Consider the following 72,089-nt stretch of genomic DNA (forward strand, 5'->3'; position numbering starts at 1 on the left):
ATTTGTGGCCAGGAATGAAGAGGGATGTGATGGATTATGTTGCTAGGTGTTTGACTTGTAGGCAGGTAAAGGCTGAACATCAAAGGTCGGCAGGGTTGTTGCATCCTCTAGGGGTTCCAGAGTGAAAATGGGGGATATCACCATGGATTTCGTGGTTGGATTACCAAAGATTGTGGGACAACATGATTCAGTGTGGGTCCAAGTTAGCCCACTTTTTGCCTTTTATGACAACTTATACTATGGAGCAGTATGCTGGATTGTATGTGAAAGAAATTGTACAGCTACATGGGGCTCCAAGATCGATAGTATCCGACAGGGACCCCACCTTCACCTCCAAGTTTTGGGAGAGCCTGTAGGAGGCTATGGGCACACAGTTGTAGTTTGGTACAACTTATCATCCTCAGATGGATGGGCAGTTTGAGAAGACGATTCAGATCCTAAAGGATATGATACGAGTCTGCGTGCTAGATTTTGGGGGATTTTGGAGTAAGTATCCCCCTCTGATTGAGTTTTTGTAGAATAACAACTATCAAGAGACTATTGGAGTGGATCCGTATGAGATGTTATCTGAGAGGCAATGCAGATCACCCATCCATTAGGATGAGACGGGTGAGAGGAGGTATTTCAGTCCTTAGGTTGTTCAGAGGACCAATGAGGTGATTGAGAAGATTAGTGCTCAAAAGCTCGCCTCCCAGAGTCGGTAGAAGAGTTACTTAGACTTGAGACGCAGGAGCATAGAGTTTCAGGTCAGGGACCATGTGTTTCTCAGAGTTTCTCCCTTGAGATGGGTGAAATGGTTTGGAGTAAGAGGCAAGTTGAGCCCTAGGTTTGTTGGCCCTTTTGAGATTTTGGAACGTGTTGGAGAGGTAGCTTACAGATTGGTGATGCCTCCAGTTTTATCAGGGGTTCACAATGTGTTTCATGTATCCATACACCAAAAGTATGTATCAGATTCTACGCACATGTTGAGTTATGAGAACTTGGAGCTGGATCAGGATTTATGATATGAAGAGAAGTCGGTTCAGATTCTCGACTGAAAGGATAAAGTCTTGCGGAGCAAGACCATCGCCTTAGCTAAAGTGTTGTGGATAAACAACAAAGTGGAAGAGGCGACTTGGGAACTTGAGATCGATATGCGGGATCGGTATCCCGAGTTATTCAGGTAATTTCGAGGACGAAATTTATGTAAGGAGGGGATATTTGTAGCGTCCCAAATTTGCTAATAAGGCTTAGGGCTTTGATTAGCGTGCCGGGACGACAATAATTGATTTAATTATGCTAATATGTGGATTTAATGACTATGTGATTAGAAATGCATGTTTAGGAGAATTAAATATGCATGTGGGCCCCATCTGGTTATTAGGGGAATATTTGTAATTTTAGCCCGTTGAGGGGCTAACTATGACATATGTGTTTATTGTGATTGATACCACGAGTAAGTGGTGATATATCTGTAATGTGCAATCTGAGATAATCCTAGGGAGCGGGTTAGTTAAATTGTCACAACGGGGTTGAATACCTGGCTTGGGAGGAGCCTAGGTGTATTTTGGGAACACAGTTGGTGTTCGAGATTTATCGGGTAACAGGTAGTAATTTAGCAACTAATTGGACATGTTGTGATTAAACGTGGATTTATAAGAATACTCGAGGATTTAGCAGGATGTGGCATAAGACAAAATTTCCCTTGGTGGCACTTGAGGATTTAGATAGACTTAAGGGGTATTTTAGACTTTTGGCTTGGGATGAATTCAAACACTTAGGCAGTTGATGGCTTGAGAGAGTACTAGAATTAAGTAAGAAGACAAAAACAAAACCTCAGCTCCAAGTTTCTCCCTCTCTCCTTCGGTTCTCTCTCTCTCTCTCTCTCTCTCTCTTTTAGTGTTTTAAGGCTTGGATCATTTGGAGGATTTTAGGCATAGTTCTTTGAAGAATTGGAAGCCTGCTGTGGTTGGAATTAGCTCAAGGGTAAAGATATCAGCAGGGCAAGGAGTTTCAGCCATTGAATCTATTGAATTTTGCTAAATTTTGTTAGAAACCTAAGCTTGAATGAAAATGTATTCTAAGATTGGTTTTGGGTGTTTGGTGAATGTAAGGAGTCGTTTATAGGTTGGTTAGGATGTTTAGGCTATAAGGATAAGGATTCTAGGCTTAAATATGAGTTTAGCTAATGATTAGGGTATGAATTTGGGGTTTAGGCTCGAGGAAAAATGCCAGAAAAAGGTTGATTTTTTGGGTTTGGGGGCTCGGATCGCGGCCCTGTTCTTTAGGCATTGCAGCCCGTGTTCTCGAAGAGGCTGGAAGGCCTCTGTTTTTCCTAGGCACACCACGACCCTGGGTGTGTAGGTCACAACCCGTGTCCTCCGGCAAGGAGGGCCTTGCCCTCTGACAAAGTAGTGGGTTGTGGCCATCAAGGGCATGTCGCGGCCCTAAATGGGAAAAAAAGGGGACTTAAGGTTTTAGGGTCGGGAACTCGAATATTAAGGCTCGGGAAGAATTCTACTACCCGGTATGGTAGAATCCAAAGTCTCGGAGGCTAGATTAATATTCTGAAGTTATTTATTGGTTTATAACTTGATGGATGATTATTATAAATGTGTTGTGACTAGGTTTTCAATGAGGCTTGGGTTAGAGGACTGTGCTTGGGATCGCAGTGTTCAGATATCTCGGGACAAAGGAAAAAAAATTGTTGTACCCGTAGAGCAGGGCGTGGCCCTATTGTTTGTATTTTAGGGCGTGACCCTAATGTTTATCTTTAGTATGAGTTTAAATATCTGTGAATATAATGTGTGTTAATGAATGAATGGAGAGGGCCGGGAACGGCGAAGGCCGAGAACGGTGAGGGCCGGGAATGGCGAAGGCTGAGAACGGCAAGAAGCCGAGTACGGCAAGGGGTCAGGATCAGCTTTGAGCATGCTGAGTGCAGGCTGCTAGAGCAAGACCCTCATGGGGTGCAATATCCACCCGCTTGGTGAAGACCGCGAACCCAGGTCCTAGTAAAGCTCCATGGACGGCTTAGACCGCTATGTGTTTAGCCCGTTGGGGTCTTCGCTGTATACTGTTGAATGTTATATTATAAGTTATATGATGAGTTTTCTTGCTGGGCTTTGGCTCACGGGTGCTCTATGGTGCAGGTAAGGGAAAAGGAAAGGTCGACCAACCATGAGTACGGAGAGCGTGGAGCGACGGGTACATGTTCGGCCTCCCTAGCTACCATGACCACGGTCGATCTAGGGTACATGTTTGGGAAAATGTATTGTAATGGATGTTTTGTCGCCTAGGTCGACCGTGTGTATATTTTGAGTTGCAATACAACTTTCTAAACAATATTTTGGGATCCCAACTGTATAACATTCTATAATTTCAATGAATGTCCAAATTTTAAAAACTTTTGTCATTAAACGAGTTTAACTTCAGTTTAGTCACACTTTTAACCTAAAACCTCGATTAGCGAGCTAATGGCACATTTTCAACTCACATAGTAACGACTCTAAGGAAGTAGGGCGTTACATAGTGTTATGCCCCGACTAATTCTAGACCTCGGACCATTAACAACTACTAAACATAACTACTATTTTGGAATACATACATACATACATAAACTATTAGAACTTTATTTAAAATCCAAAATACGGTATGAAATACAAAATAAGGTATGGGTATCCATTGTTTAGTACATAAAACATAAAAACATAAACTTTAATCATTCGTTTAAATACTAAGTGTAGAAATACATAAAACATAAATTAAAAGACTTTAAACAACGCCATTCTCGATCTTCCCGCAGTCCATTCAATCCATCCATCCCCAATACACATGCCAATCTACCATGAATCTGTCCCGCCTTCCAAGTTCATTTTCCTGCGCCATCTAAAATAAATGGAATGAACCTAATGCCCAGCAAGGAAAATCTACTAAAAAAATATATCATAATTCATAAGACTATATCATAAAACATATGACATAAAAATGTATATCATATAGGAATACAATATTAATGGCCATTTACTCATTACCGTAGCATGTGATAAAACCATTTAGGTCTCAGTCTACTAATTGATGTAGGTTAGATCACAAAATAGTGTATGATAACCCATCTAGGTCCTCTGTCTACTAATCGAGGTAGGGTAAATCATAACTCTAATCCACGATAATGATAAAAATCTTGGGGTTTGCTATCTAAGCAACTATAATCCTCAGGTGACTACAAAACATATTCATACATATAACATATCATATCACATAAACATATCATAACACATATATCTAACCTATTTTCTTTACCAAAAACCGTGACATTGGAGACAAGAACGGGATTGGAACACTCCTAAAACCAACAGTAAAAACCATGAGTTTCTAAAGAAAAGGAGATGAAAAAGAGAACTAAACCATCAAAGTAGAAACTTACCAAAAACCTTAAGTTTCAAGAAACTTAAACACCTAACCAAAAAGCCATAACAATAAGTTAGGATTTGAAAGAAAATGGAAGGAGATAAAAGAACTATGATGGATTAAGATTGAGGATAAGAATACCTTGAATGGACTATGACTTTGCTCTACACATCGATACCAAAATAACACTCTATCTTACTTCCCAAGTGTTTAGAAAAGCTTTGATTGGAAAATCTATTATCCCAAAACCCAAGTGTTTTCTCTCTAGAGTAATCCTACTAGCTTGGATGCTCTGAAGAATGCTTGAATGATGAATGAAATGGGTGCGTACTAGGTCCTATTTATAGAGTTCAAGGAGTGATACTAACCCCTTTGAAAATGAATAATAATTAAAAAGATTTGAATTTTCATTTCAACAGATGCCCAGAACTCGGTCAAAAACGTTCAAGAGCAAGTCCAAGTGGTTTGGGGCTGTTTCTAATTTTAAATCCAGAAAGATTTAAAAATGGGTCCAGGAGCCGATATATTGCCTACCCTAGGTGATATATCGCCCCTACCTATGCCCTAAGCTTTCGTGCTTTCGCTTGTGCGAAGTCGAAGTGTTTTTCGTATCTCCCGTAGGCGATATATCGACCCCTATAGCTGCGATATATTGGCATACTTTGATATATCAAACAGATTTTTGCACTCTTTCAGCATATTTTGAATTTGTTTAAACAGTTTTGACTGAGTACAACATGATCCTAACAGCTGCTGGAAGTAACTAGAGCTTCTAGATTTATCCTTAATTAAATTATTCATCCAAAATGCTTAAATCCTTAATAAGCATGCTTATGACAAGTGTCATGTTCTTATTAGTTCTATCAAAACGTTAGTTTATACTAAATAATATTTCTAGGACCAGCTATATTAATTAAACCTTTACGTTATAATTAATATTTCTAAACAATAGGTTAAACTTTTAAAATCTATAAATGTTTCTATGAGTTTCAAACTAAATCCCGGTTTGAACCAATAACCACGAAAACTAAAATACTACAAGCTATTACTATACCACCACTACTACTACTACTACTACTACTACTACTACTACTACTACTATATAGTTAAGTAAAGTTATAAGACACTACAATTCTCCCCTACTTAAAAGAATTTCGTCCCCGAAATTTACTTACCAAACAATTCCAGATACCGTGTTAAGATGTCTTCCTCCAAATCCCACGTTGCCTCCTGTTCTGAACTATTACTCCATAAGACCTTGACTATTGGAATACTCTTAGACCGTAATTCCATCATCCCTTTCTCTAGGATGCTAACCGGTCATTCCTCGTAACTCAAGTCTTTCTGGAGTGCTATCGTATTATACTTGAGGACATGAGAAGGGTCTAACACATATCTAAGCAGCATTGAGATGTGAAACACATTGTGGCTATCTGCTAGAGCTGGTGATAGGGCTAATCTATATGCAACTATTCCCACCTTCTCCAATATCTCAAAAGGACCTATAAACCGGGGACTAAGTTTTCCTTTCTTCCCAAATCGCTTCACTCCTTTCATAGGAGATATCTCTAAGAAGACTTCATCTATGACTTTGAATTCCACATCTCGTCACTTGGCATCCAGATAACTTTCTCTCGTCTCTGAGCAGCGAGCACATGCTTTCTAATCAGCACCACTGTATCTTGAGCCTCTCTAACAGCTTCGGGTCCAAGAAGTTTTCTTTCTCCTACCTCGTCCCAATGTAACGACGATCGACACTTCCTTCCATAAAGTAACTCATAGGGTGCCATACCAATTGTTGTTTGGTAGCTATTGTTATAGGAGAACTCTATAAGTCACAAATACTTACTCCATGATCCTTCAAAGTCTAGTACTCAAGCGCCAACATATCTTCTAAAATATGTATGGTATGCTCAAACTGACCGTCAGTTTGAGGATAAAATGTCATACTAAGGCTTAACTTGGTACCCATGGCTTGCTGCAAGCTTCCCCAAAATCTTGATGTAAACACCGATCCTCTATCTGATACTATGGTCTTAGGGATTCCATGCAGTCGTACAATTTCTCGAACATAAATGTTTATGTATTGGTCTGCTGGGTACGTAGTCTTGACAAGCAGGAAGTGAGCTGACTTGGTTAGTCTGTCTACCACTACCCAAGCCGAGTCGTATTGCTTATTTGTTCATGGTAATCCTGTCACGAAATCCATGGCTATGTCTCCCCACTTCCATTATGGAATACTAAGCAGTTGTAATAAGCCCGCGGGTCGCCGATGTTTTGTTTTTACTTGCTGGCATACAAGACATTTAGACACATATTCTCCTACGTCTTTCTTCATTCCCGGCCACCAATATAGTGCCTTAAGGTTGTGAGTCATCTTAGTCGACCTCGGGTGAAATGAGTATGGGGTAGTGTGTGCCTCTTCTAAAATCTTCATCTTAATTCCATGGTCATTCGGCACGCATACCCGGCCCTTATATCTCAAGAATCCCTGTCGTGATATAGAGAAATCTGTGGCCTTGCCTTCTTTGACTGCAGCCATATGTGTTTCTAATGTGTCATCTTGTCCTTGCCCAATTCATATATCTTCGAATAGATTTGACTAGATGGACAAGTTAGCTAGTTGACCAATGACTAATTCTATTTCGGCATTGATCAGCTCTTGCTGCAGTGACTTTTCTATTCTGGATAATGCTGCTAGATTTCCATAACTCTTCTGACTTAGCGCATCTGCAACTACGTTTGCCTTTCCTGGGAGGTATAGAATTTCCCAGACATAATCCTTGACTAGTTCTAACCACCTGCGCTACCTAATATTGAGCTCCTTCTCTGTGAAGAAATACTTTAAGCTCTTGTGGTCTGTATAAATCTCACATCGTTCTCCATAAAGATAGTGGTGCCAGATTTTCAATACGAAGACCACTGCTGCCAACTCCATATCATTCGGTGCATAGCGTTGCTCGTATTCTTTCAACTGCTTTGAGGCGTAGACTATGACTTTTTCATTTTGCATTAGCACACAACCCAAACCTTGCTTCGACGCATCACAGTATACTACAAACTTATCATTGGGTGTCGGTACACAAAGTACTGGTTCTGAGCATAGCTTATCCTTTAGCAACTGGAAGCTATTTTCACATCTATCAGTCCAGTTGAACTTTTGTTGTTTCTGGGTCAAGTTGGTAAGTGGAGTGGCTATCTTAGAAAAGCCTTCTACAAATTCCGATAATAGCCTGCTAGCCCGAGGAAACTTCTAACTTCTGATGCATTCTTAGGTCTTGGCCAATCCTTCACAACCTTTACCTTAGATGGGTCTACTGTAACTCCATCTTTGGATACTATATGGCCGAGGAACGCCACTTGCGATAGCTAAAATTTGCACTTCTTGAACTTGGCGTAAAGTTGATGCTCCTTCAGTCGTAGCATGGTCAATCTTAAATGTTCCTCGTGCTTGACTTCATTCTTGGTGTACACCAAAATATTTTCAATGAACACTACGACGAATTTTTCCAAGTAATCCTTGAAGACCTAATTCATTAAGTCCATAAATGCAGCTGGAGCATTGGTAAGACCGAAAGACATGACTAGAAACTCGTAATGTCCATATCGAGTTCTAAAAGCTATCATTGGTATATCCTATTTCCGTACATTGAGCTGGTGACAACCGGACCGTAGATTAATCTTAGAAAACACAGTTGCTCCTTAGAGTTGATCAAATAAGTCATCGATTTGTGGTAGTGGGTACTTGTTCTTAATCGTCACCTTGTTCAGCTCACTGTAATCTATACTCATCCACATGCTTCCATCCATCTTCTTCATAAATAGAACCAGTGCTCCCCATGGCGAACGACTTGGTCTAATAAAACCCAAGTCTAAGAGTTCTTACAACTGCGCCTTCAACTCCTTGAGTTCAGTTGGTGCCATCATGTATGGTGCCATCTGGTATGGTGCCTTTGAGATAAGCTCGGTTCTCGGTACTAGTTCAATTGTGAAGTGAATTTCCCGAGTCAGCACCAACCCTGGTAAGTCATCAGGAAATATTTATGGAAATTCCTTTATAATGCAGACGTCTCCAACCTTTAGTGGTCTTTCCTTTGCCACATCCATGATCCTTGCTAAGAATGTGTGACATCCTTTCTCTATCATCCTTTGAGCTTTGAGAGATTAGATAAGTGGTGTCCGTAGTCCTTAAACCTTTCCATAAAACATAGTTTTTGACCCTCAGGAGTTTTGAACCTCACTTGCTTACGTCTATAGTAGATGGTTGCGCCATGCCTTGCTTGCCAATCCATGCCTAGTATTACATCGAATTCTTTGATTTCTAACTCTATTAGGTCTCCTTCTAGTTTTGTGTCCTTGATTTTGATCGGTACACCTTGTACTATTCGTGATGATAGGACTACTTTGCCCGAAGGCAATTCTATCACAAATCTAGTTCTAAATCTTTCACAAGGTTTATCTAATTTCTCTATCATTCCTAATGAGATATACGAGTGTGTTGCTCCCGAATCAAATAATACTTGTTGACCCTGATTTTGGTCAACTAACACGGAGTCAAAAATGCTTGATGTGGACAGATATGTTGAAATGAGAATAATGACAAAAACAGTAAAGCACACAAGAATTTATAGTGGTTCGGCCCCAAAATCTGGTAATAACCTACGTCCACTTGAGCTGTTATTGATATAAGATTCAAAGGAGTGATTAAAGAACTAGGGTTCAATGAGTTTCACAAACCTCTGAAGAACAGAACAATATATCGAATGTGATAGCTCTCATACACTTGTAAAACTCTAATCTCAAATAATTAGAAAGCCAAAAGTCCCTTCCTTGAGCTATCTTTCTCTATTTATAGGCTCAAGGAAGATTACATTAATTTGTTACAGATATTCTTTCCTAAATAATTTGATACTCAGGAAATCATGGGAGATAACTTCGGATATGATTATAACTGCATAAGATTTTCTCCAAATATAACGAGTATACAACCAAGCTGGTCGTATATAAAGATTGAGCGTTGCGCCATAGGCATCTTTCTGGTCGATGGTTGAACAAGACTTCTGCCAGATGTCAGCCACGTGTACCAAACGCCTGCCATGTCATCCATGCCTGTTTTTTGGATAACATTTGCCCCATAAGTTTGTTTAGTGTGACCAGCAATAAAGAAACTTTAGGGAAACAACCGTTCATATGCCCCACAAAATCTGTCAGAATCCTCGTGCGTTTTTGAAAATCGTGACATAATTATGTCTAATCAAGCCTTTTCAGTTTTTAACAAATCAATTCGACGGCTTATACACTCCCCCACGTTTCGAAAATGGGAAAGTCATGATTGCCACTTTTTTCTATACTTCAACCTCTATAAGTAACCTCTTTATCTTTTTTATAATTTCTCACTCACCATTCCAATCAAGAACTTCAAGAACTTTGCTTCAGAGCCCAAAATTTCGAAACCATTCAGACGTCCTGCCGAAGATCTTTCTGACTCAAAAATTTTATTTTTCTGAATCTCCATCTTTGCCCAGGTAATCACTTAGTCTTTTAAACTCTTCATTATGCCATGCATGCTGTTACTGTGCTCTGTCATTTCCTGCATTTTTTAGTAGAATTTTATGAGGATTTTGTATAAACCATCTGATGCTTGGTAAGAGAGTGTATTTATGCTTTATATAAGTTAGGAGCTAGTTCGATAGTAAGGATCATAGGTTTAGGGCGTAAGATTGACGTAAAAATTCAATCTTTAAGCTAGTTGAAAAAACTTGGTTTTTTCCCGCCCTTTAGGAGTTGAAAAAATTCCTTTTCAGAAAACATCTTATTCCCTTTTTGATCAATTTTTCAAACTGCTAGCACCAAACTTAGTGTATGGATAGGATTCTGCTGGTCAATAGACGCGAGCAATGTTATCCCAATCTCCCGTGTAACTCCGCAGGCTATGTGTCTTATCTCCTCCTTTGTCTGTTTTCAGTTCATATGCAAGACCCTTTGGGAGGAGAAAGACCCATTGAAGACGGCCTCATAGCTCAACTGCTTGAAGGCGAAGAAAACCCCTCTACTCTGATATCAGATATCCCTTTCTCTCGCCCTAGCCCATACCCTTCTCCTGTTCCAACCCAAAGAATGGCTCGAACAAAAACAAAAGCTCAAAAAAGGAAAACCCCTAAGTCCTCAGGCCAGCCTACTACTGATGCCCCATCGACCAGTGGTCGAGGTGAAAATGTTCTTGATGCAATTGTACAAAGGCATGCTCGTCCTCGACACGCTGCTCAGTCGGATGTCGAGTGGCATGTTGTTCCCCAGAGTAGAGTGACGATGCGGATGATCGCCAACTACTTAAATAAGTATAAACTGACAGGGGTGACCCTGGTCAGACCTTCCATCGACCAGAGGGCCAACCTACCAGGCGGGGCCTATAGCGCCTGGTCGCGATTTCACATTGAGGCAGGTGCTGCTTTGCCTCTCCACTCATTCTTTCAAGGGGTGGAAAATTACTTTGGAGTTGCCCCTATCCAAATTACTCCAAATGGGTATAGAATACTGGCCACACTCGATATCCTTTACAAACTCAAAAAATGGCTAGAGGCCACTCCCCACGAGGTCAACTTTCTTTTTGGCCTTAAGTCCAACCCTAACCAAGAAGGTACGGGGTTCTTCCACTTTTGTCATCAAGAAACCGGGCGCACTTTCTTGTCCGACACTACTCACATCTCCAATGTGGGGAGGTACCACTAGGAATACTTTCTTACTCCCGACTTAGCCGCAGACAACTTGGCCTTCACCCGAGGAGGTAAAAATTCTTACGTCACTAGCTTCTTCGCTTAGTGTTTTTCTGCCACAATGTCTTGACATTTCACTGTGTTCCAGGCCCATGGTTACGTCCAATCCCAACTCCAGGGATGGAATCAAGGGCAGCACTCTTAGCCAGCATGTCGAATACTGATAAGAGTGTCAAAAATATAGTTACTGAGGCTAACCTTAGGCTGGTCGGCCTCTGGAATCCCTAACCAGCGACGAGCGAACCTTGGACGGAAAATGCCCAAGCCGAAGTGGAACCCGAGCAGCAACCCCAAGCATCTCCTCCACGGAGGAGACCAACTGGGGTTACGATCAAGGAACTTGTCGTCCCTCGTCAAGCAAAGAAACCCTTGGCCCCCGAGGGCAAAGGAAAACAAAAGGCTGTTGAGCCTGCCGAACTTTCTGATGACTCATCGGATGAAAACGGTATAATAATTTCACTTTTAAATCATTTGCCAATTCTCTCTCATCTATTTGATGGGGATGGCAACTTTAGGAACGCTCCCTCCTTAAATTCAGATTTCTTCCAGGAACTATGTAGTTCAGTAAATAATGTTACGACCAGTAGTTGTAGCGCGGGTACTTTACTTGTAATCCTTTTACTTTTATTCTTTTATCCTTCATGACCATTTAGTCTTACTGTTTGCGTTGCTTCCTTTTGTGCAGGTATGGACTCCAAGGACATCTTTGAGCACTATCAAGCTGCTGCTGCCTATCCTGTCCTGAAGAAGGATAGCAAGAGGGCTCGAGGGGAAAGTAGCAAGACCCCCTCGAAGAAGGCTCTAACAGATGATGCTCTAGCCACCGCCCCTTCCAAGGAGAACTCACCACCTCCGCCCCCTTCCGAGCGGACGACTACCACTCCTGTTAATCCACAACCTTCTTCTAAGGCTACTGACAAGGAGGCACTGGACACCTCACCCGAAGGCTCCCTGCCCATCTTCGTGGTCGGCTCAGCCAGGGAGAGGATATACAAGCTCTCGAAGCACAGACGCAGCCAGGCCGCCATTACTGAAACTGCCTCAATGGAGGCTGATCAAGTCTTCAATAGAGGGCTGAATGAGATAGTTAGCGTAAGTTATCTCCTGCTACTTTATCATTTATGTCTGATTTCTTTTCCTTACTTTATCTCATTCTTTGTCATCAGGGGCTACTAACTTTAACTGCTGGCTGGTGCCGTGTTGGGGCGTTGGTTTCTCGGGGAAAGAACTTCGACTCTAGGCTTGCCCAGACCAAGAAAGCATTTGAGGCTGACTACAACAAGCTGCTCGAGGAGAATAAGGAGCTATCCAAACAGAACAAACAACTGTGCGAGGACAAAGCTACTCTCACTAAGGAGCTTCTGGACGCCCAGGATGCCTTGAAGAAAGCCAACGACTCCCGGGAGAAATTAAGGGAAAGTGCTAGGCTCAACACTCAAGCATGTAATCAGCTTGAGCTTGATCTGATCGCCAGTAGCCAGGAGACGAGGGAGCTTGAAAAGCGAGTGCAGGAGCTCGAGGAGGACGGGGCCAAGAATTTGAAGAAGTATAAGGAGGCCACTCACCTCTGCTTCTACAAATTCTGGAAGCACAACCGGGAGGCCAACTTCAACTACTTGTCCGAGCGGTTGAAGAGGACTCTGATGGCGCAGTGCACCATTCAGCTGGAAGAAGAAGAAAAGGCCAAAGTTCCTGCCTCCCCAGAGATTTCCTTAGCAGGGGGGATTGACGGTGCTGGTGCTGAAGTTGGTCCTCCGGCCGACCAAGGCACTACTCCCAACACTAAGGCTCCTTAATAATTTTTCTGTTTTTTCTTTTTATTTCGTTTTCATGGACCATGGGTCGTATTGTAAAGACAATTTGTTTTTATTACTGCAAGGGCAGCTTTTTTACTTTTAATTAAACAATTACATCCGAGCAGTATTGTTCGCGGTGTAAAAAAATGCCTTATGATATTATAATATTTTTGTCTATTATAACATCTATTCGCATGACCGAACTTAGCATGGTACTTTGGCTTGATTTAACAAAATATAAATTTTAAAAAATACTCTAAGTACCATAGCATGCTTTCACTCATTTTATTTATGTGTTTACATAACTCTTGGTATGCTTTGCTATCGATGTACCTTATATGCCCCCCAAGTGATCGAGGAGCTTTAGGTCCTTGGTCACTTGCCTTGACCACGACCTGTGCGAACATTACTGCTCGGTAGGAAATTCAACACTTTATAATACAGCAAAACAACGCACGTAATGAACAAATACTTGTAAAAAAAAAATTACAAAGGTTGGCAAGAATGACTGGCTGCGCACAGTCCCTTATAATTCTCGTATTAAAATGGACTAAACATGTCTTTACGAGTAATCTTAAAAAGATCTTACACTTATAAGCGATTAGCCATACAACGTGGCTAACCCTTTTTCAAAACTTGTAAAAAGTAAAAATTAATACAAGCCAGTCCTTTAAAAAGGACTGTTTATTGATAATAGCATGGGCAGCTCTCAATGAAAGCACCAGAATGTTGACCCTGATTTTGGTCAACTGACACGGAGTCAAAAATGCTTGATGTGGACAGATATGTTGAAATGAGAATAATGACAAAAATAGTAAAGCACACAAGAATTTATAGTGGTTCGGCCCCAGAATCTCGTAATAACCTACGTCCACTTGAGTTGTTATTGATATAAGATTCAAAGGAATGATCAAAGAACTAGGGTTCAATGAGTTTCACAAACCTCTGAAGAACAGAACAATATATCGAATGTGATAGCTCTCATACACTTGTAAAACTCTAATCTCAAATAATTAGAAAGCCAAAAGTCCCTTCCTTGAGCTGTCTTTCTTTATTTTTAGGCTCAAGAAAGATTACATTAATTTGTTACAGATATTCTCTCCTAAATAATCGGATACTCAGGAAATCATGGGAGATAACTTCGGATATGATTATAACTGCATAATATTTTCTCCAAATATAGCGAGTATACGACCAAGCTAGTCGTATATAAAGATTGAGCGTTGTGCCATAGACATCTTTCTGGTCGATGGTCGAACAAGACTTCTGCCAGATGTCAGCCACGTGTACCAAACGCCTGCCATGTCATCCATGCCTGTTTTTTGGATAACAATACTAAACATATATTATTGAGGATAGGAATTTGACCTGTGACCACTTTGTTACTAGCTTCGGCTTCTCCATGGGTTAAGGAAAAGCCTCTTGGTGGAGCCATCTTGTTGTTTCTCTTTTTTTCTTGTTTAAGTTGTGGACATTCCTTCTTTCGATGACCTTCCTGGCCACAATTGTAACAACCTTTCGTGTTCGTATGACACTCCCAAGGATGTTTTTTCTGGAATTTGGAGGATTGCGGGTATTCTACATAACCCGATCTATTATTACAGTTGCTATTTTGTGCTCTTTTGCCACCATTGGCCTATTTACTATCAGAATGCTTCCTCTTCTGGCCATTATTGTTGTGCTGGTGGTTGTTGTTGTGGTTCCGACCATTCTGCATCTGATTCTGCTACTTAGGTTCAGACTCGCTGGCCTCCTCCTTACTAACATTTGCCTGAAGCCTTTCCACTTCTATTGCCGTTTCTAAAGCATCTGCATAAGAAATGGTTCCAGGATTTGCTAGCATGACTCCTAGCTCAATCTTTGGTCTGTGTCCCCTGGTGAACTTGGCAACCCTCAAGAAATTGGTTGGGGCCAACTCTGGCACGAACTTGGCTAGTCGGTTGAACTTTCGAGCAAGTTTCCCTGCTTCAGACTGGAGAATTCTTCCACCCTTGTGGCGATGACTGCCGAGTTGTAATACTTCTTGTGAAACAGTTCCACAAATCTAGTCCATTTCATGGTGGCGACGTCGCGAGTTTGCTGTACTGAGTCCCACCAAATTCTAGTATACTTCTTTAGAAGAGACGAAACGTAAGATATGCATTTCGCGTTGCCGAGGTTCATGTGTGCAAGTATCGGCTCTACATTCCTGAGCCACTCTTCTACCTCGAAGGGGTCGGTTTTCCCTTCAAATTTGGCAGCATGCTGCTTATGGATAAGGACCATAGTTCTCCATCATCCAACCCCCATATGGACCTACTTGTTGGGGGGCTTGAGCCGCTTGCTGAGGCTGCGGTTGCAGCTTAGGCTGGGGCTGAGTCTGAGGTTGCGGTTGGGTCTGTTGTCATTGTTGCTGCAGAAATTCTTCCACTTGTTGATGTAGAATGACAATCTCAGCGGTGTTGTCAACTTGGGGTGGTGCATTTCTGTTGGCAGCAGCATTGGTAGCATGTGTTCCCCTTCTTTAAACTGGAGGGGCTTCATTAGTCTCATTGGCGGCGCTGGAGGCATTGCCGACTGTGCGTGCAGTCCTTCGTAGAGACATCTTCTGCAAAATTCTAACAGTTGAGAAAAACATGTTAGAACTTACCCTAATAGGTTCTAAGGCAAAACTTAGTCTAAGCAAACATAACTCAGACCTATCAGTTATGATTTCTTATTAAAAATTATGTAAGCCTTCTTTATAACTAGGGTGTGTTTCTCTAACTAGGGTATTTAGCCATCTTTATTATTTTCTAAGTCTATTTCTAACCATCCTATATGACTTAATTCTCAGGCTCGAAACCTGTCGTTGTTCCAAAGTTAACCATATTGAGGGAGGGCTGGGATCAGTAAAATTGTTCCCACTACTATGGCCCCCTAAATTCTCAATACAGAACCCGATCCATTGATTTGTATCCACCCTCACTAAACTTAGTCATTATTTATTGAATTTATTATTTATTATGATTGTAAAAAAATCAAACTCATGCATGTCATTCAAAAATAACAATTTATTCATTTGGAAAAAGGTTTTCACTAAGTACAATTATAAATGCAAAAAAAAAAAAAAAAGAAGTAAAGAAATAAGTAAACTAAACTAAAAAAATAACTAGGGTAAATCTAAATATTAGGATCTTCTACATTTGACCCTTAATCTAGCACTTCATCATCTATTTCTTCATAATCATCATTATCTTGAGCCTCAAAACTACCTCGGGGAATATTCATCAAGATATTACGCTTTTGTTCACTTGTGAATTGAAATTCAAACTTAGAGGTGGACCTTAGTATAAGAAAATAATATCTCATGAATGTTGAAATTACAGAAGGAAAATCTTTAAAAAGCCTAATTACTAGGACATATTGTTCCATAGCTCTTATCATAATTTGCTTAGTAGTTTGAAGGTGAACTATCCCCATGTGAACTAGGATAAATCTTTGAGTGATTCTTTCTAACACTCCTATTGTATTCCTTGGCTCTCTAATCCTTTTCAATTCCTTAATGGCTCGGATATAATGATAGGTTAAGGCTCCATCCATTTTAACTGAAAACATAATGGCTAAAATTTGAGCTATTAACATAAACATAATAATCATAACATAAACACTTACATTGGCAATTAGATCTGGTGCTTGTGCATGTGTATCAAGGAGAACTTCATGAATATGAATTGTGGCTTTGATACCAATTTTCATGCCCCGACTAATTCTAGACCTCAGACCATTAAAAACTACTAAACATAACTACTGCTTTGGAATACATAAATACATAAACTATTAGAACTTTATTTAAAATCCAAAATACAGTATGAAATACAAAATAAGGTATGGGTATCCATTGTTTAGTACATAAAACATAAAAACATAAACTTTAATCATTCGTTTAAATACTAAGTGTAGAAATACATAAAACATAAATTAAAAGACTTTAAACAACGCCATTCTCGATCTTCCCGCAGTCCATTCAATCCATCCATCCCCAATACACATGCCAAGCTACTAGGAATTTGTCCTACCTTCCAAGTTCATTTTCCTACACCATCTAAAATAAAAGGAATGAGCCTAATGCCCAGGAATGAAAATTTACTAAAAACATATATCATAAATCATAAGATTATATCATAAAACATGTGATGTAAAAACGTATATCATATAGGACTACAATATTAATGGCCATTAACTAATTACCGTAGCATGTGATAAAACCATCTAGGTCCTCAGTCTACTAATCGAGGTAGGTCAGATCACAAAATAGTATATGATAACCCATCTAGGTCCTCTGTCTACTAATCGAGGTAGGGTAAATCATAACTCTAATCCATGATAAAGATAAAAATCTTGGGGTTCACTATCTAAGCAACTATAAGCCCCAGGTGACTACAAAACATATTCATACATATAACATATCAATATAACATATCATATCATATAAAAATATCATAACACATATATCCAACCTATTTTCCTTACCAAAAACTAGGATATTGGAGACAATAAAAGGATTGGAACACTCCTAAAACAAACAGTAAAAACCATGAGTTTCTAAAGAAAAAGAGATGAAAAAGAGAACTAAACCATCAAAGTATAAACTTACTGAAAACATTAAGTTTCAAGAAACTTAAACACCTAACAAAAAAGCCATAGCAATAAGTTAGGATCTGAAAGGAAATGGAAGGAAATAAAAGAAGGATTAAACTTGAGGATAATAATACCTTAAATGGACTATGACTTTGTTCTACACCTCGATACCGAAATAACACTCTATCTTACTTCCCAAGTGTTTAGAAAAGCTTAGATTAGAAAATCTTTTATCCCAAAACCCAAGTGTTTTCTCTCTACAGTACTCTTAGTAGCTTGGATGCTCTGAAGAATGCTTGAATGATGAATGAAATGGCTGAGTACTAGGTCCTATTTATAGAGTTCAAGGAGTGAAACTAACCCCTTTTAAAATAAATTAATAAATGAATAATAATTAAAAATATTTGAATTTTTGTTTCAATAGATGCCCAAAACTCGGTCAAAAACGTTCAATAGCAAGTCCAAGTAGTTGGGGGCTGTTTCAAATTTTAAGTCCATAAAGATTTAAAAATGGCTCTAGGAGCCGATATATCGCCTACCCTTGGCGATATATCACCCCTACCTATGGCTCGAGTTTTCATGCTTTCGCTCGTGCGAAGTCAACGTGTTTTTCGTATCTCCCGTAGGTGATATGTCGGCCCCTATAGGTATGATATATCAGCATACATTGATATATCAAACACGACCCCTATAGCTGTGATATATCAGCATACGTTGATATATCAAACACGTTTTTTCACTCTTTCAACATATTTTGAATTTGTTTAAACTACTTTGACGGAGTAAAATGTGATCCTAACAGCTGCTGAAAGGTTCTAGAGCTTCATAAGTTATCCTTTATTAAATTATTCATCCAAAATGCTTAAATCCAAACTACTACTACTCCTACTACTACTACTACTGCTAATACTACTACTACTACTACTACTACAACAACAACATAGGGCTTGGACTGCTCTATGTGTGTGGCACTTCTTATATAATCAGTTATTGGTCTTTTAATTTTAATTGATTAATAAAACATTTTAAAGGGGTTTTAGAATGGAGTGTTAGACTTTGTCTTTTATCATCATCATTGTTTTTGTTAAAGATTATTGATTTTTATTTATAATTATTATGATAATAATGTCTATATATTCTATATGATAGAAAATAGAAAGAACAAGTTTTACAAAGAATAAAAACTATCATCTTTTTCACAAAACAAAAACCCTTTTCTCTCTAGCCTATAATCAAGAGTCTCATGAGTTGAGAATACTTTTTATTCACAAAATTGATCCTTGTTCTCTAAGTGCTCCCCCACATCTTGAGGTGTAGACAACATCTTGGAAGATCTAGGTGTGAGTAGTCTAGCAAGGATAGGAAGATCGAAATATATACGAAAATATTCAAGGATTCTTGATAGGCTACAAGAGGTAAATCATTTCGTCTTTTTTTTATATACATATTATATATTGATTAACATATTGCATATTAAAGGATCTAATAACTTCATTTTAGTGTCATTATAGAATGTGTATTTGTGTTAATCTTGAGTCTTTATGTGAGTTTTGTGCAAGATTACGCTTTTGTTTGTCTTTGTTGTAGGTTGGTGCGGTCAATCATGAGCAAAATGTAAAAATAAGTGAAAAAGGTGAAAAACAATGCTTTTGGCAATTGTTGGACTCAAAATGACGCTAAGGACGATTAAAAGTCAATTTTGGATGAAGAGACGGGTTGAAAGAAGCAATTTGAGAAAAAATGGAAATAGAGCCGCGACTTGGGCTTACAAGTCGCGATTCTAAGGCAAGTCAGAAACGCTTGGATGATGAAGGCAATTACTGTCATAGCTTAGGCTTACAAGTCGTGACTCAAGAGGAAGTCAGAGGCTCAGCAAAGGGGAATTATATACACGGGTCGTGACTGGATGAAGCATGAGTCGCGGCGCTTGAGGACTTGCAAGAATTCATAATGGCTCAAAAATAGACACGGGCTGCGACCCAGAGAAGGCCAAGTCGCGGCCCTCATATGAAAAAACACAGTTTATTTAATTTTTTTACTATAAATTTTTATTTTTGGTATAATTCGGTCAAAAGGTCAGTTTTTAATTACGTATTTAGAGACTAATTTTGATTCTTAGGCTAGTTAATCTGCACTTTTTTATTTTTCTTTCTTCTTTAAGTTTGTGAATCTTATGTTTTTGAATTATTATTTTGTTGATTTAGTGAGGTTTGATATGAACTAAACATCTTTATCTAGGGTTTAATGTATAGACTGGGATTTCTATCTAATTTAATTATGATGTTCTATTGATTTTTCTTCTCTATTCTAATCTATACAATGTGTGTTTAATGCGAGTAAATATCTAATCAATATTTGCTTGATTTTATCATTTTTATTCAAAATTAGAAAGATGAGAATTGAATATGCTATCATTATATAGACATAGGTTGCATATTGAACGAAAGTACCTATATGACTTGTGTAGTAATTAGGTTTCCATGCTTAATGCCTTCTATATGTTTAAGTTTATCACAGAGATGTAGAAAACCTTCATATAGGTTGAGATCTTATATCTTGAAAAATAATAGGAATCGATTTATGTTATCCTACTATTAGAATAAGAAGGAAGAAATTTAGAATTGATTAATAAAATTAGTAGAATGAAAAGTTTATTTAATTAACACCCTAGGTCTTTTTAATAGTGATTTAAATCTTTTAATTAGGGATTCTTGTTCATATTTTTTTTATAATTTTAAAATTAAATTCTTTCATCTAAATTTTGGTTTCCAAATAGAAATTAAAAGAACAATTAGTGGTAATTGGAAGATAGTCTTCGTGGGAATGATACTCCCTTATCATATATATTACTTGAATCGATTATGTGCACTTGCATATATATATTTTTGCGATCAAGATCTTCATATAAAGTTGTTTATATGAAAAAAATTGTTGTATACAATACTACCATTACCTCAATTTTTGATGCGCTGTAGGAACTGTTCCTAACACCACATCGTTATGAAAATGACAAAACTTGTTGGGATCTTGCATTTCCTGGTCTCTCGGGATGTGTTGTGGCTTTCGGTAATGGACGTGTTATTCCTTGGCCACAAAGATGTTCTCCTGAGAGTCCACTAAGTTAGTATACTCGGAGTACTGCGGGACATACTTCTCGTCGGGGGCAACTCCCTGTCCTGTCTACACTATCCCATTTCCTTCGGCCTTTCTATCCTTGCCTTTGCCCCCACGTCTATTGCTGCTGGGGGTCCAGCTGGGTGCGGTTGACTGGAATGGAGCAGCAACTCCAGTACTGAATGCAGGCTAATAACCACTATATTCAGTGGGCGTTGCTCCATATCCTGCCGAAGTGGCACTGAAACCAGCGATAGGAACGACACTAAAGCCAGCTAGCGGGACATTTGGACTGGATTGAGCTCCTGCCACACTCGGTTGGACAGGAGTGTAGGGAAGATGCTGGGGACTTGAATCCTTGTGGTTTGGCGTTGTCAGAGAGGGAAAGGTGACAGGCTCACCAAATGCTCCAATTTGGGCATTTTCCTAGTTAATATACTATTGTGCTCGGCGAATGAAGTCGTCAAGCCTATGTCATCCTCTTCGTGTGAGGTCATCCCATAACGGGGACCCCACATGTATGTTGCCCTGCAAGGCCATCAACTGCTGGCCGTCATCGACCCTCTTGGTCCACCTTGAAGCGCTTGATGTAAGCTTTGAGGATCTTGAAGGGTCCCTGCTTTATGTTGGCCAAAGCGTTAACCTCAAAGCTCACCTTCTGAACAACTATAAATTGTCTTCGGAATGAAGACGATAGTTGGTGCCATGAATGAATGGATCTTGACTTCTTTTTCTTGAACCATTCATCTGCTAGTCCTGTCAAGGTTAACAAGAACACATTATACTTGGCATCTTTGGAGACGCAATGCACCAACATCAACCTATTGAACTTCGAAAGGTGGTCGGTGGGATCCATGCTGCCATCATAAGACGTGATGGCAGGAATCTTAAAGCCTCATTGTAATGGGGCTTCCACAATGTGAGGACCGCATGGCCCCCCATCCTCATCCTCATCCTCTGAGTCAGATTCGTAGCCCTGTCATCAGGCCATTTTGAGCAAGATCCTCTTGAAGCTCTCTAACTCTGGGCGAAGGGGTTCGAGGTCTTGGTTGGCACTTTGTGTCAGGTTATCTCTCTTTCAGGAGTTGAGACTATCTCGGATGTCTGGTTGGTCCTTCCTCTCGGGTTTGCGCCCAAAAGCTTTGTTACCCCTATGCGCATTCAGGTCATGTCGTAAGTCAGTTTGACCTCGGAATGCACCACTGCCCTCGGGTTATGCTACTTCTATTTCGCTGTCGGACTCAATATTTTCATTGTTAATCGAGATTCTGATGTCGCATTCTCGGTTAACTGATATGTTTTTCTTATTAGCTCCTTGGCCATTGTTTTTGTGGTGATGGAGAGGTGTTGGGAGGACACCACCTCCAGGTCTTGTGCAATCCATATTGCCATGCCTGGGTAGAACGCCCTGGGCTCTGCGGGCGCTGACGGCCTGGTAGTGTCCACGGGCACCTAGGCCTTTATCCCTACTAGTTGTCCTCAAGGCTTGGTTGCCTTTGGGGATCTGACGAGCCTTATTATGCTTAGGAGCAGGGTTATCATTGACATTACCTCTGCCACGATCTTGTGCATAGGTGGGGCTCCAATTCTAGCTGGGTGCGCTAGGGGCATGCCACTTGGCGGATCTCATGCCACATCAGCCGGGTGCTCGGGAGGCACACCGGCTGGGTTTACAGGTGGCACTCTAATTGGGTGCACATGTGGCACACCAGCTAGTTGCCTAGTATGTACTTCGCCATGGGGGTCCTCTCGCAACCCTTGGGCCGCCTGAGTAGCCCTCATGGGGTTAACTATCTCCTCCAGTGAGATGATATTACCCTATTGGGTGTCGATTTTCTGCTGCTGAGTCGCCACCTGGTCGTGAAGCACCACCACTTCTGATGTCTCCTCTGTGTCCATGGGTCGAGGATATTCCTTTTTATTTTACTCATCGTTGCCTTCGTTGTCTACGTCGTTGTATTCAGTATTTTCTTCGTAGTCTTCCACCATCTCAGGGAAGTCCTATGGTGGTGGACGGTTGGTTTCTCCTCCCTCAACTCCAGTGGGAGGAGCTGTATCGTCTGGTGTGTTTCTTCGAGTGGTCACCATGACTATGTTCCTCAAGCATTCTTTAATCTCTCAACGAAAGCACCAAAATGTTGACTGCCTTTTTCGCTATCAACCTAATCTGAGAGTTTAAAGAAAATAATGGAAAAGAACACAAGGATTTTACGTTGTTCAGGCTATGAAAGATCCCTAGTCGACGAGTCTCTTGTATTTAGTGAGCTTGAAGCTTGTTTGAGCAAGCTTCAATGGTTGTTCTCAAGCAGTGTATATTGCACTGAGTTACAGAGTTTCTCTCTCTAAAATCCAAGCCCATTACAAGAAGATGCTCCAGCTCTATTTATAGAGGTTGGGGTCATTAATTTCAATCTTATATTATTAATACAAATTTCCCCCTTATTGGGGTATTAATGTTGAATTAATACAAAAAGAGCTGTACTAAATAGAGACTATGGCCCAAGCGGATTGCACAGGGCCCATTGCAGAAAGTTGTTTATCAGCTTTATGGGGAACATACCTCTGACAGTGTCAGGGTGTCGCTGCATGTTTCTCCATGTCAGGTGGCGTAGTGGTAAATGATGATTGTTGAGTGTACGACTTGACACCACTACACGAGGCTCTCCAAAAGGTTGTCAGACGATCTTCTGGTGGATCATATTCGCAGTGATTAACACCTGGACGCCCTTCTAGATCCCGAAGAAAAATCCTAGACATGGAGGACAACTGGCTGAAGAAGGCGTGAGGACCTTTAAAATGGTCCTCAGGCTGTGGCCTCACCTAGAGACAACCACACCTCCAGGACCGACCTCAGGGGGTGGTGTAACGACCCTCAAAATATACAAGAGCAAATCATGCAGAAATTTAAAACTTTTTACTTGTAACTCATTGTACCAAAAATCCACATAAGAAAACTTTTAAAAGATCATCATCGCATATTCATATAATATCATTTATCAAAATAATATTTCACATTATCCTTCACCGACTCCAACCAGCTACTAACGGGTGTTCAAAACACGGGATGTTACAATACCTATAATTTATAAAAGTTTCATCCCCGAAACTCAAAACAAATGGGGATACTGCTCCCGCATCTCCACTTTTGTCTCCTATGTCATCTCTTCAATGTCATGGTTACACCACTGTACCTTTACCAAAGGTATTGTTTTGTGTTCATAACACCTTGTCTTTCCAATCCAGAATCGCGACCGGCTTTTCCTTTTAGCTTAGTTGGGGATCTATGCTAAGTTCATCGCAACTTAGCACATGAGTGGGGTCGTAACCTCTGACAATCGACCTAATGTCCTTCGTAGCTTAGTCCACCTCTTCTGATCCCAAGAATTTCCACTCACCAGTCTCATGCCAATGGATTGGGGATTGACACTATCTTTCGTATAGTTCTTCATATGGAGCCATTTTTATCGAGTCATGTTAACTAATGTTATATGCGAACTCAATTAATGTAAGTTTTATACTCCACGAACCTTGAGAATCTAGCACACAAGCTCTCAACAGATCTTTCAAGGTCTGAATTGTTCGTTCACTCTAGCCATCCTTCTGTGGGTGGAAAGTAGTACTAAACTTGAGTTTAGTTCCCAATCCCATTTGCATTCTTTTCCAGAATGCTGAGGTAAATCGTCCATCACGATCGGACACTATAGAGATGGGAACCCCATGTAATTGCACTATCTCATCAATGTATAAGTCTACCAACTTATCTACACTGTCTGTTGTCTTAATGGGTAAGAAATGAGCAGATTTTGTCACTCTATCCATGATAACCCAGATTGCATCGTGCCCCTTCGGAGTGTGTTGTAATCCGGTAACAAAGTCCATGGGGACCATTTCCCTTTTCCACTCAGGGATCTCTAGCGGCTGCAATAACCCTGCAGGTCGCTGATGCTCCGCCTTGGTTTGCTGACACGTCAAACAATGTGCCACGTACTCCACTACATCTCTCTTCATTCCTTCCCACCGAAAGTATCTTTTGAGATCCTAATACATCTTAGTGGTTCCTGGGTGCATAGCATAAGGAGTATTATGAGCCTCGTAAAAGATTTTTTTCTTGATCTCCTTATCATCAGGCACGCATAATCTCCCCTTGAAACACAACACTCCATCCTCTGACATGTGAAACCCTAGTCACATGTCTTTTGTAGTCTCATGCACCAGTCGTTGGACCCACGGATCTGCGAGCTGTCCCCCTTTGATTGCTTCCATGATCATGGGTTGCACAAATAAATTTTTCAATCTTCCCACTACTATCTCTAAATCCAATTTGAATTTATTAGTTTTTAGTTCTTGGGGTCATTCCTTCACCGAAATTACATAAGCCATTGGCTGCCGACTCAATGTGTCAGCTACTTTATTAGCCGTGCCTAGGTGGTACAGTATATTGCAATCGCAATCGTTTAAAATTTCTAACCACCTCTGTTGTCTCATCTTTAACTCTTTCTTTGTGAAGAAATATTTCAGACTCTTGTGATCCGTTTATATGTCACAGTGGATCCCAAAGAGATGGTGTCTCCAAATCTTCAATGTGAACAATACCGCCACTAACTCCAAGCCATGTGTTGGATAGTTTTTCTCGTAATTTTTCAGTTGTCGGGAGGCATATGTGAACACTACCTGATGCATCGCTATAAATAGCATATCCCTCGGTACCCTTTGGAATAGTAAGTATGGGAGCAGTCGTTAATTTGGATTTTAACTCTTGAGAACTCTATTCGCACTTGTCTGTCCATTCAAACTTGATGTTCTTCTAGGTCATTGCGGTTATAGGCGTTGCTATTTTGGAGAAACCCTCTACAAAGCGCCTATAATACCTTGCCAGGCCCAAGAAACTGCGAACTTCTTGCGCGCTCTTCGAGGCCTTCCATTGCATTACAGCTTCGATTTTTCCTGCATCAACTGCATTTCATCTTTTGACACCACATGCCCTAGGAATCTTACGTGAGTCAGCAAAAATTCACACTTGGAGAATTTGGTGTACAACGTTTTTTCGCTTAATCGTTGTAAGATAAGCTCCATGTGCTTGGCATGTTATTCCTAGTTTTGCGAGTATACAAGTATATCGTCTATAAGCACGATCATGAATTTTTCTAGATACTCACCCAGTACCCTATGCATATGATCCATGAATGTCGCAGATGCATTGGTGAGTCCAAAAGACACCACCACGAACTCGTAGTGGCCATACCGAGTTTGGAATGCGGTCTTGGGAATATCCAATTCGTTGACCATCAACTGGTGATACCTGGATCTGAAGTCTATCTTTGAGAATACTGATGCTCCCTACAGTTGATGGAATAGATCATTAATTCTAGCCAATGGGTTTCGATTCTTAATCATCACTTTGTTGAGCTCGCGATAGTCTATACACATTCTCATGGAGCCGTCTTTCTTTTTCACGAACAATACCAGGGTTCTCCGTGGAGAATGACTTTGTCTTATAAATGTTTTATCCAGGTAGTCTTGTAATTGTGCTTGTAGTTCTTTAAGCTCTGTCGGTGCCATCTGGTACGATGCCTTTGAAATAGGCGTGGTTCCAGGAATTAACTCGATCTCAAACTCGACTTCCTGATCTGCGGGTATCCCTGGAAGATCCTCAAGAAACACTTCCAGAAATTTGCACAACATTACTACCTCAGTTGGTTGTAGCTTAGACTCCCTATCCTTGTCTATTACATTTGCCAGGTAGTCGATACATCCATCATCTAGTAATTTCCTAGCCTTCAAGGTGGAGATTATAGCAAAATTCTTCTCGCGGGCTGTGCCTTGGAACACGAATGGTTCTTCCCCAAGTGGGTTAAGAGTCACATTTCTTCATTTTAAATTTACCACCGTCATGTATTTGGTTAGCCATTCCATACCAAAAATAACATCGTACTCATGTAAATCTAAAACTAGCAAATCCACGGTTAACTCCCGACCTTCTACCCAGACTGGTACGACATTAACCCAAGACCATACAATCATATCCTCCTCGAAGGTAAGGATACTCCACATACATTTTCCATAGGCTCAAGCTTCCTATCTATCTTATCAACATACAATGAAGCAATAAAAGAATGGGATGCACTGGTGTCCATCAATACATATGTTAAGTTATTAGCCACAGGAAGCTGACCTGACACCATGTCGGAAGTCCCAGCTCCTTTATCACCCTAGGTGAGTGCATAGACTCGCAGTGTAGTGCCTATTGGATTTGGTTGGTCGTTTCCTCTCTTTTGACCATGAGTCAGGCAGTGCCTGGAGAAATGACCCAGCTTTCCACAAGTGAAGCAGTTATTGTTTTTGCACTCGCCTGGGTGGTGCCGATTGCATTTATTGCATTGTGGCCAATAGTTTTCTCTTCTTGGCTACTTGTTGAATTTTGAACTTCGCCTTGGTGGATCCATTCTTTGTTTATTGTTTCCACCATTGGGAAACAGAGAGTTTCTCGGGATATTGGCCTTCTCCACACTTCTATTTCCTAGGTATGTAATCCCTCTAGAAGGGTCGCTATGGTTACTAAAGTACCTTCCCCGATCATTGGAGACAAATGCTCGTTCTTTATCTTTGTAGGGCTCCTTCTTACATAGTACTAACCAGGATTCTTGGAAAATTGCTCGCTCTACGACTTCATCATAAGTATCCGGGCTGGTCTTCTTGATATCCACGAACTAAGCTGTCTCTCTTTTCTACCCCTTCATGAATTTTCGTACCCAGTTGCTTCAGTGTGTACCAGATTTGGAGCAAATCTTGAGATTTAGTCAAACTTGCGCACATACTCCTGTACGCTAGATGACCCTTGGACTAGGTTGGCAAACTCAACCACCTTCTGATCTATTACTATTTGGTTGTAGTACTTAGCATTGAACAGGGTCAGGAATTCTGCCCATTCCATCTGTGCAACATCACGCCCCTTCCTAGCAATATCCCACCAGATGTTGATGTCCTTCCTCAACATATAAACCGCACAGATTACCTTTTCTCTTTCGATAGAAGCCAAAAATTCGATGATTCTCTCCAGCACACTGATCCACTCTTCTGCCATCAGGGGGTCCAAAGTTCCTTCGAACACAGGTGGGTTTTGCCTGCTAAACCGTTCCAAGATTGGTTTCGGTTGTTCAGTTCTAGATGCATCTACTTATGGATTTGCTCCAACCAGTTTGTCTTCTCACTTCTGGAATTCTTGATGTTCGGGAATGTCTTCATAGGGTGTTAGGGGTGTGGGGTTGTGTGGCACTTCCAAAAATCTTCGCATTAATGCCTTGAACATCTGAGCATTCGTCGCATTCTGCTCATGCACAGTCCTTCTCAGATCCTCTATCTGAGTTGCCAGATTTAGTTCTAGCTATGCTATCAGCCATGACTCCTTCCTCTGCCTCGGCCACGACTCCTTCCTCTGCCTCGGCCACGACTTGCCTCTTAGTCAACGATAGCTTTCTTGGCTGGGTCTAGTGGGTTAATAGCTCAACCTCCGCTGGCTCGGGTGTTAGGCACCATCACGAATTTCTATACAACAATGTATAGTAGGGAAGAATTCTAACCTAGCATTAAATTAGCATACAAGTTTTGCTCATACACAAGAAAGAAGAACCATAATGATTCAACTCAAAGTAGGTAGTCATAACATTTAGGGATATAACTTAGCAACACAAAATGATCACGACAGATCACACCACAAGATTTTAGTTAGCAGAACTATAAATACAAAAGAGAACCCTAACTACGCATGTGATTTCTACATCTGCGTGCTACAATTATTCGAAAAAAATTCTAAAACATAGTAGGTTTGCAAAGTCTTTACAAAAGTATCAACAAGACTTTCACAACAAAACCTAATCTACCCTATCCATTAGCATATCCAACTCTACGTCAATATCTGCATCAGTCTGCTCGGGATTCTCCTCGTGATCTATCGCCCTGCCTCGAGGTATGCCATCACCCACGAAGATAGGTCAATCCATGGCCAAAATGCTGGCTCGATTAGCATACGAAAGTCATCCCACGTGTTGCAAACCATCCGCCAACTTCTATGACAAAACCATATATGTGCCAAGCCTCTTGGACAAGTGCTGGCATATTGCACTCTCTGTCGCTCGGGTGTGTTGGCCCTATCAAAAACTTTTGTCATGTAATGTGTCCATTTCCAAATGACACACCGATGTCGTTGATCGTACTCGAAGCATCAAGGATTCTTGTTGTTAACGAGTCTATAGTAATCAATCCTAGGCATAAGGTGTTGGGGTTTTATGCCCTAATTAAAACCCAATTTTTGATTAATCTCATTCTATTATCAATAAAATAATAGAAATAAATTTTTGAGATGGTCAATCACTTTGCTCACATGTTTTATTTTCATGATTATTTGTTTAATAAAAACTTCTATTAAATCCCGAGCATATAGCTATTCGTATTTATAATGACATAATCACAGTGGATTATAAATATGAATATATATTCAAAATAAGTTAGTCTTAAGATTTTTCAGTGTACATGATTTACACTGACTTTCCAATCTACGATATGATCTACTTACACATCGCAGTGTTATGTTCTTTCAAAAACATTAGCAAAGTAGATAAGATCGGGTGTATTTGTTACATCAGACTAGACCGATATTGACAATAGATAGGATAAGTAAACATACCACTATTATCTATTCTAGTCATATCATCTAGTTCACCATAGGTCAATTCAATCTCAATTATGAGTGGTTAGTATTCTAACTTATTGTATTATTTTTGTTCTTTGACTTATTCATTACCAACTTACCCTACGAACTAGCCCATACATACATCTTGGGAACTCGATAGTATAATTGGGTGGGAGTGTTAATCATAGATATGAACATGAATAACTTCTAATGAAGAATTTAAATGATGGTTTCCTTTTAGTTTGGTTCAAGGTGCCAAATGATAGAGATCTCATTTCAATAATTAATATTAGATTACTGAAATATCATTTACGAGGAACTAAGTGTTTTAAGTATAAAATACAATGAGGGGTAAAACGATATTTTAGTCCCATCTCATTGTAGACCGTCTATAGAGGATTGAGTGACAATTATGGTTGTAACAATATATAATTAATAACGTATCTATATTGCTTATAGAGTGTTCTATGAATTCAAGAGTGCAATTCTGAGTCTTTAGTGGAGTCACGAGGAATTAATAATTTAGTAAATTTATTTTTAGATTTATGATAACTTATTGGAGCTTACCTTGTATAAAATCATCTATATAGTTTCAATTAATTGATTTAATTATCAATTAGAATTATCAATGTTCACCAAGTCAATTTTGAATAGTTTCACAGAGTTATACAATTTAGAGAAGAAAAGAGATTTTAGGGGAGATTTATAAATTAAGACAAAGTGGTGTCTAAATTTATAAATAAGTTTAAATGAAGGTTCAAATTATAAATAATTAATTTGATAAGGGATTTAAATAATTATTTAATTAGTTAATCAATAGAAAATAATATAGGCCTTGATTTTATGTCCAATGGACTTATAATTAAATGGAAAATTTCACGAGCCTAAAGCCCATGATAATTTCGACCATTAAGCTGATATTATCTGTTAATTTATTGATTTTTAATTAAAATAAATGACGTAATTGATCCTATAAAAAGAATGCTAAGTGAGATTTGAAATCAATTTTTTGAGTGACTTGTTTTTTTAGAAAATTAGAAGATCTAGTCTTGATGCTCTGGGTTTTAGATTCTCTCTATAGCATAAGTCTTTTTCTAAGCCTCAATTTTTATCTTCTATTCTTCTTCTCTATGTATCTATCTCATGTGTTGAGAATTTCCCACTCTAGTCTAGGTGATTCTAAGGATACTTTGGAAAGCTGTGAAGAAAATTGTAGAATAGTTCAGTTTCTTGGTGATACCCTGCGATAGAAAGGATACAAGAGTTCGAGAAACTAAAGGAATGACTCAATCATTCTACTGCACAATAGTGTAAGTGTTCTTATCATTATCTTTGTATGAATTCAATTTTAGAAACATGTTCTAGGTTGTCTCATATTAATTTGTTTAATATAAGATTTACATGAAAATAAACAAGATCTTGTATAATTTTTTTCCAACAACTAACCTCAGAGCATTTGGTAACCTTTATTTTCATGCATGAACATGGTAAAATTGAATTATTTGATGTGTTGAGTAAATTTTATGTGATTATTAGCATATTTGGGTTATTTTGTTCTGCTTTCTTAGCAAATAATTTTTATATAAATGCTTTATTTGATGTAAAACATGGTAAAAAAAAATTTAGAAAACGTTTTTGGGTTGAAAATTACACAAATTTTATTAAAAATTTTCTTTCGGGAAGTGGCCGCGACCACCAGTTTTCACTGGCTGCGACCTGGGTAACAGCGGCTAGTGGCCGCAGCCACTAACAACCCTTAGCTGCAGCCAACATGCGTATTCTTGCCCAGTTCGTCTCGTGCCCGCGGCCACCAATTTTCAGTGGCCGCGGCCTGCGATAATTTTTTCTTAAAATTTTCTTTTTGAATGTATTTTTAATAGGTTAATACAAAAATATCATATCTTTTCTATTATTTAAAAATATCCTTTTTGAAATACGATATTTTTGTTGTTTGATCTTTTAAAAAATAGATATTTTCTACAAAGATTTAAATTCAAATTTAAAAATAAGTTAACTAATTAATTTTAATTATTTTACATATTAAAATACACTACAAGAAAAAACAATTTTTATAACACTTAAAAACTGCTAACTGGAAGTATTTACAACGCTTCTAAAAATGCTAATGTATCCCCTGTTATTAAAAGTCGAGACTTTTCCATAACAGTTTTAAGATGTTATTTTCAACGTTACAATAAACTAATCAATAACACTTCTTTAGTAGTTATATTATTAAATTAAGAACAATTCATTCATATAACTACTTATTAATTAACAGTACATATTAAGCATTTTTTTTCATAACACTTTTAAGCTATTATGTATGATATTATAATAGACCATTTTATAACATTTTAGAATTGTTAAATTACATAAATTATAACTTTTTGTTGCACTTGTAATATATATAAAATTATAAGTGTTTTAAAAACTCAAATAATACCATTAATATGTTATTGTATTAATTGATCAACAAATGTAAAATTAATCATATCTCACAAACTATGAAAATTATAACATTGAACATTTACTAATTCAAATCTGGTACAATATTCTATTCAAACCATAACTATCACCACTTAATAAAATTCTTAGGTGATGTTTTGAAATATACACAAGACATAACGAACTACTAGAGCTCCACATGTTTACTTAAAAAGTGAACAACAAGACATAATCAAAAGACAAAAAAAAGTTTGAAGATAGCTCCCATCCAATCCATGATTCATTATGCTCTTCTTTCCATTGTGGAATCTATTTGTTCAACTACATAATCTACAATGCCAGTTAGTAAAGATGAGTTCAGCAGAAAAAGAGAATACAAGTAATATCTAATATACATTAATGGTAACAAAAATTCATGAACTAAACAAAGAAAATCTTAATAATATACATGAGACGTGCTAAGTTGTTGTAAGATACATTTCTACACATATTTGGTCATTTCAAAGTTGTAAAACAGAGTTCATGTGAGTTTTTCTATCATGTAGACTACATTACAAGAAAAGATAAAGAAACAAAATTTTGTGAATAGTGAACTCACAGTACAATAAGGCTGAGGAAGTTGAGTAATATCACTTGATATATTGTTGTGTTCTAATCTCTTGGGAAAATAAGAGTCAATAATTAGAGAAAAAATACCTATGAAAAAACATTAGAAAAAACTAATAAACTTGAGGGCGAATGCTTGACACAAACATAAATAATGGTTTGTGCCATTCAATGTTGAGAAACAACAAAAAAAAAAACTTACAATGAAAGCAAGTTCTGAAACTGACTAAGTTCTTGAGGTCTTGAACTAGTAAAGTTGTTTGAAAGATCTCTACAATCCAAAACACAAAATAAGGATTACATCAAAATAAAAAAACTTCCAAAATTTCCAAATACCAAACTCTTAATAACTCATATATTCAGAGGAAAATAAAAAGAAATCATTACTAGCTCACTCTTTATATACTTTTTACTACTATAAGCTATAGTATAAAAAAAAATTGTAAGAAAATAAGCCATGCAACCTTATAAGAAAGGGACCAAAATTAATAAAATACTATGAAAACTTATAAGAAATTAAGATATCTGACATTTCTAGTTCATATAAATGCCTTCCCAAATGCAATACTAAATCTACAATATGATTTATAGCTCAAATAAAAATAGCAAAACAGAGAGTGCGTATTTGTATTGTTTTTCCATAGTTAAGAGTCCCAACAGTTCAATCAAGCAATATTGCACATTAACAAAAGAATTTCCACGAAAGAAATATAGAATATGCAGTTCAAGTATAAGTGTGATAATCTATGCTTTTCTAAGGCTTTCATATATTGCTAAGTGGTATGATTCTTACTTCTTAGGTTAAAAAGATTATGTTCTCATTTCTTAAATCAAGTTTGCTTCTAGCTAGCTTTATCCAATTTGGTGTGATATAATTGAAGAACTTTTGGCAATTATTTATATCCAAATCAATATGTTATGTAGTTTAATCACAAGTTGAGACACAAATCCAGCAGAAAGAAATTTTATATATCCCTTTGTAGTGGAAACTGCAACCTATCACAAAATCTTAGAATGCATCTATAAAATATTTTGACTTTATAGGTCGTATAGCCAAGAAAATATACTACTGAACTAAATAATATTGTATAGGAGCTCGAATTAAATACACAAGGTACTATCAGAGAAAATAAAAACAGATGAAAGTTCAGGAAAAGAATAAATAGACAGTCGCAGAATAGAAAATCTCTTAACCAAGAGTAATAACCAAAGTGTGAGACTTTTTTTTTCTTTCCCTTATTAATATGTTATTCTAGAACTGAGTATCTAAACTTATAAAGTATGTGTCTACCAATTTTAGGATATTTAAAAGCTCAACATTACTATTTTTAGATTTATGATACCTAAAGAACTATATCGATACATAAAGATTAATGAAAATGAAAATAAGATTAAGCAGCATAATTCTAAAGCACAACACAAGACTTTTATCTTTATACCTTGACAAAGGCTGATGAAAGTCGTCTTTTTGTTGGAGGTTCATCTTCTAGCTCGGTATTATGAGCCTATTAAAAAAATAAAAGGCCAAGAAGTAGTGATATTTCCACAAACAAACAGATAAATTCAGAGGTGAAAGGGAGAAAATTAGAGAGAAAAAACACTAGGTTACAACATACAAATACATGAGTTTTCAGCATCATTCTCCAAACTTTTAGAAACCCAAGTTTACAAGTTTTTAATTCAAAATCACACAAAATTGTGGCTATATTCTGAATATGTGTCATATTATACCAAAGTAGAACTAAAATTTTAATCTATTCCACAATACAAAATCACAATCATTAGCAGTGAAAATAAAACTAAGCAACTTCTATTAAGGAAACATGTGTATTGGATTATAAACTATTCTATTGTTAAAAAAAATCATTAAAATCATGTAATTAAACACAATATAATAGAAATTGTGGATCTAGCTAGTCCTCCACAAAATAGCTGCAGTAATGGAAATTAATCTCTGATATCAATATTTATTAAAGGAGAAAAAAATAGCAAGTGGCCTAAAAAAAATAAAGAAAAAACACAAAAAGTGGCATACCTAAAAAAGAATAGCATGCCAAGCTTGCAAGTGGCATACCTATTGGTGCACCAAAGAAATGGCTACAAAAGCACCTATGGAGTAGACAACATAAGACTTATAATTTACACATAATTGTAAATTCCATTATAAAAATTCCAAAATTATATTCATTGAAAATAAATAATTAGACAACAGTACAGGAAAATGGAAAGTCCCTAGTGTATGTTTATGATTTTTTATTTTAGGATAAGAAGCAAGTTATATTCAAGCAAAAATCAGTGAAGCTATAACATAAGACATTATTAAAATATAAAGCTTTAACGCATTACAGAAAGATACTCATAAAATTATGGGGGCCTTCGTATAATATTAGAAAAGTAAAACCCAATATCAATTAATCATTGTGAACATGTCCATTATATTTAAGTTTAAAAAGAAAAGAACATGCAAAAGAAAAAGTCCCAATGACTCATCAAACCTCTTAGTAACGACAAGATCATTAATACATGAAAATTCTAGTCATGAACATGGTGAACATTAAAACTTCCTCAATTAAGCATAAAATATTCCAAACAGGGGAAAACAGAATATTAAACGAAATGCAACAACAATAAGAATTGAGTGACTAATATTTCAGAAAATAAGTTTCAACATGATCACCAACTTAATTATCCTGTTCTAACAAAAAAAGAGCCAAATTTTGATAAGACTATATATCTAATGGTGGATACATACTTGTATCAACCAAAATATAATTTAGTTGTTTATAAAGCTAACAAGAACTATACATCAAAGAGTAGCTCACTTATTTCAAACATACATTTGAGTAACTTAATTCATACCAAGAACTATACATAGTTTTCTTATTCTATTTTTAAAATTTAAGTAACATTTTTTTAGTTGATTGCTGATTGTATAGTGTTTCTTGTAACGTCCTACGTTTTCGGGTACCTTTAAACGACTCGGGTCGGGATTTTTTCCCCCGGGTTAAGAATATTATTTTAAATAATATTATATTTTGTTTGGAAGTATTCCATGAGTTATTGCTAGCCAAAATATGAATTTTGTGATTTTAAAAGTCAAGATGAGACTTTCAGTCCTGGACCGACACAAAAACCCTGATCGGGTAAAAATCTCGGAAAATAAAATAAAAAATCATGGCAATTATATTTTGGGCATAAAATACATTCATAAAAGTTAAAGTTTGGTCAAAAATAATAAACCTAAAAGAAAATGGAAATTTTAAGGCATTTTGTGTTAAATGCCTAATTTTGCTGAAATGGGGAATTTTATTTCATGAATGGATCTTAGGTTAAATTTTATTATGTGATTAATTAAATTAAATGTCAGAGACATTAAATTTAATTAATTAATGTTAAGTTTGGTGATTAAAACTTAATAAGAGTGAAAAAAGGTGTCAAAAGCCAATTTGGACTTTTCTTATTATGAAACCTTTATTAAACTTTATAAAAAAATAATAATAATAATAAAAAAAAAATTAATGATCACATATATGGCAAAGGGTGGCCGGCCATGTGCTATTTTAGAGTGGTGTGAACCCAATTTTATAAAGATAAAATCCCATTTTAATTAAGAACTCAAGTGGGCAAGTGGGAGTAAAACACTTGAGTGTTTTTAGGATAAATTAGATAGTATAAACTATTCTCACCCCCAAAACCGACCCCCACACTCTCTCAATCACTCTCATCTGATTTTTGAAGACCCTCTCAAGTTTTCTCTCAATATTCAACCTCAAGAACACCAAGGAAAACTTGGAGGCTAAGTCTTGGTCTAGGAAGTATTTTCCCTAAGGTAAAGCTTCACTAATCTAGGCTTTTGTAAAGTTTTAAGCATAGAGTTTCAAATAGGTAATTAACTATGTTGTTGGGGGAAGTTGGTTAGGGTTTTTGAAAGATTTTGGAGGAGCCAAAGCTAATAGGAAGGTCCAAACCTTAAGCAAGAACACCAAAGAGGTAAAAAGTTTACTTTTGATGATTTTGTTGTAGGGTTTTTAGTTTTAAGCATTGTTTTGTATATTTAATGCTTAAAGTTTCTTGTTGGTGATGTAATAAGGTTATGGTAGTTGTTTAATAATTTTTATGATGCATGTGTATTGATTTTTGAAAATGGAAACCAAAACCCCCAAGGGTTTTGTAGGATACCCTAAAACAAAACTTGTTTTGAGCTGTGACTTCCAAGGGGTCAAGCAGCCACTGTATATTTGTTTTGTAAAATTAAATTGTACTGTGATGTTGTTGAGATTGAGTACATAAAATTGAGCTTTTGAAACACTAAAAAATGTTTAGAAATGAGTAAGTTATGCTGTTTCAAAGTTTAGGTAAAAAACTGTTTTTTCGTATTCTTATTTTCGGAACCAAGTTTGGACAGCCACTGTATAGGGCAAATGAACCCAGTTTTTTCTAAAATTTTGTGGAAATATTTCTGGAATAACCTATTATTACACTGTAAAATTTGGTAAGAAAATATTGAACGGTTTGAAAGTTATTAACTGTCAAAGTTTGGAAAAAATAAGGACTTGAAAATAAGGTCATTTTTACCTCATTGTTGGAAAATGATTTCACCAATAAAAAATGCTCATTTTGACCTAAGATTTTACAAAGACCTAAATGGCATAACAAAAATGGAATTGGGAAATTTTGGTAACAATTGGGTAAGTAAATTTCAAGTTATGAACTAACGAAGTGTGTAGTTAAAAATATAAAAAATAGGCTTTTCACACTTAGTGTAAAAATGAGATTTTGGAACATAAGGTAAAAAGTAAAATTTTGTTTATTTCAAGATATAAAATGGTAAGTCTTGAAATCATATTTTCACTAAAATTACCCCTTTGAGTTTAAATGAATTATTTTTATTAAAGAGTTTTTATTCTTTCTAAAAATAAGATATTTAATTTATTAATAGTTAATAAATTAAAAGAGGGTTTAAAACCCTATATTTTGAGAAAATAATTAAATGAATTATTTTTCTAGCAAGTAAAATTGATTAATTGATTTTGGAAAATTAATTAGTCAAGATGGGAAATTTTTAACGGTTTTCCTAATTAAGACAAATTAGGCAATTTTCTTAAAACGGTTTTTAGATATTAAAACCTTAAGAAAAATAAAAGGAAAATTTAAAGAGTTTATTTTCTTTAAAAATAATTAAAGAATTTATTTGTATTTTCTTGATATAATACTGGCTAAAATCTTACATATTTTAACCGACTAGTCGAAAGTGCGGGCTAATAGCGATACCTTGAAAGAATAAGATTTTTAGCGGATTGTGGGAAAATACCATTGTGATACCTGAGCCTAGGTATCAAGAACTTAGGATAGGTCTCCCCGAGACTTAGGGTTTAGTCTCGAATATTTTGTATGACTTTCCTTAATAAGTTTAAAACCAAATAAGGATTATAAATCCTTACAAATGACTTTTATTAAAATGACCAAACTGCCCAAAATAATAATAATGAATTATGAGTGCCATAATTAATCCGAGTATACTGTATGGATAACTACAGTATTGGCTAAGCGTAACTGGACTGAATGTTGGAAGGTGAAAACCTGCTGAGCGCTAAGAACTTAAAGTAAGTCAAATTATATTGTATGGCTGCAACATAAAATGATTATTGTCTTGTATGTTAGTATAGGGATACATGCACATATATAGGCTGTCATAGAAAGTTGCTTAGAGACGTTAGTCTAGTGAGTGCTGATTTAGAAAATATGAACGGTAGAAGTCCGTCATATCCTAGACGGTTGATCCCCGTCACACTGCTTGATTTTATTTATGTCCGGTTTATTATCGCGACGAGTGGCCATGAGATGAGGATAAGCTGGTTAAACCTAGGGGCGCCAAGATAAATGGGACCTAGGGGCCCTCATGCTTACTTAATCATTGGACGGTTAGAATCCGAGCAAGTGCTCTGATAAGTTATTCCCGGATAGCAGCCGTGAATATTGGCCATTCACTGAGAGTGCCTAGAGATACTAGGGGTTGCCAAGATTGAGTGAGGTTGAACACCCTAGGGGCAACTGCTCACCAGCACCACTGATTAACATAGAAGTCTTTGTAAAACCATGTAAATTGGATTACACTCTTGAATAAGTAGCGATGCCCTAGGTAACACGATGGTTACCCTTGATGAGAATATTTATTGGCTAGATCTTAGTGTGGAGACTCGGTTCTCTTTTACAGATTAGCAATTATGTTGGAGGGCGCGTTACGCCTGAATTGTTGGAAATTGTCGAGCGTTGGTCTCAAATTATATGGTGATATAATATATCTGCTTGCTCTGGGATTTTCTGAGTGCAGGGATATAATTGTTGATAAGATATAGTTGTGATATAATATATCTGCTTGCTCTGGGATTTTCTGACTGCAGGGATATAATTGTTGATAAGATATAGTTGTGATATAATATATCTGCTAGTTCTGGGATTTTTCTGAGTGCACGATTTTATCTAGATATGAATTAATTTATCCTTGGTTATCAGGCATGACCATAAGTTTGCCAGGATGCTTTAGCGTTCTTGAAATTGATTGTGTAGGGTCCGGATCCCTAATTCTCTATCTGCTTTGTTTGAAAGTTGATCTTACTAAGCGTTTTCGCTTACCTAGTTGTTTCATGTTGTAGGTAAGGGCAAGGGCAAGACAGAGCAGTGAGCGCTCGAGTCTTCCTTGCAAATGTACATGTGGACCGACCGTTTGGGAAGCCTTTTTATTTTTGGAAATGTTGTGTAATTTTCCTAAACTAGGCTCACTCTAATCTTTATAAAACATGTTTGTAACTAAATGTTAAGTATGGCCATACGACTTTTTTTTAAAAGTTTTTTTTTCTATGGGTTTTTGAGACATTTTGTTAAATGAAAACATTTATATTTCCGCATTATCGAGTCTTGAAAATACGGGTCGTGACATTTCTAATGTGTTGTTATGCACATGGTGACTAATTTCTGCTTAAACCATTAAGATAAACTGTAGAAAAAGCTTATTTAAGGGTTTTTGGTTATTCTAATGTTAAAAGAATTATTTCTGCAAAAAAATGTCAAAAAGAATAGAATTTCAAGAATAAGCTACATTTATCAAGTGGCTTGGTTCCATTTACAAGAAAATGATTTCTATTTAGTTATTAGTGATGATATTTACTTATATTTCTACATTTTCTGCAATTTATAAGTTTTGTCTACTTATCTAATTCATGATATCTAAACTGGTCTCAATGTTTACTTTCAATCTTTTATTTCCCTGCCATGCAATTCATGCACTTTTGCTACAACAGTTCAATTCCGAGTCATTTTCATTCAAATACCTTACTTTCTAGACTTTCACTTTCCAGCAACATAACTATTAGTAACTAATTTTGATCAATTTTGAATCTATCATAGTTCAAGATAATTGAAAACCATAAATGAAGTTTTACCACAAATATAGTATAGATTCTTACTTTTCAAATTCTAACAAATTTTTCCATGCCATCCATTGCATTTCTTCCTACAATAACAAGAGAAGTAAACAACAATTAAAGTTTACAAGTTTAGTTACACATTCAAGTAAAAGCTTCTTAAAAAGGTGGTACTTCCATTTTTCTTGTTTAAATACAAAAAGGAGTTAGGTTAAAAGATACAATGTCACAAGTAAAGTAAAACCCACTACAATTTGTACTAAACAATCCACCTATGCACTCAAGTTGCCATACAATTACAACTTAGTTTCAAATATCAAATACCAGTGCTAGATCACAAGTTTCGTTTCTTTTCAAAATAAAAAAAAAAGAACAAATGGTTAATGCTCATCTTTTCATGCACTCCACAATTATAGTTTATCATAGGAAACTTAAGCACCAATTAACAATACATATTTCTTTATATATATATATATATATGTGTGTGTGTATCCTGACAAAATAGTATAAACATCAATAACATCAAAAAATCTCGGGTGATAAGACACACCAACATAGTTGAGCATGAAATCATATGCCTTCTTAGTGTCTTCTTGACCCTCTAGCCCTTTCTTGTCATTGGTCTTTCTTATGAACTTAATGTAGCACTGCCTACAAAGCATGCACAAGTAATAAATGAAACATATAATTAGAAGGTTAAACAAATGAAAATAGATTAAAGAAAAAAGGAGGCGAGAGAGAGAGAACAGTAAATGATGTGAGAAAAAAACTTCATAAATAGTGAAAGTAGTAAGGGAAAAGTTGTTAAAGATACATTACAGAGAGATGGTGTAGCTAGTGATAGTATTCATGGTTAAAAAAATAGTTTATATCTATCATAAATGTAGCTCAGTTGATAAGAACATCATTTAAAATTTACATATACAACATGAAAGCAACCATAGTTCACTAATCACTACGATTCAAAAAACATACCAAAGTGGAACTTGAAGACAATTCAATAAACAACAACTAAATATCTGTTTTGTAGCATCATTATTCTTTACAGCCATATGTGACTCCACATACTGTTTCCAAAACTTTGCCTGAAAAGAATAGAATTTATCATCATCAATGAAAATCTGGCACTGCATTTTTCGAACAAGCAGATGAATCTCAATAGATTCATGTAGAGAGTGAAAGTTAATTCTCTAATACTACTGAAGAACTAAAGTGGTTAGTTTTAGTTCTTCTAGTTTTGTTCTTATAGGTAATTCATTTGGGTTGCATAGAAGTGTGCATTGAGTCAAAAGTCGGCATCAAATACTAAACAATATAGAGTCACTATAAGTTTCTTGTGAACAGATACAAATATGCACACATATTCCTTAATACTACTCTTCCGACCTCTAGGTTACCTGGGTCTTGCTTTACCTAGGTTATCTCAAACTAAGGAAAAACAATTAAACAAACTGTTATGCACAAAAATGAATTAAGAACAAGAAATTTTCAGATAGGTTCTTCAACATCCAGTAAGAAGCAAAATTTTCCCAACATTTGTGCTGTCAAAAGTTTCTCTCTTAACACATAAGAGCTCTCTGCTCTTTCTTGTATTCTAATGCTTACAACCTCTCTAATTTTTCTCACTATATCCTCTCCATTAGAAACAATTCCAACACAAACAAATATATGTATTGATATATTCAAAATGTTTTCTTGATATTAAACTGAATTCTAAAAAAATAAAAGGAAAATAAAACTCACAGAGACAAACGAATTCTTGAGTAGCTGGGTTGCTTGGGTTCTTGCTTCAGCAGGGGCGTCGTCATGTGTGCTTCAGCGACTCAACAAGAGAGAGTGACGAGAGACTAAACTATTTCAGTAGGCTTAATCATGGTGTTACAATCAAACTAGAGAGTATAGGCACGAGGGAGAGAGAGCCGAGAGTCTGTGATAGAGAGATAGAGAAAGAGCGAGGGAGAGATAATGAGAGACTAGGTGTGAGAGAGAGAAAAAGAAGCAGAGGATGCGTGATTAGGGTAGGGATTCATATTTGAGAGATTAGGGATAAGCATTTTTTTTTCATTTGCTTTTTCTTTTGTCATTTTCATTTGACGCCTAGTGAATGTTTCATTTGCCGCCTAAAGAGCTTTACTATTATAAATAAAAATATGTCATGTGTCCATGTCTTTTATTTACTAGCATATGACAATAACACTTCTAAAAATTTGTAATATTTTAATGTATTATTTAGGCAAAATTCTTGTAGTGATATTAGAATTAAGTTATCACATATTATAGATATTGTTTAAACACTTGATTTTTTTTTTTTAAATATTTGAAAATAATAATATCTGATTATTCTATAGATTTTAATATTTAAATAATTTGAAATTTGAAAATTTCTTGACTAGATATTTTTATAGATATTTGAATTTGTTTAACTGTTTAAGATATTTTTTTTCAAAAACAGCAGATGGTATTTGTTATAAAAATTTATAACGGGTTAGATTTTTTTTTAAAATATCACGTTTTTCAAACCAATTAATAAAATATTTTTTTAATAAATGAGATTTAAATTAACTTTGGTTAATTGTTGATAAATCCTATTTAAATTAAATTAGTATTTTTCAAAATGATCTAAACTAAGTTGATTGTTGATAAATTAACTTTGATTAATTGTTGATAAATTTCATTTAAATTTACTTATTTATTTTTTACAAAATTTAATTAATTTGAATTTTGGATAAATTCTAGAAATTAATTATGGTATTTTTGAAAATGAAATCAATTGTGGTATTTTTGCGTAAATTCATAGACTTGCTCATATAGTAACATAATTAGGCCCATCCAATTATAACATGCATGTGTTGCACTATATGTGGTATATTTGCAATTGGGCTTAGATGCATATAGTGACCCATATGTTTGCTTAATATATGGATTTTTGCCAAATAAAATATTCATAAAATGATAGGTTTTATTTGGGCCCATTAGAAAATGTAAAGTTTAAATTCCTCTCATGTGGATGATTCCACTTGTGAAGGCTCATTTGCTTTGCATGACTATAGTGGGCCTAATCAATTAATAACAATTAATAAAACGAAGGTTTAAATTCTTGTCTTTTGGACCTTGTGTGGAAGCTAAAGGGCCTTAGTAGTGGGAACGACATACTGGACCCAGCCCTCCTCCATACAAGCCCAATTGTTAAGGCCCAATTGTTAAGGCCCATTTCCCTAAGTTGGACTTAGTTGTATAGGTTCATTATATTAGTTAAACCTAAATATTGATTAGCAACAAATCAATTCTAAATTAATTAAATTTGTTTCAATGTGACACTTTAGAATTAATAGGAAATTATAGGACTTTGGTTTTAAAAATTATAATCTTATAATTTTATGGAGAACCATAGTTATTAATTTTCGAAAAATAATAATAAAAATACTATTTTTATTTAATAATTAGCTTATTTTAAAAATTATATTCAATTTCCACCGTTAGTTTAACAAGGTCAATAGCTTAATGGGGCCTCTAGACACTTTGATTCGCCCCCTACGAAGGTGTTCATTAGTTATTTTAACAAGGTTAAATTTCAAAAGATAGATAATTATAGGTCAAATTCTACTAGACTCACCCATACGGTGACTACTAGGACTAAATCTATTGATTATCGAAACTGTGGGTCTAGCTCATAAAATAAAAGATTGTGTTTTCTTATTTTGAACGAATAGAAGGTTGTTAATAATGGTCTCCATTATTAAATAAGTTTACAATTTTATTTAACTAGTGGTATCTTTTACTCTCACCAACCAGGACAATGATATCATAGATTAGTTAAAATCCTAATGAAATAGAGATATGATTATTTTAGTATTTTTTCTCATATCTTACATATTTTTAGTATATGTTGTGTTATTTCTTACAATTTGTGTGAATAGAAGTTTTATTGAGCAAATGTGATTGATTTCTATTTTATTGGTAACTTGTAGTTTTAAGTATGGTTGTGTCTACTCCCATCCTTTCACAACTTTCGATGGAGAAAACTTCCTTAAGTGAAAATTGTGTTGATTGGTGACAACTCCAAGTTTGTCATGACTGAGGAATCCCCAGAAGTTCTTGCTGAAGGAGTTACCAAGTCTGTGAGGGATATGTATGAGTGTTGGTAGGCAGCTAACAACTAGGCGCGTTACTACATGTTGACTAGTATGGTCGACACTCTCAAGACAAAGATGGAGAATGTCAAGATGACCTATGAAATCATGAATCAGCTCCAAGACATGTTTGGTGCCAAGTCAGCGCAGACTCGTTTTGAGGCCACCACAAAATATTCCAATCCTCAGATGATACCGTCTCAACATGTTCGCGATCATCTGATCAAAATGAAAAACTACTTTCAGGATGTTGAACTGCATGGAGTTATAATAGATGAGGAAACGTAAGTCGACTTAATCCTCAATAGTCTTTCTCCAGCTTTCGTGCCATTCACCACGAACTATGTGTAGAATAAACTCAACTATGGTCTAACGCAGCTCATGAACGAGCTTCAAACTTTTGAGTCTATCATGGGTAGACCAAGTAAGGGAGGAGAAAAGAAGACAACTACTACTACTGCTGCTGATCCAACTAAGGCTGAAGCTAACCAAGCTTCGTCTTCAAAAGCTAGAAACAAGAGGAAAGAAGGACAAAACAACAACCCCAATACTGCAAAGGCTGCAAAGAAGAGTACACAACAAAATGCACAGACACCTAAGGGGAAGAAAAAGAAAAACAAGAAAGGTAAACATAAGTGTTTTCACTGGAAACAGAAGGGTCATTGGAAAAAAGATTTCCCTAAGTTTCTAGCAGCGAAAAACAAAGGTAATGATTATAGTTCATATATCTTAGAAACATGTGTTTTAGAGAATGATAAATTTGTTTGGATTATTGATTTTGGATCTAGTAACCATGTTTGTAACTCTTTACAGCTTCTTGAATCGTGGGAGGAAGTGGACAAAGGCTGATTAAAGCTTAGAGTTGGGAACGGAGCGTTCGTTACAGTCCAAGCTAGAGGAAGAGCTCGCCTGATGTTCGAAAATAAATATTTAATTTTGAAATATGTGTTTTTTATTCCGTATTTTAGCAGAAATTTAATTTCAATTTCTATGTTGCAATTAGAACAATTTGTTATGACTTTCACAAGTTCTAATATATCTATTTCTTTCAATGGATCACAATTGTCTATTGCATGTTTGGAAAACGGGCTTTATATTCAGCGACCTAACGAACCCCTCGCTCTTAACAATGATTTATTCAAAGTAGCTAAACCTACGACCAATAAACATCAGAAGACCGATAACGATAACATGACATATTTATGGCATTTGAAACTAGGTCACATTGGCTATGATAGAATTCAAAGACTTACAAAGGACAGACCTTTGAGGGAACCCACCTTAGGTGAATTACCTGTCTGTGAATCTTGTCTAGAAGGCAAACTAACCAAGCGTCCATTCTTTACAAAGGGTGATAGGACCAAGGAACCACTTAGACTTGTTCATTAAGATGTTTGTGGACCTTTGAATGTACAAGCCAGGGGTAGTTTTGAGTATTTGGTCACTTTCATTGACGATTACTCTACATACTAATGTCTTTTCCTAATGCGTAGGAAATCAAAAACATTTTCAAAGTTTCAAGAATTCCTAGCTATGGCTCAGAACCAATTAGGTAAAATGTTAAAGATCTTACGATTTGATAAGGGTGGAGAATATTTGGATATGCAGTTCCAAGATCATTTAACTGAACTTGGGATTTTATCTCAACTTATTGCCTCGGGTACTTCGCAACAAAATGGTGTAGCGGAACGCTGGAATAGAACTTTATTCAAATTGTTAGATGCATGCTAAGTTACTCAAATCTACCAACTTCGTTCTGGGGGCATGCGATTGAAATTGTGAATGACAATGTCGTGTTGTCCAAATCAATCCCCAAACCACCTTTATAACGCTGGAATGGTCGTGAACCTAGTTTTCCCCATTATAAAATCTAGGGATGTCTCGCCCACGTCTTGAGGAAAAAGGAGGGAAATCTAGAAATGTGAATTGAATTTTGCATGTTTGTTGTCTATCCTAAAGGTATTTCGGGTGGACTTTTCTATATTCATTCAGAAAAGTAAGTGTTTACTTCTATGAATGCCACTTTTTTAGAAAATGACTATGTCCAAAACTTTAAACATCACAACAAAGTAGTTTTAGAGGAGATGGTTAAAAAGTTTACTCCAACACATGTTCCATTGTCATCAACGAAAGTTGATGATGAAATTCCCACTCTTCATGACCAACTGACGCAAGTCGATTTAAAAGAAGAAAGTACCAGCGTTCCTAAGCAAACAGTCACAGAGCCTCGTCATAGTGGGAGGGTTTCTAAGAATCCAGTTTGTTATGGTTTGGATGGTGAAACCAATATGGTTGTTTGTGACACTGGTGATGATTATCCGTTGTCTTTCAAATAGGCAATGGCTAGCCTTGAGAAGGAACTATGGCTCGAAGCCATGAAACAGGAAATGGAGTCCATGTACTCAAATTCCGTCTGGGATCTTGTGGAAGCTCCTAGTGACTTTAGGGCCATTGGGTGCAAGTGGATCTACAAGAAAAAATGAGGTGTTGATGGAAATATTAAAACTTATAAAGCTCGATTAGTTGCAAAGGGTTATAACCAAAGAGAAGACGTGGACTATGAGGAAACTTTTAGTTTGGTAGCCATCTCAAGTCCATTTGCATCCTCCTATCCATAGCAGCTGCTCTCGACTATAAGATTTGGAAAATGGACGTCAAGACAACGTTTCTTAACGGGAAGTCTGACGAAGTAATTTATATGGATTAGTCAGAAGGATATAAAGTAGCTGGACAAGAAAGAAAAGTTTGCAAGTTGAATATGTCCATTTATGGACTTAAGCAAGCTTCTCATTCCTAGAACCTTAAGTTTGATGAAATAATCAAAACGTATGGCTTTGAACAAAATATTGATGAGCCTTGTGTTTACCAACTGAAGGAAAATCAAATAGCGGTATTCCTGGTTCTTTATGTAGATGATATCTTACTCATTGGAAACAATGTTAAGAAATTGTCAAATGTGAAGAGTATGTTGAACACTCAATTCCAGATGAAGGATTTTGGTGAAGCAAGTTATGTTCTAGGTATCCAAATCATTAGAGATAGAAATAATAGACTCTTAGCTCTATCTCAAGCATCTTACATAGATAAAGTGCTTGAACGTTTCTCAATGATAAATTTCAAGAAAGGACGTCTACCGTCCTGCCATGGAATTCATCTTTCAAAGAAGCATTCTTCCCAGACTCCTGAAGTGGAAGATCTAATGAGAAAAGTTCCTCACGCATTTGCAGTTTGAAGTCAGATGTATGCTATGTCGTGTACTAGACCAAATATCTACTATGCAGTGGGAATAGTGAGCAGGTATCAGTCAAATCCAGGATCGGAACTGTAATGCCCTAGATAACCAAGACCATTACACTGTGTAGTTAAAATAGTGCAGGACTTGCTAATCAAGTCATTTGATTAAAAATGTGATCCTAAGGTCAACAGTCAAATTAGGGTTAAAGAATTTTTATCAAAATGATTAATTTTTCATTAAAATAGATGTTTGGTACAGGGATCCCAAAAACATGGTTAAAAAGACAGAATTTACAAATTCTCAAAAGTTATATACAATCAGTGGCCACTATAATGGCAAAATGCAAGTTTTAGGCTTCTTTCCCTATACCTTCCTTGGCTGTGGTGGACGAGTAGCTGGCAATGTACACCTTGCCCCCAGAGCTCTCCAACTCATGGTTGATCTAGCTTACCCTTGCCTTTACCTGCACTACATAGCACCCTTGAGCCAAGGCCCAGCAAGAAAACCAAAACAGCAATCACATGTAACAATAAGAATATTCAACCAAGCTTATCTCACATAATCATAAAACAAAGTATGGACATTCAATTAAACTATTGCAATCACTTAATCTCAAGTAATCAGGGTTGGCATCCTTAGGCCAAGCCCCCCGTCGATCTAACTATCCCCGGCTCACTTAGGTCGGGTTGCGCTCAGTATGCTTACCATTTACCCCGGCTCCCTTAGGCCAGTCATTCTTATATGACAAATAAATCTTACAAACACATATCACAAGCAACCAATAATAGGGAAATCTCAGTCTCATTCATAACCACACAGGGTGCAGTTTTCTTACCTTGAATTCTGAGCGGAGATAATAGAGCATTCTCAAGCACGTTCCTCAGTCCTGAGCCTTGGCGATAAACCTACTCACAGTGGCCAATAGGTATTTATAAACTTCTAATCCAAATAAATAGTTAAGAGATAAAAACTAGCCTCAAGGACCCCAATTTCTACTAGACCGGGTAGTAGAAATTGTCCCGAGCGCTTAGGTTCAAACCCCCAAGCCTCACCAACCTTAAAAACTAATCTAAGGCAAAACCTCTAGGCGGGCCACGACCTGGTCCTTAGGGTCGCGACTTGCCCCTAAGTCAGAGACAAAGAACCCAAGCCATAGGGGAGGCAGGCCGCGATTTGCGCCCTAGGGTCGTGGCGTGCCCCCAACCTGAGAGCACACCTAGGCCCTTTTGGACACACGCGTCATGGTGCCCCAGAGCTAGGTCGCGACGCGCCCCCTTCGAACCCAAAACTTCTAGGTCTTCTCCAACCCTTTCCAGCATATTTTTCCCTGAATTCAACTCCAAAAAACCTCTCATCCAAAGCAAGTTTTAGCTACAAATATAAGAATTTTAATCAACCAATTAAACACATAATCACTGCAATACATACTGAAGTTACTACCCCAAATCATCAGCTATTTGTTGCCCAAAAGCTAGTCTAATTCCACACCAATGCCAGAATTTCATGACATGACCAATGATAAGGAACTTACCTCAATTATGATTGAATTTCCTCAAGCTACAACCTCCAATCTTTGAGCATAAGTCCCAGCTAAACCCCCTGGTTTCTAAAGCTTTAATTCCTCCAAATTCCTTCCAAAAGTCCAGCTTTAAGCTTAAACTTTTCAGTCCTTCAATTCCTTCAGCTGCTTAAACTCAATGACCAAGAGAGAGAGAGGGGAGAAATCATGAGAGAGATGAGAGAGAGAGAGATTTCCTTCAATTTATGGTTATTTCTTAGAGTTTCTGAGCTTATCCCAAGTGTTTTGTCTAAGTGTATCCTTGCTTAACAAAAGACTATTTTGCCCCTCAAGCCTATTAGTCTTCAAAATGTTCCTAGGGGTAAATTGGTCATTCCACCCCCAGTTCTCACTAATTCCTCAAGTGTTCCTAACATTCACTAATTAACCCTGTTGTGTCTAACTATTTACCAATCAATTAATAAATATCTAATAATTCCCGAAATATTCTCTGAATTCCCAAAAATACCCCTAGGCTCCCCTGAGCTGGGTATTAAATCTTGCTGTGACTATTTCGCTAATCCACTCACTAGGACCGTCTCGAGCCATACACTGCCAATATATCCACATAATAATGTGGTCTCAACAATTTATGACAAATAATCACATTTATGCCCTCAATAGGCCAAAATTACAAATATGCCCTTATAAGCTAGAAAGGGTCCACGTGCATATTTAATACTCGTAAACATGCATATCACATAATCATATAATCATATTAATCACGCACGCCACTTAATCTTGCATTTAATCATCTAATCACATATATACCAATTATGCCCTCCCAGCATGCTAATCAAGGCCCTTAAGCCTTATTAGTGAATTTTGGCTCATTACAACTATCCCCTCCTACTAAGAATTTTGTCCTTTAAATTTATCTAAATAACTCAGAATAATAATCCTGCATCGCTAACTCAAGCTCCCAGGTCGCTTCCTCGACCCTGCTATTCCTCCACAATACTTTGACTAGAGGAATCATCTTATTCTGTAGAACCTTTTCTTTCTTGTCTAAGACCTAAACTGGTCACTCCTCATACGAAAAATATATCTGCAATTCCAAGTCCTCATACTTCAACACATGAGTCATATCTGAGATGTACTTCTGAAGCATAGAAATGAGGAATACGTTATGAACTCCCAACAATGACGGTGGCAATGCCAATCTATAGGCCATCTGCCCGATCCTTTCCAAGATCTTGGAAGACCCAATGAATCTAGGGCTCAGCTTGCCCTTCTTCCCAAACCTTCTCTCCCCTCGAAGTGGTGAGACTCGCAGAAACACGTGGTCCCTTACTTGGAACTCCACGTCCCTACGCTTAGGATTAGCGTAACTTTTCTGTCTACTCTACGAACCGAGCATTCGAGCTTGGATCTTCTCGATAGCCTCATTAGTCTTTTAAACAATCTCTTGTCCCAAATACTTCCTCTCACCCATCTTATCCCAATGAATGGGTGATGTACATCTTCTCCTATACAACATTTCATACGGATAACTATTGTTGTACGAAAACTCAATCAACGGGAGATACTTACTCTAAGACCCCTCAAAGTCTATCACACACGCCCGGAGCATGTCCTCCAATCTGAGGATGAAAGGTCATACTGAACTTCAGCTGAGTCCCCATAGCCTTCTGTAAACTACCCCAAAATTTGGAGGTAAAGATAGGATCCCGATCTGACACTATGGACTTGGGAACCCCATGGAGACGTACAATCTCCCTCACGTACAGCTCTGCATACTGATCCACAGTATACGTCATATTCACTAGCAGAAAGTGAGCTAACTTGGTGTATCTGTCTACTATCACCCACACTGAGTCATAAAGCCCCACTGTCCTAGGTAAACCTCCCACAAAATTCATCATAATGTCCTCCCATTTCCACTCAGGAAAACCCAAAGGTTGTAGCAATCCTACTCGTCGCTGGTGCTCAGCCTTCACCTGCTGGCAGGTAAAAAATTTGGCCACGTACTCCACTTTTTCCTTCTTCATCCCAAGCCACCAATACAACATCCGTAGATCTTGATACATCTTTGTGGTGCCTGGATGGAGTGAGTATGCCCATATAAGTGGGGACACAGATCCGACCCTTGTACCGAAATAACCTTGTCTCTGAAATGGAATAGTCCTTAGCCACTCCAGCTAGGAAATTCCCTCTAACCTCCTGCAATGATGAATCAACCATATGACCCTCTCTTACCCTCTCCAGAAGGGTCGACTACAAAGTGATATTGGCAAACCGGCCCACAACCAATTCTATCTCCGCTCTAGTCATCTCTTCTACCAACTCTCTCGATATCTGTGCAGAGCTAAACAACTGTCCCGGGCCCCTCCGGCTCAACGCGTCTGCCACTACATTGGCTTTACCTGGGTGGTAAAGGATGTCACATTCATAGTCCTTTACCAACTCTAGCCAACGCCTCTGCCTCATATTCAAATCCTTCTAGGTGTAGAAATACTTCAAACTCTTATGATCAGTGTATATCTCGCACTTCTCCCCGTACAAATAATGTCGCCACACCATCGGTGCAAATACCACCGTTGTCAATTCCAGATCATGGGTAGGATACCTCTGCTCATACTCCTTTAGCTACTGTGATGCATAAGTGATAACCTTCTCATTCTGCATTAACACGCACCACAACCCCGACCTCGATGCGTTGCATTAGACCACAAACTTCCCTTCCTCCGAAGGAAGACTCAACACAGGAGCAGTAATCAACCGTTGCTTCAATTCCTGAAAGTTATTCTCACACTTATCTAACCAGGCAAACTTCAGATCTTCCATGTCAATTTTGTCATTGGTGCAGCAATCTTCGAGAACCCTTCCATAAATCGTCTATAATATCCCGCTAATCCAAGGAAGCTCCTAACCTCTGAGGCATTCCTTGGCCTCAGCCAATCTCTCACTGCCTCTATCTTAGCTGAATCTACCTTAATCCCATCTTCACCAACAATATGTCACTTATGGTAGCCAAAACTCACACTTCTTAAACTTGGCATACAACCAATGCTCCCTCAATCTCTGTAAGACCTGTCAGAGATGCTGCTCATGCTCTACCTCTAAACTAGAGTATACTAAGATATCGTCGATGAAGACAATCATAAACTGGTCTAGGAAGTCCTTCAACACCTTGTTCATCAAATCCATGAATGTTGCTGGGGCATTAGTCAAACCAAATGACATGACCAGAAACTCATAATGCCCATACCTCGTTCGGAAGGCCGTCTTTGGTATATCCTCGTCCTTGATCCTCAGCTGGTGATAACCAGATCGTAGATCAATCTTCGAGAATACCGTCTTTCCTTGCAGCTGATCGAACAGGTTATCGATCCTTGGTAAAGGGTATTTGTTCTTTATGGTCAACTTATTAAGTTCCTAGTAGTTTATACACATCCTCAAAGTCCCTTCCTTCTTCTTCACAAACAAAATTGGAGCACCCCACGGCGAGTAGCTAGGCCTGATAAACTCCAAATCAAGAATCTCTTGCAACAATATCTTCAACTCTTTTAATTCTTTTGGAGCCATCCTATATGGTGCCCTAGACACTGGCTAATTCCCCGATGCTAACTCGATGATGAACTGAATCTCCCTGTGTGGCGGCAGCCCTGGTAAATCCTCAGGAAACACATCAAAGAACTTGCAAACCAACCTGGTCTCTTCGGGCCATACTGGCAAAACTCTGGTAGTATCCACCACACTGGCTAGAAAACCTATACAACCTCCCTGCAGTAGGTGTAGGAAATACATATTGCAGGATCTTTATTTATTTTCATGCAATTTACATATTATCAAACAAACATGAAAATTCTTAGAACATGATCCTATGAAATTGATACAAATACAGAGTAAAGTAAAAACTTACATTACGCAACAAAACTGGAACAACTCCATCCTTCATTCTCTCTAACCCTTGATTCTTTTCTGTAGCTGAGTATTATCAAGAGATTGAACAAGATCAGCATCACAGTCTTCCTCACCAATCCTTTGATCAAGCTAGAACTAGTGTGGGCTAGTTCTCAACACATGAGACAGAGATCTTGAAGAGAAGAAGAAGAGAGAATGACCAAGAAAGGTTAGACTGTCTAGGTTTTCACTTACCAATCAACTGAAGCTCATTTCCCTATGGAAACCCTAGATATCATATTCCTCATATAGGCAACTTAATGGCCTTTATTTTAATTTAAATTTAAATTAATTAAAAATAATAAACAAAAAAAAAGCCTTGGGCTGCCATAAATGGACTTGGGCCCAATCTCTTTGTTTAATTTAAATCCTAGTTGAGCCTAAATTCAAAAAAAATTATTTATTTATTTTGAATTAATTAATTAAATCCTTATTCAAATTAACTAATTATAATTTGAAACTTGATTTAATATTAATTATTTATATCGACACCAATTTATCAATATTAATAAATTTACCCAAAGATTCTCTTTTATTCTCTAAATCTCATATCTCTGTAAATTTTCCAAAATTTACCTAGTCAACTTTAAAAATCCTAATTGGTAATTAAATCAATTAATTGAGACATTCTAGATGATTTACTCAAAGGTGATGTGGGCACCATGGATCTATGAAATCAAGCTCCAACAAGTTACCGTGAATTTATTCACGCATAATTTCACTACATTATTAATTCCTTGTGACTCACTATAGACTTGGAATTGAACTCTTGAATTCATAGAACGTATTTTCAAAACCATAAATACATTATCCATTGTTATAACCATTATAATAAGTCAATCATCTATCGATGACTTACAAACGAGATGGGTGCAAATTACCATTTTACCCCTCATCAGTATTTTATCCTTAACTCCCACTAAGTTCCTTATAAATGAAATTTTTGTGAAATTAATCACAGAAATGAGATCTCAATCATTTAACCTTTTGCACAAAGAAATTGAGGAAATCATCTTTTCACTTCTCATATAAAAGTTATAGATTTCACATCTATGAATAATACTCCCACTCAATTGCACTACTAAATCTCCAAGATGTAAGTATGGGCTAGACCGTAGGGTAAGCTGGTAATGAACAAGTCAAAAGGTTTAAATAATATAATTACCAGAATATTATCACTTAGAGTTAAGAACGACTTAACATATGGTCAATGTTGTGACATTGATTAGATTTGATAACAACGATACTTATTTATCAATCAATAATCAATATCGGTCTTAGTCCGATGTAACTAAATACATCCAATGTTATCTACTTGGTCGATGCCTTGGACAAGACATCATACCTCGAATGTGTAAGTAGATCGTATCGTAAATTTCCTAATCATTGAAAATCCAATGCACTGATCTAATCTTAGGACTCATTCTTTTGAACATATAATTACAATTATAATCAACAGTGACCTAGTCACTCTAATTGTAACTATCCATATGTTCAGGATTTTATAAATTTTTATATTATTTTAATAATCATGTAATAAAACAAGCAAGCAACACGGTTGTTAAACTAAATGATTTATACTACTATTATTGACAATATAAAATTGTGCTACATGTCCAACATGGTTTTATAAGGGCATAAAACCCAACAGTAGGTCCCTAGCCCTCAATGATGATATCATGGGAATACGGGGTTCATGTACAGCACCCACGAAAACAAAGTGATCCTTTCCCTCAGTCTCAAAATTCACCATCTTCTTCCTGCAGTCTATAGTATCCCCATATCTGACCAGCCAATTCATCCCCAAGATCATATCAAAATCATTCATACTCAACTATATACAGTCTACTGATAGTTCCCTACTATCTACCATCACCGACAGTGCTCTAATCCATCTCCTAGAAACTACCAGTTCTCCTGTAGGCAATACAGTCCCAAACCCCGCAGTATAATACTCACTAGGTCTACACAACCTATCAATTACCTTACTAGAAACAAACGAATGTGTAGCACCAAAGTAAATTAATACAATATAAGAAGAGCTAGCGCTAGAAAGATGACATGTCACAACCGAGGGACTAGCCTCGGCCTCTGCCTACGTCAAGGTGAACACTTGAACTGGGGTCAAGATTTCTACTTTCCTTCTTCCTCTTTCTTTGCTATTGGGAAGTCTTACTTGAGGTGTCCTACCACCCCGCACAGATAGCAAGCCTTTGCCCGACATTCGCCCAGATGGCGCTTCCTGCACCTCGTGCACTCAGGGTAATTCCTCCATGTCTCACCACCTCCCTGGTAGCCACCTTGAACACCCCGACCCCTCCTATCAGGACAAGTAGTGGTCGAAGTATCAGGGGTCTTCCTCTTCAGATCACTAGCGGCTCCGCCCCTACCAAACCCTGTGGATGGAGGCACTACCCTGTGAAAATCCTGCCTCGCAGCGCTCTCCCTCCAGATCTTGTTTTCTGCCTCTTTAGGAGTAAGTGCCTTCTAAACCGCCTGGGCATAAGTGGTCTGGCCAGGTACTGAGGTAGTCCTCAAATCTCGGGCTATCATAGTATTGAGCCCCCTGACAAATCTATCATGTTTGGTCGCATCTGTAGGCACCAAATCCGATGCAAACTTTGCTAGCCTATCAAACTTCAGGGCATACACTGCAACTGTCATGCTTCCCTGTACCAGTCATGTGAATTCATTTATCTTCGCGGCCCTGATGGCAACATTGTGATACTTCTGGTTGAACAGATCTTTGAACCCATCCTAACTCAAAGTGGAAATATCTCTAGTCTGTGATGCACCTTCCCACCAAATACAGGCATCCTCTCTAAGCATAAAGGTTGCATAGCCCACCCTGTCACTACCTTCCACCCTCAGAAAATCAAAGATAGAAGTATCATACTCATTCACTGTTCAACCTTCAGTGGATTTGGTCCTCCCTCAAAGGTTGGAGGATGCTGTCTCCTTGTAGTAACCGAGGTTGCCTTTATCTTAGACCTCTTTATTTATATGAATATAGGTTGCCTTTATTTTTATAGAATAGATTTAACTTGAGTTGTGGGGATAAAATAAGGTTTAATTTTTGAAATATTTAGTGGCTATGATTATAATATTTAGTGGTTATGATTAGTATAGTATAACTTTATGATATTAGTAGTCTTATTTGTGGGAAAATGGGTGATTTTGTAAGAATAAATTAATTATGGTATTATTAACAATTGTTGTGGATCGAGTCTACATTAAGCCCTAAAGCCCAATAAGATTTTGGGCTTAGTAAATTCAAATCAGTCGAGAGAATTAGGGCTTGTTATTTTATGGTTAGTTAGGATATTTATGGATTAGGTTGTTATTTAGATAATTACTAGAATTTTCGTAACTATAGAGTATTGTAACTTTTGACTCGTTTTTGACCTATTTATATTATGATTTTTGAAAAATAGTATTTCTAAAAAGTGAAAGATAATTGAATTATCTTTCTAAAGATCTAAAGATTGTATAAATTGGACTTCTTCAACTCAAGTTATGTTGATTTTACTATAGGTGAGTCCAGAATTACGAGATTTAGGTAGTTAGAGGTTGAGATATTTTCTCCTATGTAGTTTGATGTTAGATTATTCCTCAATTTTTTAATAAAAATAATAATAAGATAATTTAGAGATATTTTCTATAGAAGTTAGGATTCAATTTTATTTAAATTTAAATTTGTATTATGGTTAGAATGAAATTAAGATTTTTTGAGAGCCTATAAATAGAGTCTATTCCTTTTCATTTTTTTCATTCACTCTTGCTCTTCTTGAGATCCTCACACACACACTCTCTCTCTCTATTGTTCCCATGCACCACCATCTAAACAAAAGCCCTAAGTTCGAAATTATCATCATCATCACCTCTTCATATCTATGAAACCCTAGTACCCAAAGAGGCCACACGACCAAGGCTATCTTTCTTATTGTCAAAACCCTACAAGAAAGCATTTAAGGGTCTAGAGATTTTCTTCAAGATCAAGGTTGAGGTATAGTTAATTTTTTAATGTGTTTGAGTTTTAGATCTATTATTTTATGTTTTAATAATGGTATTATGTTTATGAAATAGGGTTTTTAAGCGGGATTAGCATATAAAGGACTCAAGTATAGTTTCTGTGCACCATAATCAAGGTAAGGAAAATTAGGTAGTTTAGTTTATGTTCTAGTTTATGTTTTGTATGACCTAACATTTCAGGTACAATAAAGGGGTATGTGTGGATGGACCTAAGGTGTCCAATGATGTATGATGGACTTATGTTCGGTAGGCTCAGATGCCAAAATTTTATGATGGACCTAAGTTGATGTCCGGTGTATGACAGACTTATCTCCGGGGCTTAATTGCCACCCTTGTATAAGCACTTATCTTTTTCTTATACTTGTCTTGTTATTATAATAACCTATGATTATGACCTACGAGTATGACCTTTGACTTAGGATATATTTTGATCTTTATGATTAGTATAAATTAGCATTGTTATGAATTGATGGTATGATTGTTATGACTATGTGTCTATATGATTTATTATTTATGATGTGTTTATGACTAATGTGATGATTGCGGGATATAACTTATGATCTAGATCTATGTTTGATTTTTATTATAACGGTTATATAGGATAGATTATGACATTGGTTTCTGTTATGAATATAGTATTGCATGTGAAATTATTTGTTGTGAGATTATGATTGATTTCTGTATAAATTGCTGTGTATTTTTCTTACTGGGCTTAGAAGCTTAAACTTTTCTTTTATTTTTGCAGAATAAGTTAACCTTAGATGATCGGTGGTGAGCGGATTCCCAATAGCAAGACTGGTGTGAATATTTGGGGGCCGTATAGCCGCTTCTTATTTTCTTGGGAAATTATGAACTTTATGATTTAATGTTGCCTAGTTTTACTTTTATTTTATTGTAAAGACTATAATTTATTTTTCTTAAACACGAGTTATATTTATTTTAAATTATCAATAAAGAAGGCAATACTTTTTACGATTTATTATGTTAATTTTTCAACATCTTTATTTCTACAATTAAAGTAAGAATTTAGGGTGTTACAAGTGGTATCAGAGCCCACAGTGATACTGGTCCAGAACGTTCTCACATATTCATTCAAGTCAGAAAGAGGGGTAATCTTGTTACCAAGTAAGTACCCTATTTTGTTTATATTATTTATGACCCTAGTAATTTACCTTTTGATTTTGATTTCGGAGTCTAGAAAAATGAATCATAATGTGATTAGAGCCATATTTGATATAGAATATTAGATATTTAGTTTAGTAGATTTTTTTTTAAATAAGACATTTTAGTATAACTTCCTTTCGTTTGTTATGGATATTTATTTCTTTTAATTTAATTTTGAAATTTGGTATTTTTTTTTTATATTGTGGATTTTTATGGTTTTTGGTTATATTAAAATGATTTTAAAATTTATTTTGGGCTCAGTTGAAAATGCAAGGTTTGAATTCCTCTCTTATGGTTAGTCCATTTGTGAAGGCCCATTTGCTTTGCATTATTAGATTGGGCCTAATTAATGAATAACAATTAATAAGATGAGGGTTGAAATTCATGTCTTTTGGGTCCAAGTGGAAATTAGGGGTCCAATAGTAGTTGGTACAACATACTGAACCTAGCCCTCCTCCATGGAAGATTCAATTGTTAAGGCCCATTTACCCGAGTTGGACTTAATTGTAATAGGATACTTTTAATAGATAGATGGACCTACTAGACGGTAGTACAATAGGCTAGATTATATAATTTTTTTGTTTGTTTGTCTTAGTTTTTACAATTTTCTCTTTCGGGGGAAATAGAAAAGAAAGTGGAGCAGGAACTAACAAGATCTGAAAGACTGAACGAACAAGAAATCAAACGAGAAAGAGGACAAGGAAGAAGCCAAAGAATGAATTTCGTTTGGTAGAATCCATATTGGAACATATGCTCTTGGGAAACGAGGACTGAATCTCATGCACCTCAAGCTTACTCAAGAAAGATGCCCGCATTTTGTGGGATATAGTTCGGCAAACCCGAAATCTAAACATCATGATATGGGACCAGTTTGTCCAGGTGTTCAACAAAAAGTATTACAGTCCTACGATTCTAGACACAAGGGTGGACGAATTCATTGCGCTTACTCAAGGGAATTTGACTGTGACGAAATATGCCAAAAATTTGACTGACTGGCCAAGTTCACAGTGGACATGGTACCCACTGATACGTTACGAATTCCAAGATTCGTAAAAAGGCTGAAGCCAATGATAGCATGAGATGTAAAGTTGGTTCGGGGAATATCAACATACGCGGAAACGTTGGAAATAGCGCAGGAAGCCGAGTAAGAGGATAAAATCTAGAAAGAAGGAGCAGCCAGAAAGACGCCAAGAAAAGAAATTACAAACAAAATAACCACAAAAGGAAACACGATGGTGGTCATAACCAAAAGGCATACAAGAAAGGGAAAACTACGTCGGAAGGCAATGACAATTAGAAGCCTTATGTAGAATGTCTCAATGCCCAATCTGTAGAGAAAACCTTTAGAAGAATGCTGATACAAGACTAGAGGTTGCTTCAATTGTGAAGAGGAAGGTCATCTCAAGAAAGACTACCCAAAATTGAGAGACCAAAAGAAGGACGAAAAGCTAATACCATCCAGAATTTTTACTCTGACATAAGGTGAGGCAGAAAATAGCAATACAGTAGTATCGGGTTAGATCACAATCTCTCGCAAGCAATTCAATGTTGTATTTGATTCAGGAGTGACGCATTCCTTTGTCTTTATGAATATGATTGATAGCTTAGATAAGCCAAGCAAACTTTTCAGAGATAAGTTTGTCATAGAATTACCCTTAGGGGAAAGAATGTTATCTAGTAGAGGGGTGCGTAGCGTTGTAGTTAGAATCGAAGAAAGAGAATTACCAGTAGATTTGATCGAGTTAGACCTTAAGGACTATGATATAAGGAATGGACTGGTTAGCAAAATATGGGGCAACAATTGACTGTAAGGGGCAAGACGGTCAATTTTCAAACAGAAAATGGAGAGAAGTTAACTTACAGAGGAGTAATTTCTAGCACTCGTATACGATAGTCTCAGCTCTCAAAGCTCAATGTTTAATCGGTAGTGGTTGCCAAGCATTTCTAGCGAGCATAATAGACAAGTTGCGAGAGATGCAACTTGAACCAAAGAATGTGCACATAGTATGCAAATTTCCTGAGATATTTCCAAAAGATCTACCGGGAGTACCTCTGAGTAGGGAGATCGAGTTTTAAATAGAGTTGGCACCAGAAATGGCACCAATATCAAAAACTCCATATAGGATGGCACTGACAGAGCTTAAGGAATTAAAGATACAAATGCAAGAGATTTTAGACAAGGGTTTCATTAGACCAAGCTTTTCGCATTCGGGTGCACCAGTGCCTTTTGTCAAGAAGAATGACGGGAGCATGAGGATGTGCATAGATTATTGAGAGCTAAATAAAGTGACTATCAAGATTGAGGTATAGTTAAGTTTTGATTGTGTTTGAGTTTTCGATCTAGAAGTTTCTGTTGAGGTATAGGTATAGTTAAGGACTCAAGTATAGTTTCTGTGCACCATACTCAAGGTAAGGAAAATTAGGTAGTTTAGTTTATGTTCTAGTTTATGTATTGTATGACCTAACATTTCAGGTACAATAAATGGATAAGTGTGGATGGACCTAAGGTGTCCAATGATGTATGACGGACTTATGTCCAGTAGGCTCGGATGCCAAAATTTTATGACAAACCTAAGTTGATGTCTGGTGTATGACAGACTTATGTCCGGGGCTTAACTGCCACCCCTGTATAAGCACTTATCTTTTTCTTATACTTGTCTTGTTATTATAATAACCTATGATTATGACCTATGAGTATTACCTATGACTTAGGATATATTTTGATCTTGTATGATTAGTATAAATTAGCGTTGTTATGAACTGTTGTATTAATTGATTGTATGATTGTTATGACTATGTGATTATATTATTTATTAATTATGACGTGTTTATGACTAATGTGATGATTGCAGGATATAACTTATGATCTAGATCTATGTGTGATTTTTAGTATGACGGTTATATAGGATAGATTATGACATTGGTTTCTATTATGAGTATAGTATTGCATGTGAAATTATTGTTGTGTGATTATGATTGATTTATGTATAAATTGTTGTGTATTTTCCTTACTGGGCTTAGAAGCTCATTACTTTCTTTTATTTTTGAAGAAGAAGTTGACCTTAGATGACCAGTGGCGAGCCGATTCCCAATAGCAAGACTGGTGTGAATATGTGTGGGTTGTATAGCCTCGTGTCATTTTCTTGGGAAATTATGAACTTTATGATTTAATGTTGCCTAGTTTTATTTTTATTTTAATGTAAAGTGTAACTCCCTACTTCCTTAGAGCCGTTACTAAGTGAGTTTTAAACGTGCATTTAACTCGCTAATCGAGGTCTTTAGGTCAAAAGTGTAATTAAATCATAAATAGTGAAATAAACTTTGAAAATAATTCTATTTATTACAAAACGTTGAGTGTTTGACACTTGGGATCCCAAGATACTGTTTAGAAATATTTACAACATAAAATTTACAAGTTTGAGTCGACTAGACGACAAAATCTAAGTTTTAATACAACCATCTCCCAAAACCACTGGTCATGGCAGCCAGGCAGGCCAAACATGTACACACCACTTCACGCTCTCCATACTCATAGTTGGTTGACTTTCCTCTCGCCCTTACCTACACCACAGAGCACCTGTGAGCCGAAGCCCAGCAAGAAAACCCTCACAAGCAGATAACATATGCACAACAAACACTTAGCATACAACCAGGCCACCAATAGGCTAAACATATACAACCATGCAGTCCCAGGCGCTTTACCAGGCCCTGGGTTCGCGGTCCTCACCGTGAGGATATCCCAGGTATCCTTTAGGGTCTTACCCTGGCAACTCGCACTCCACGTGCTCAACACTGCTCCTGACCCCTTGCCGTACTCGGCCTTGCACTCAACGTGCCGATCGCCGTTCCCGGCCCTTGCCGATCACGGCCTACGCCGTTCTCGGCTCTCGCCGAACATTCACATAATTGTAATCATAGCATAACAAACATATACTGAATACTAACAAATTCAATCAAAGGGCTATGCCCTGCAATTCAAACACATTGGGCTCAGCTCTGCATACAAGCTCTGTGGGAACAGTGGTTTTCTTACCTGTATCCCGAGCTCCCGATGCCCAAAGCCGCGAGCACGGTCCTCTAACCCGAGCCTCTTCGAAGACCTAGTCACAACACATATAAAATATCCTTTAATGCTTACCAATCCAAAACCACTTCCCGAGACCAATACCACACTCTCGGAAACCCCATATTCCTAAAAAAATACATCGGAAACATCCCCCGATCCCCCAGAGCAAAAGCTCAAAATTGCAAAAATGCATGATCTGAAAATGGCCTAGCGCCGCGGCACTTCCCTAGAGGGCCGCGGCGCCCAGCAAGTCATAGAGCATTTCTCCTTCCCAGAAACAGCCTTGCGCCGCGGCGCCCAAGAACAAGGCCGCGGCGCTCCTTCGCGAACCAAGAATTCTGGGTTTTTCCCTGCGTTTTTCCCGAGCTAAAACCACTCCAAACCATCCCAAGCAAGTACCTAAGGCCCAAAATCAATTCAAAACCCCACATAGACCATCTAACAACTCAGAAACACCAACAACAAACCTAAACACACAGTCAAATCCCTAATTCACAAATTGGCTTAAAACTTCATGAAACTTAAACTAACAAATCAGTAACTTGAATCACAACAGCTAATACATAACAAAGATGCATAGAACCCTTAGCTCAAGTAGAAATTCGCCCTTGAGCATTCTTCAAGTCCAATTCCAAGCAAATCCCTCTTATTTCCCAAACTGACCTAGCCAAGCTTCAACCCAAAATCCACCAAACAGAAACACACATATCACCTCTTAACTTTAGCATTTTTTGCAGAATTCAGTCAAGTTACTAAGTAAAACTCACCTTTAAGCCTAGTAGATCAATCCCCCAATTCCTAGCCTTAAATCCTTTGAGCTCTAGCTTAGAATCCTTAAAATTCAGACACCTTAGAGAGGGAGAGAAAGAGCATCGATAGAGAGAGATTGAATTTCCTTTAGTTCCTCTGTTTCCTTTTGTTAAATGGTTCTAGAGTCCCCAGCCCTCAAATTGAGCATATCCATCCACCCAAAATGACCATTTTACCCCTCATAGAAACCCTTTCCTAACTAAACCTCAAGGCCCTTTTTTGGTCATTTCATTTCTATTACTATTCTACCACTTTCTCATCATAACTTATTACTCTCAGCAGTTACTAATGGTTACTCAATCACACTCAATCACCAATAACCATTAACCTCTAATTCTCAACTCAACTTACGAAATTTCCCCAAAGTACCCCTAGGCTCCTGCCGTGCCGGGTATAGAATCTCGTTGTGACTTTTGAGTTATCTAGCCCTCTAGGACCGTCTCGGCACGTGCATCACATTAATATTGCCACACTCACGTGGTACAAATCACATAACACATTTATCACATTTATGCCCTCAACGGGCTTAAATTACCAATTTACCCCTAGCATACAAACGGGGCCCACATGCATATTTATACCACCTAAACATGCATTCTAATCACATATTCATTTAAATTCATATATTATCATATAAATTCACTTATTGCCCTCCAGGCACGCTAATCAAGGTCCTAAACCTTATTACCAACTTAGGGTGTTACATAAAGACTATAATTTATTTTTCTTAAACCCGGGTTATATTTATTATGTTAATTTTCAACATCTTTATTTCTACAATTGAAGTAAGAATTTAGGGTGTTACACTCCTGAATCGATCATATAATCTACTATGACCCTATGTCATCATCTTTAGCCTCAGACCCTATGTCGGCTAGTCCCACCTACTCTCAACCTCATGTGTGTGTATAACTAGTGCCACAACAGGTGGCACAATATCAGTAGGTGCAACACTCCCTGACGGCGCCTATTATCTCAGAAGATGGATCTGCTCTTCCGGGCTCTATAACCGGGCTTGCATGTCTGCAAGTATCGGTTGCCAGTTCTCAGGGACTGGCGGAGGGTTCTGGCCCTAGTCATCATCTCTAGCCTCAGACCCTATGTCGGCTAGTCGTATAAATTGCCTTGGATGCATAGCTTTCCAAGTTTATCTGCACGGGGGTTAGACAATGATGATGTGTAACAATCTTTCCATAGTCCACCATCGGATTCAACCAACCACAAGCAATGAAGAAGCAAACAATCATTCAAATATCCATTCACATACAACAACAATGCTTATAAGCATGCCTCATATTAGTCAAACAGTAGTCAAGGGCCAGGCCCTATCAGTGTCTCATGCTGGCTATTAATCATATAGTAAAGCATTTATATTCCATTCAAACATTTAAGCATATAATCACATTTATACAATTACCAAACCATGAGTCAAGCTTATCTTTAGCAACGAGTGTACATGTCCAGCCAGTCTTCAGGAACCCTTAAACCTAGACCACTCTGATACTAAGTTGTAACTCCCTCGATAACCAAGATTGTTACACTGTGTACATAAAATAGTGCAGGACATGCTAATCAAGTCATTCGATTAAAAATGTGATCCTAAGGTCAACAATCGGACTAGGGTTAAAAGATTTTAATCGTAACGGTTAATTTTTCATTAAAATAGATGTGTTAGTAGATGGGATCCCAAAAACAGGGTTAAAAAGAAAAATTTTCCAAATTCTCAAAATTTATATATAATCAGTGGCCACTTTAATGGAAAAATGCAATTTTTATTCTTCTGTCCCAATACTTTCCTCAGTCGTGGTGGATGAGCAGCTGACAATGTACACCTCGCCCATAGAGCTCTCCAACTCATGGTTAATCAAGCTTACCCTTGCCTTTACCTGTACCACGTAGCACCCGTGAGCCAAGTCCCAGCAAGAAAACCAAAACAACAATCACATGTAGCAATAAGAATATTCAACAAAGCTTATCACAAATAATCATAAAACAATGTACGAATATTCAATTAAACAATTGAAATCACATAATCTCAAGTAATCAGGGTTGGCACCATTAGGCCAAGCCCCCAGTCGATTTAGCTAGCCCCGACTCACTTAGGTCGGGCTACGCTTATTATGCTTACTATTTACCCCAGCTCCCTTAGGTCAGTCATTCTTGTAAAAAACTCAATCTTACAAACACATACCACAAGCAAAAAATCATTTGGAAATCTCAGTCCGATCCATAACCACACAGGGTGCAGTTTTCTTACCTTGAATTTCGAGTGGAGATAATAGAGTTGTCTCGAGCACGATCCTCAGTCCTAAGCCTAGGCGATAAACCTAGTCAGAGTGGCCAATAGGTATTTATCAACTTCTAATCCAAATAAATACTTAAGAGATAAAAAGTAGCCTGTGAGATCCCAATTTCTACAAAACTGGGTAGTATAAATTGTCCAGAGCACTTAGGTTCGAACCCCCAAGCCCCACCAACCTTAAAAACCAATCTAGGGTAAAACCTCTAGGCGGACCACGACCTGGTCCTTAGGGTTGCGACTTGCCCCTAAGTCAGAGACCAAGAACCCAAGCCATAGGGGAGAAGGGCCGCGACTTTTACCCTAGGGTCACGGCACCCCCCAAACCGGAGAGCACACCCAGGCCGTTTCGGACTCACGTGCCGCGGCGCCCCAGAGCTAGGTCGCAACGCACCCCCTTCGAACCCAAAAATTATGGGTTTTCTCCAACTCTTTCCAGCCAATTTTTCCCTGAATTCATCTTAAGAAAACCTCCTAACCAAAGCAAGCTTTAGCTACGAATCTTAGACTTTTAATCATCCAATTAAACAAAAAATCACAACAATGATAAGGAACTTACCTCAACTATGATTTAATTTCCTCAAGCTACAACCTCCAATCTTTAAGCTTAAGTCCCAGCTAAAATTTTCAGTCATGCTTCAATTCCTCCAAATCGAATTCCAAAGCTTCAATTCCTCCAAATTCCAAAGCTTCATGCTTCATGCTTATGCCCTGGTTTCCAAAACTTCAATTCCTCCAAATTCCTTCCAAAAGTCCAGCTTCATGCTTAAACTTTTCAGTCCTTCAATTCCTTCAGCTGCTCAAACTCAATAACCAAGAAAGAGAGGGGGGAGAAATCCCGAGAGTGATGAGAGAGAGAGAGAGAGAGCTTTCCTTCAATTTCTAGTTATTTCTTAGAGTTACTGAGCTTATCCCAAATGTTTTGTCTAAGTATATCCTTGCTTAACAAAAGTCTATTTTGCCCCTCAAGCCTATTAGTCTTCAAATTGTTCCTAGGGGTAAATTAATCATCCCACTCCCAGATCCCACTAATTCCTCAAGTGTTCCTAACATTCACCAATTAACCCCGTCATGTCTAACTATTTACCAATCAATTATTCAAAATCTAATAATTCCCAAAATATTCTCTTTATTCCCAAAAATACCCCTAGGCTCCTCCGAGCTGGGTATTAAGCCCCGCTATGACTATTTCGTTAATCCGTTGAATAGGAACATCTCAAGCTATACAATGCAAATATATCCACATAATAATGTGGTCTCAACAATTTATTACAAATAATCATATTTATGCCCTCAACGAGCCAAAATTACAAATATGCCCTTATATGTTAGAAAAGGCCCATATGCATATTTAATACTCATAAACATGCATATCACATAATCATATTAACCATGCATGCCACTTAATCTTGCATTTAATCATCTAATCACACATATACCAATTATGCCCTCCCAACATGCTACTCAAGGCCCTTATGCCTTATTAGTGAATTTTGGGTCGTTACAGGAACATTGGATAGTAGTTAAGCATATTCTGAAGTATTTAAGGCGAACTAGGGATTATATGTTAGACTACAAGGGTGGTGTTCTGAACACTGTAGGCTACACCGATTCTTATTTTTAGACAGATGTCGATGACAGGAAGTCTATTTCTAGAATGGTGTTTACTCATGGGGGTGGAGCTGTGATATGGAGAAGCGTAAAGCAATCTGCGATCTCAGATTCCACCATGGAGGTTGAATACATAGTTGCATCAGAAGCAGCTAAGAAATAGTCTAGCTAAAGAAGTTCTATTCAGATCTTGATGTTATTCTAGAAATGGATAAACCACTTGTGTTGTTTTGTGACAACACAGGAGCGATTGCCAACTCGAAATAATCTCGAAATCACAAGAGGAGTAAGCATATAGAAAGGAAGTATCACATAATTCGAGAATATGTGGCCAGGGGAGATGTGAAGGATATGAAAATTGCATCTGAAGACAATCTTACGGATCCGTTTACAAAGACACTACCAGAAGCTACATTTGAGAAGCATATCAAGGAAATCAGATTAGTACAATTAAAGCATTAGTTTCAATTAGTGCAAGTGGGAGTTTGTTGGGGTTTTATGCCCTAATTAAAACCCAATTTCTTTGTAATCTAATTTTAATATTGTTGTACCCTAATTTTAGCATGAGTCCTTCACTCAGCTCGGGTACAGTTGGCAAATACAATATATGGAGAAATGACCAAGAAAATGATATATGTTTATTATCCACATAAGCAACTCCGGTTTCACATAGGCATGTGTGGTGTTAGGCATCATGGGTTTAACCTAAGCTCCAGACATGAAGGTTGTGAAGCACGAGCTCATGATATTCAAATGGCTGCCAAAGTACGAGCTCGGAGAGATATCTAGCTCGTGATTCTTAAAAATATATTGCGTACTCGTGGATCCCAAAAGACTCGGGTACTTTTATACGATTACTTATGACCAGCCTGTCATATTTAATGTCCTAGATATTAGGAGACCATTTATTTTGTGATCAAATCATATCCCAATATAAATGGGAATTATTTGTATTAAATGTAATAAATATGTAAATTCGTGATTGACTCACACTGTTACCCAAACCTGTCCATGGAATTTCTCTATAAATACTGAGAATATTGGACAGGAAAAAGGATGATTATTTTGTAATACTGAAACTCTGCCAAAATAGAGAGAAAAACAACAATAATATAGACTCGTGGACTAGGTGGATTTTAATCACTGAACCATGTAAAAAGATTTGCGTTCTTGTGAATTCATTTCATATTTCGATTTATTCTTAAGCTCTAATCAACCTTATTATTTCTTAAATACACTGCTGGTGAAAAATTGCGTCAATAGTTTGGTGCTTTCATTGAGAGGATGAAATTAGTGCTTTCATCAAAATCCCATTCAAATCTCATCATGGTGTTCACTCGTTCAATGCACGACAATGAGATAGAATAGCCTGCTGGGCAGGAGGCCCATCATACCGCTGCTTCAAACGAGCATGGGCCTGAAGTTTAGCAACATCCAGGAGAGAAACCAACAGGTCCCGACGATACTGGGAGTTTGGCGTCATTGCCTCCAAATCCAAACCCAGACTACTTAATTGATGTTGCGTTGGAAAATATGCAGTTAAGAAGCCATCTTGCTAAGGAAAATAGGAAAATTGAGGAGGTTTTGGCCCAGTTACCCCCTCTTGCAACTGACGTTAATGTCGGAAAGAGGAAAAATGGGTCTCATAAGTCCCACAAGAATAACTGATCCAAACCAAGTCAGTCGGTCAGAACTACCACCCCAAGCTTTGTGCCTACAGCACAAGATCGCCAAAATGCTCAACCTAATGGCCCTCATAGGGGTCATTAGTACGTCAGTCGATCTGTTAGAACTGCAACCCCAAGTTCGGTGCCTCCTTCCCACACGCCTGGGAATATCCATGGCAACCCACTAGGAGGGGCTGGGATAGGCTCACAGAGACAAAATGTTCCAGCTAACCCTCCTGCGTCATGATCGGATTGTCAAGCGTAGAGAGCTAGAAATAATGGGGCAGAATAGAGGCGGGCTAATTTAGTTTGCCCTGATGGGACAAGGATTACCTTTCCAGTAAGGTATCCCCCGTAACCTATTAGACATCCAACACCACCTCGCCCTACATGGGACATTCCTATTTATGGAGACAGTAGGAGAAACCCTCCTTCGTCTGCCCATACCTATGTCCCACGGACACGTGTAGAAAATCCAGATCCTCGGCCTCAACCGCGAGCTGTAAGCGTCGCAAGTGGAAGTTATTTGACTGAAAGTGATCAAAGTGGTAGGTCCAAGGGTGATCTAAGAAATCATCTAAGTTTGGCACAAAGCCCTCGATACGATTCACAGCCTGATCTACGTGAATGCCTGAATTCGCAAAGAAGAAATTCAGCTCGAGATGAGGGTGTTAGTGACACTCGTTAAGAAGGAGGTCCTTCCATAGTACGTGATAATGGGAATACCCCACCAAACCAAGCTCAAGCTTGGAGGGACAACAACCCATCAAACGCGTATGATAGGATGGGATTAATTGAACAGCCCCAAAATAACCTAGGTACTAAGGACCAACTCCTCAAGAGTCTAGCTTAGATGGAGGAGCAAATGAAGAAGCTTCTATCTGAAAAAGACAAAGACGATTGTGACTCAGAGGATGATCTCGATCTTTTCGCCCCAAATATTGTGGCGGCCACATATCTGGTGGGCTTCAAAATGCCACACTTGTCAAAATTTGACGGAGATGGGGATCCGTCTGATCACCTTGGGATGTTTAACACCATGATGATGGCCCACAACATCGGACCCAATCTAAGGTGCATTTTATTCCCCTCAACTATGAATGGGCCAGCGAGGCTGTGGTTTAAACAATACAAGAGGCATTCAATTAGCTCGTGGAAGAAGTTTTCTGCTGATTTCAAGAGAGCATTCATGGCTTCCCAAATAGCTCAAATTAAGGCTGATTCATTGGCTAATGTAAGTAACAACCTGGCGAACCGTTGAAGGCATATCTAAGTAGGTTCACCAATGTCGCTGCACGAGCTAGAGTGTCGACGATAGCTTTAAGCTCATGGCAATGAGGATAGGAATCCTTGTTGGAGGTGACTTGTGGCAAGAATTACAGAGAAAAGGAGTTAATAGTGTGGACGAGTTCTTGGCATGAGCTTCTATCATAGGAACCAACCAGATCCCTGTCCAGCCCTTTGGAGCGGTAACAGATGTGGCAACTATGGCTCAAACCATTATCCAGAATAACCAAGAAGGAAATAATAAGAGGAAGGGAAATGGTGAGAGCGACAAGAGTGGAACAAAGAAAAATAAGTCCGGGGAAAAATTCAAGCTTGTTTACGCAACCTATACCGACCTCACAGATACTAGGGACCGCATCTTCCTAGCCAATTCCACTCGCCTTCCATGGAAGAAGCTAGAACCACTGAAAAACCAAAGAGCGAAGAGAGATCCTTCGAAGTTCTACCAATTTCACGATGATATCGATCACAACACTAATGACTATAGATAGCTTAAGGATGACATCAAGACCCTTATCAGGGTAGGATCTTTGGCCCAATACGCAAGAAATTGAGTGGTCCATAGTCAGCCCACTGGACAAAACTCTCCGTCAGCTCCTAAAGCTCCAATGAATCAAGCTGGAGTTCAAGCGAATCAGGACGACCCTCCTCCGATAATAGGGGGAGATATAACCACCATTTTGGGAGGACCCCATCTAGCAGGCACGAGCAGAGGTGCCAAGAAGAGGTACATTAACGAAATAAAATCCCATAACGGAGTGGATTTCGTCCCGGAACAGTGGTTATCAAAACAACAGCGATTGGAAAAAAAACCAATCATATTTACAGAAGAGGATCCTAGCCACGTCTAGTTCCCACATAATGATCCTTTGGTCATAACCGTTCAGCTTGCCAATCGAAGACTACGAAGGGCACTAGTAGATAACGGGAGTTCTGTGAATCTGCTTTTTAGATCTACATTGGAAAAGATAGGGTTGTCTGTAACAGAATTGAAGGCGACCACAATGATTCTGTACGGATTTTTTGGTGAAGGGTGGGTTGCCATCGGAACGATTGAATTAGTGGTAACACTGGGAGAAGAAGGCTCGCGAACTATCTCCAAGTAACTCGAGTTCGTTGTGACCGACTGTCCAGCTATATACAAGGCAATTTTGGGCCGACCTGCGTTGATGGAATTGGAAGCCATAACCTCTATCCGCCACCTAGCAATCAAGTTCCCCTCAGCTGTGGGGATATGCACCGTCAGAGGCGATCAGCACGTAGCCAAGGAATGCAATAGTATTTCTATGAAGGGAAAATCACAAACCGGGCAGTAAGCTATGGCCATAACTGGCAGAGGGGAGGAGTCCCAGGAAGTGGAAGACACTTATGGGACAGAAGAACCTCAAGAAGCAAAGGATAGCAACATCATCCCACATGATGACATTGACCCACGAATGGGCGAGGACAAGTCAGATCCCCAGGCCATTGAGGGGCTTGAGGAAGTAAGTATAGATCCCAAAGTGGCTTCAAGAGTTGTTAAGATTGGGAATAATCTTGATGATAAAAGGAAGAGGGTATTGGTCAATTTCTTACAAAAGAATCTGGACGTCTTCTCCTGGTCACATGAAGACATGGTGGGAATAAATCGGAGTGTAATCATGCACACTTTAAACTTGGAAAAGAATTTGCCTGCAAAATCCCAAAAACAGAGGCGTTTGGGAACAGTCTGAGCTAAAGCACTGGAGGAAGAAATAGCTCGACTGTTAAAGTGCGGGTTTATTCGTGAAGCAAAATACCCGATTTGGGTTGCCAATCCTGTGCTGGTCCCAAAGCCAAATGCGAAATGGAGGACCTGCATCAATTTCTCTGACCTGAACAAAGCTTGCTTCAAGGATTGCTTCCCATTGCTAAGGATTGATCAGTTGGTAGATGCTACGGTGGGTCACGAGCTCATGTCCTTTATGGATACGTATTCTGGATATAACCAAATCGCGATGAATCCTGCAGACCAGGAACACACTAGCTTCATGACCCCGAATAACGTATACTGTTATAAAGTCATGCCCATCGGGCTGAAGAATGCCAGAGCTACATATCAAGGCTTAGTCAACAAAATGTTCGCTAATCAGATCGGGAGGAATATGGAAGTGTATGTTGATGATATGCTTTTCAAATCCAAGACTAATGGTAACCATGTATTCAATCTGAAAGAATGTTTTGAGATCTTAAGGAGGTATGGTATGAAGCTGAATTCCCAGAAGTGTACTTTCGGAGTAGCATCGAGAAAATTTATGGGGTTCATAGTTAATACGAGGGGGATAGAGGCGAATCCTGATAAAATCATATCACTATTAGAAATGCCCTCACACAGGTCGCACAAAGAATTTCAAAGCCTAACTGGAAGGGTGATAGCTTTGAATTGATTTATTTCGAAATCCACTGACAAGTGCTTGCCATTCTACAACTTGCTAAGGGGAAACAAGAAATTTGAATGGATTGAGGAGTGCGAGTAG

General features: G+C 37.8%; 1 long non-coding RNA gene across 4 annotated transcripts; it reads right to left on the bottom strand.

Moving 5' to 3' along the window:
• Window positions 1–31,860: 31,860 nt before the first annotated feature.
• Window positions 31,861–42,024, bottom strand: LOC133788661 (uncharacterized). Of its 4 annotated transcripts, none has more exons than XR_009873330.1 (9): window positions 41,573–42,024; window positions 40,805–40,914; window positions 40,380–40,476; window positions 39,872–39,918; window positions 34,444–34,517; window positions 33,848–33,913; window positions 32,611–32,679; window positions 32,401–32,460; window positions 31,861–32,132 (listed from the first exon to the last, which is right to left on the bottom strand). It is a non-coding gene; the product is annotated as an uncharacterized LOC133788661 (long non-coding RNA). The 4 variants fall into 4 exon arrangements; XR_009873329.1 differs by having other exon boundaries at window positions 32,401–32,498; window positions 40,380–40,480; window positions 41,573–42,018; XR_009873327.1 differs by having other exon boundaries at window positions 40,380–40,480; window positions 41,573–41,946.
• Between the last annotated feature and the right edge of the window lie 30,065 nt (window positions 42,025–72,089).

This window comes from Humulus lupulus, chromosome 7, assembly GCF_963169125.1.
Source record: "Humulus lupulus chromosome 7, drHumLupu1.1, whole genome shotgun sequence".
NCBI lineage: Eukaryota > Viridiplantae > Streptophyta > Magnoliopsida > Rosales > Cannabaceae > Humulus > Humulus lupulus.